The sequence below is a fragment of the Pan troglodytes genome, chromosome 11 (assembly GCF_028858775.2).
Source record: "Pan troglodytes isolate AG18354 chromosome 11, NHGRI_mPanTro3-v2.0_pri, whole genome shotgun sequence".
Taxonomy (NCBI): domain Eukaryota; kingdom Metazoa; phylum Chordata; class Mammalia; order Primates; family Hominidae; genus Pan; species Pan troglodytes.
In genome coordinates, this window is record NC_072409.2 from 94683573 (window position 1) to 94755661 (window position 72089).

Here is a 72089-nt window from a genome sequence, read left to right on the forward strand (position 1 = left end):
AGGCTGAAAAATTGTCTCACCTCATTTCAAAGTCCTATTTATATTCAGTCAGGAATGGTGGCTTGTATAAATACCTAACAGAGGAGCAGCATCTAGATTGAAGGGCAGAATACACGTGTTGATGGTTAACTGATTCTGGCACCTGGAACATTTGTTTCCTGGCTCTCAGAATCCCAGAGTACACTCCCATATGAAGTTAGTCTCCTAAACTTAAGTAAAGTGTACATCTTTGCTGGTTCTGAGAGCTGACACACTTTCCCCTTTCTGTATCCCATTTTCCACTCCCATATCACACTAGTTTCCTTCCTCTTCCTCTAGAAATGCGCACTGTGCTCTCTTCTTCACTCATCATTAGCCTGCACTGCCTCTTCATACAGCTGTTTTCAGTTCTCTTGTGGGTTTTACCCATCACTTTCCCCTTAAGAGTACAAAATCACAAATTAAAGCAGAAGTTCAGTGAAAGTTCTAGGTTTTTCAGAAGCTCTTTTATAAAATACTCTTTTTCCTTTCTTATAATGAATATTTCTGTAAAAGAGGGAATGTCGCTGTTATAATGACATAACAGTAGCTTAGCAAAAAAAGGAAATAAAAGGCAGGTTCTTTTACTTTGAGACTATTACAACATTTACAGGGAAAGAGAGCCCCCAACTGGTCAAAGTGCACCAAGACAGCAGCCAAGTCTGTGGAGAGCAGGCTGTGAATGCAGAAGTAGGCCTCCTGGCAGGAGATTTATCCTCATAGGTAAAAAGAGGCTCTTCCCAAGAAAGAACTGACCCCAGTACTGGAATTAGCCCATTTCCTTAACTTCTGTATCATGGAGAGAGAAAATACTCCCAGCTTCAGGCATGACATGTCGTCTTGGGGCAATGGACAGCTATGGGAAAGACAAAGGGTCAGGATGTGTCCCTTTCCTCCAGCCTGCCCAGCCTCCCCGGGGACTCCTAACTTATCCCTTCCTCTATGGATTGTGCTAGACTAGGAATTAGAACAGCCAGTCAATCTGGGTGTAGAACTTCAAGGGAATTTGACTTTTGGTCTCTCTATCAAGGTTGTGGTAGTTTTCATAGATGATATCCTGAAGTATATTTTCCAAGTTGTTTGCTTTCTCCCTGTCTTTTTAAAGGATGCAAGTGATTCTTAGATTTGGCCTCTTTATACAATCCCCTATTTCTTGGAGCTTTTGTTCATTGCTCTTCATTCTTTTTTCTTTATTTTTGTCTGATTGTCTTATTTCAGAGAGCCAGTCTTCAAGTCCTGAGCTTGGTCCATTCTGCTGTTAATACTTGTGATTGCATTGTGAAATTCTTGTAGGGTGTACATCTACTAAGTCCGTTAAGTTCTTTTTCATACTGGCTATTTTGTCTGTCAACTCCTCTATCCTTTGATTGTGATTCTTAGTTTCCTTGGTTTAGGTTTTATCATTTTCCTGAATCTCAATGAATTTCCTTTCTATCCTATTCTGAATTATATTTCTGTCATTTTAGCTAAATCATTATGGTTAAGAACCCCAGTTGGAGAACTAGTGAGATTATTTGGAGAACATAAGATACTCTGTCCCTTTGAGATACTGTAGTTCTTCCATTGGTTCTTTCTCATCTCTACATATGGGAGTGTAGCTTGAGTTCAATCAATAAATAGACTTCGGTTCTGGATGTGTTCACAGGGCTGCAGCTTTGTGCAGGGTCTTTATTTGAAGCTGACTTGTCTTTGGTTAATGAGGGTGTGTTAGTGAGATTGTTTAGTGTTGAAGGTTTGGGCATGACCTAGTAGGTGAGTCTTAGGTATTGTGGTCAGTTGTCAGGCTCTTGCTCACTCATGTGGCTCCCCTATATTTCCTCACATTTGCAGCCATGCTCTTTCTCAATGCTATGAAAGTATGGGCTCCTCTCCCACTTGAGTGCTGACTATAGCTTGTATCTTGGCATTCCCAGGCTGCACACAACAGCTCTGAGGTGATCTCAGGGTTAATGTTTCCTCCCCAACTTGGAGGCATTAAAGGAAGAGAACTTAGTAGTACTTGTAACTGAGGGTCTCTTGCTTGTCTCCTGGGGGCTCCACCCCAGAGATGCAGGTGAGCAATCACTCAATGCATTCAGCTTGGGATGGGGGTGTCTGTGCTGTGGGCCCAAGCGAGGGGTTCCCTGCCTGGTGATGTGAGGGGTGGGTGGTTGACCAATGGGAGACAGACTGGCCTCCTCTCTTGGGTTGACAGCAGCTTGTTGGAGGTATGCATAAGGCACTTGGGGTCTTGCTCCTTCATTAGTTCCAAGGTAGCTGGGGTAGTACCACTGCAGAGGCAATGTTAGACAGGCTTTCTGTTACCCCTGGGGTCTCCACCTCCAAGAAATGTGAAGCCATGTTAATGGGAGTGTTTAGCCAGAGGAGTGGGGTGGCTGCACTGCTGGTGTAAGTATGGGACTTCACTTCTTGGGAAACAGGAGGTGGAAATCTTACCAGCAGGACACTGTTCTCCTCACCATGTGGTAACTGCAGTGTGCTGGAAGTTTAGGTAACTGTGGCGTGCTGTAAGCTTGTAAATAAAGAGCTTCAGACTCTTTGTCTCTTCCCCAGACCCAAGGCAGCAGGGATAAAACTGCTGCTGTGGCAGTGGCAGAGGTAGGATGGCTCTGGGAGCCTCTCCCCAGGGAAACTCTAGTCAACTACCAGTGGGTATGCTCAGCAGTGGGTAGGCTGACTGTTTTGCAGTCATGGGCTGGGGGCCCTGCCTCCTGAAGAACAGGGATGGGGATTCTCAGGGAAGAGGGGCTGGACTCCTCTTCTTATAGTGGCTAGGATGTGCTGGAGGTGCCAGTATAGTGACTAGGCCTTTTGTTCCTTCCCCAGCCGGAGGGATGCTGGGGCTGTCCCACTGCAATAGTAGTGGTGGATGGGTTGTGGGTTGACTGTGGGATTTCTTCCTTGGAGAAATGCTGGACTGCCTGATTGAGGAGATGAGGCAGGGGAAGGGTGCCTGTGCTGGAGTCTCTGGTCAGGTGGCTCTGCCCACAGAGGAGGTGACAACCAGGAACTGCGTGGAGAACAGTTTGGCCACTCTTCTGTGAGGCAGTTGCTCTGTTTTGGGGATCTGGAGCAGCCGCTGTTCCCTACAGACTCCCCAGAGCCTGGAGACAGCAAGGGCAAGAGCTGTGAGATAGCAAAGACGGCAACCCACCATTTTCAATGGGAGCTCTGTTCCAGGGAATTGCAGAGCTGCTATTGGCTCAATAGCCCCAGCTGGTAGCTGCAGACCCAGGCCTGGCAGACCCACCCAGTGAGGAGATAGGGAATCAGGGACCCACATAACACACAGTCTGGCCACTTTTCCATAGGGCTGCTGCAATATGCTGGGGGTCCAATCCAGACCATAGTCACCTCACATTTTTCAGTACCTGAAGATATCAACAGTGAAGGCTATGAAACAGTGAAAAAACAGCTCCCTCTGGGAGCTCTGTTCCAGAGAGGTACAACCTGTTGTCTCTGCAACATACATGCAGGAGGTGGCTGGAGACCCCGGTGGGGATATCCCACCCACTGAGGAGAAGCAGCATCATGGAATCAGGTGAAGAAACAGTCTGGCCACTTTCTGGTAGGGCAGCTGTGCTGTGCTAGGGGTCTGCTACCACCCCCAGCACAAAAGAATGGCATTTGCAAGAATGGCTAAGGCTGCTAAACAGTATCAATGGCAACCTACCCTTCCCTTTGGGAGCGCCATCCCAGGGATATTCGAAACTGCTGTCTGCCAGAAAACAGTGGTGCAGGTGACTGGAGACCCCAATGGGGAGATTCCACCCAGTGAAAAGAAACAGGATTTGGGATCGACATGAATAAGCAATCTGACTGCTTCTCCGTAGAACTGCTGGGCTGTGCTGGGTGGCTGCTCCAGTTCCTAGCTGCCTTGGACTCACTAGAACCCAAAGGCTCCAATAGCTAAGGCTGTGAAATAGCAAAGATGGCAGCCCAGCCCCTTCCGCTGGGAGCTCCATGTCAGGGAGGTATGAGGCTGCTACCAGTGGCTGGCTGGATTCCCAAGTCAGTGGGTCTTACCCTGAGACAGGCCATGGAAGGTGGGCCTGCCACTTGTCACTGCCCAGCGCCCTGGATGAAACCCCTTTCCTACGGGTATGTGCAGGTGTCTAGCCTCCTGCTTGGCTGGAGTTATAGCTTCTTTTGTGGGGAGGCCTGGGTATCTAAGGCTCCAGGGTACCCATGCATGCGAGAGTGGCTGCTCTGCTGAAACCCTACGTAGCCCTGCATGTCAGACTAAACGCCCTGGTAGAGTGGGTTCACTAGGAGATCTCCTGACCTGAGGATTGCAAAGATCTGTGGGAGAAGCGTGGGTCCCCAGGGCTGCTCACTTACTCACCACTTCCCTGGGCAGGAGACGCTCCCCTGGCTCTGTGTCACTCCTGGGGGGGCAGTCGTCTTGCCTTACTTTGCTCTATTCTCCATGGGTCAAGATGTCGTCTTGAGTCTCAATGTGTGCACCTGGTTGTTTCAGTTGAAGGTGCTGTATTTACTTGCCCCTTCCATTTCTCTCCATGAGAGTGGCACACACTACCAGGTTCCAGTCGGCCATCTTGGCCAACCCTGAAAACTATTTGTTTCCAACTCTAAGCCATGCATAAAAAGAATGCCTTCAGAGAACCTGGAGTCCAGGGTTCATCCAGACCCCAGCTCAGCTAGGCCAGCAGCACCCTCATTTCCCAATGGTCCTCCTGCTTCTTCTACTGGTGGCCCTGCTGCTTTGCCACTGTGGCCCTGTTGGATGTCTGGGCTTTGACCTGCCTCAGAACCATGGCCTACTTAGCAGGAACACCTTGGCACTTCTGGGCCAAATGTGGAGAATCTCCACTTTCTTGTGTCTCAAGGACAGAAGAGACTTCAGGTTCCTCCTGGAGATGTGGATGGCAGCCATTTGCAGAAGGCCCAGGCCGTGTCTCTCGTCCATGAGATGCTTAAGCAGATCTTCAGCGTCTTCCCCACAGAGCGCTCCTCTGCTGCCTGGAACATGACCTTCCTGGACCAGCTCCACACTGGACTCATCTGCAGCTGGAATGCCTGGAGTCTTGCTTAGGGCAGGCAACAGGAGAGGAAGAATCTGTGGGGGTGATTGGGGCCCTACACTGGCCTTGAGCAGGTACTTCCAGGGAATACATGGGAATCTAAAGAATCTACCTGAAAGAGAAGAAATACAGTGACTGTGCTTGGGAGGTTGTCAGAGTGGAATCATGAAATCCTTCTCTTCATCAACAAACTTGCAAGGACTGAGAACTAAGGATGAAGACCTGGGGTCTGCTTTAGTCTTTCTTATTTTCTTCCTCTTCCTAGCTATGTGTTTATTTCTTCTTTTTCTAGTTCCTTAACTTGTAAAGTTAGTTCATTGGTTTGAGGTCTTTCTTCGTTTTAATATAAGCTTTTACAGCTTTCAATTTCCCCTTTAGCTCTGTTTTCACTGCATCACATATGTCTTGGTATGTTGTGTTTTCATTTTCATCTGTCTCAAGATATTTTCTAAGTTCCCCTCTGGTCATTTTTTTTTTTTACTTTACTTTAAGTTCCAGGGTAAATGTGCTCAACGTGCAAGTTTGTTACATGGGTATACATGTGCCTTGTTGGTTTGCTGTACCCATTGACTTGTCATTTACATTAGGTATTTCTCCTCTTACATGTTTATCACATTTAGACATACATTTGTTTTCTTTTTGTGCCCATAAATTAAGATAAAAAATCAGACCACTTTTACCTTCTAGGAAAAGTGAAGTGAGAAATATAAATATATTTGCTGTTGTGAATGCCACAATAGAGCCATTGTATAGTCCATTTGAAAATTATATTTTTGTTCTTTCATTGACACTAACCTGAATGTGAAAATGAAAGAAATCAAAGTATAGAAAAACCAACTTTCACAGTAAAATACAACATAAAAAATGAATATGCAAAAATTCCCAATACACTCTCAAGTGAACAAAGAAAAAATACTCTCTCCCCCAGTGTTTCAAAGACTAAGAATAATAACTTGGGCAAAATTTCCCTGTATTCTCAGGGTCTAATAAAAGGATGAGCCCAAAATTCAATAAAAATGTGTTGACTGGATCAACTACTGAATCAATGTACAAAATATACATTTCTGAAATGAAAGCTCCTATTTATGGAAACCCCTGTGCACATTTCACAATGTAGAATATTTTAATTGTTCAATGATATAAAGAATTTAAATGAATTATTTAAAATAATGAATAATAAAATGTGTTTGGTTATTTTCTAAAATTGATCCATTTCATAATTTCTACCTTTATGTAAGCCGGCTCATTTTCTACCAGTGTCATCAAAAGATTATCACATGATTTAAAGCTGAAATTTATAAATGATGGAAAAATGATGTCACAAGTCTTCACAGTTTACATACACATTCTCGGGATTTGATCCAGGGAAGGAAAGCTTTAGGATTATTTGCCGGAGAGAGGCTATTATTCCATACTTTTGGGAAGAGTAAATTGTCTGACTCCTATAAACTGTGAGAATTGGAGAGTTTGAATTTAGATATGTGACTCTGTATTTGACACCAGGCTAATTATTTTCTATTATAACAAAGTAGAGGACAGATTAGAGATGAAGTCATAAATAGTTAATATAGTGCTAGGCAAAAGATGATATTATGCTGCTCTTGCAACTTGAATCCCCAGATCTACATGCACTTTAAAAAAACTAGAATCCCAGTGGTTTTACCAGTAAACTAAATGGGCATTACTGACTCTCAGTAAACACTGAATGGAAATTTTTGTCACTGTCTATTACAATCTCAGCAAATATGGCCATGAGGAAGCAAAATAGCTTCATTCTTGAACACTTTCCAGTAGAAGAAAAAATGAGAAACTAGTAAAATCTCCACTTACTAAATAGCTGATTTGCTAAAGCAGACCTCATTTCATTTAAGGGTTCAATACCTATAGGGCCTACTTATGCAAAAAAAAACTTCTTATGCAAAAAAAAAAAAGGTAGAGCCAGAGTTCAGGACCACTCTGAAAGTTAATTCTTTATATGATAATATTTTTAAAGTCACATATGTCTATGTGATACTTCTTCTAATGGTTCTCGTAGTATAAACAAACCTAATATATTACAATAGTCTGTGATTCTCTAACAACGCTGTCCCACAAAATTTCATTGCTTAATATACATCCTTCTCATTGGATTTTCTGGTGTATCACATGAGAAGCACTGATATTGAGTTCATGAAGATACACAAAATATTAGCAAGATCAGTGTTACAAACCTATGGCAAATAGATGACTGTGATTGGAGGACTTTCTGTCCATTTTTGCTTGATCTTAAAGTCTTATCACAATATGTGGCTTCAACCTGCATATCTTTGTGCTGCCATTGACTATCTTATGATTATTGCTTATGTTTGATCCTCAGTTCTTCAGGATGTTTTGTAGACTTTGAGAATTCAATGCAAATAGCTTATATTATATGATTTATTTCTAGTAAAGTTATTCAACACATCAATATTTATGTCAAGTGCTGAAAAGAAAAAAGTGTTGGCAATATCTGGATGAATACTGCGGCTAGTGAAGTTTACAAATTATTTTCTCATACTAAGCAAAATTCAAAGCTTCATACACTATGAGAAAAATATTTGAAAATTATTGATTCATATATTTAGTAGTTTTGAATTATTCTGTATGCAATTACATTAATATTATTAATGTGTATTTATGTAGATTTTTATTTTGCGTATGTAATTTGATACAACAAAATTTACATGAACGAATTACATTAAAAGTTATTCCACAAATATACTTATCAAATTAAGATAAATGTCATTAACTTTTAAACTTAGATTTTAGTTTAACTTTTCTGTCATTCTTAACTTTACATTGAGTAAAAAGAGCAAACTATAGTTTTTATCTGTGAAGTAGAGGTATTCGTAGTATACATAAATAGATATGCCAAATCTGTGTTATTAAAATTTCATGAAGATTTCAATTAGAAAAAAATACCATGAAACGCTTTCAGTACAGGGGAAAAATAAGCAATGATGAAAAAAATGAAAAACATCTGTAAACACATGTAGAGAGTGCATAAAGAAAGCAAAAACAGAGATAGAAAGTAAAACTAGGGCATTTAGAAAATGGAAATTAGTATGTTCACTATTTAAGAACTATGCACAGAGCAAAGTCTTCAGAAAACCTAGAGGCCAAGGTTCAAGGTTACCCATCTGAAGTAGCCTAGCAACATTTGCAACATCCCAATGGCCCTGTCCTTTTCTTTGCTGATGCCTGTGCTGGTGCTCAGCTACAAATCCATCTGTTCTCTAGGCTGTGATCTGCCTCAGACCCACAGCCTGGGTAATAGGAGGGCCTTGATACTCCTGGCACAAATGGGAAGAATCTCTCCTTTCTCCTGCCTGAAGGACAGACATGATTTCGGATTCCCCCAGGAGGAGTTTGATGGCAACCAGTTCCAGAAGGCTCAAGCCATCTCTGTCCTCCATGAGATGATCCAGCAGACCTTCAATCTCTTCAGCACAGAGGACTCATCTGCTGCTTGGGAACAGAGCCTCCTAGAAAAATTCTGCATTGAACTTTTCCAGCAACTGAATGACTTGGAAGCCTGTGTGATACAGGAGGTTGGGGTGGAAGAGACTCCCCTGATGAATGAGGACTCTATCCTGGCTGTGAGGAAATACTTTCAAAGAATCACTCTTTATCTAACAGAGAAGAAATACAGCCCTTGTGCCTGGGAGGTTGTCAGAGCAGAAATCATGAGATCCTTCTCTTTTTCAACAAACTTGAAAAAGGGATTAAGGAGGAAGGATTGAAAACTGGTTCAACATGGAACTGATCCTCATTGATTAATACATCATCTCACACTTTCATGAGTTCTTCCATTTCAAAGACTTATTTCTACTATAACCACGACGAGTTGAATCAAAATTTTCAAATGTTTTCAGGAGTGTAAAGAAGCATCGTGTTTACCTGTGCAGGCACTAGTCCTGTACAGATGACCATTCTGATGCCTCTGTTCATCTATTTATTTAAATATTGATTTATTTATTTTTAAGATTTAAATTATTTTTTATGTAATATCATGAGTACCTTTACATTTTTGTTAATGTAACAATACATGTTCTTCATATTTAGCCAATATATTAACTTCCTTTTTCATTAAATTTTTATTATACAAAATTTCTTGTGTTTGTTTATTTTTTAAGTTTAAATGCCAAGCCTGACGGTATAACCTGACTTAAAAATGGATGATTTAAGTAAGTTACCTATCATAATTTTATTCAAGTTATAGAAAAATGTATTTTTCTATACCAGGTTATATGTTGCCTTCAGGATATAAACGTGAACATGAAAAATACAGTTCTTGTTCTCTTATATCTTTGATTTTTGTTAGGAAAGGTTTCTAAAAACAATAATAATGCTGAATTAATATCAGTTATGCTAACTGCTGTAATGTGAGAAAGTAAAAAATAAAACCAATGAATTCCTCTTAGCAGAACATAGTTTAAGACATGTCTGGAAATAAAAGTAGAAATATTCTCTATAAACTGACTTTCAACATGTAATTGAAAATGTAGATTGCAAGTCAGATATATGAGTTTGCAGTTTCCAAGGAATACGATATCTGGAAGTTCATAACTGGCAATGGAAAGGCCTAAAATGAAGGCTGTCATGTGGGGAGCAAGCGGAGAGGGAAAAAAAGACTTAAACTGGATTCTGAGGAACTTCCAGTATTAAAGTGTGGGAACACAAGAGTCACAAAGAAAACAGAGGTGGAATACCTTAACATTAGAAGGACGAGAGGGGATGACGATAAAAGTGTATTTAGAAAAGAAATGTGCTTAGAAAAAGAATCAATAGACTTATGGAAAATGTGAATTAAAACTGAGCACTACAGAAAATAGATGGCAGTGCAGAGCTTACTGTGAGCTGGATTGATAGAATTATTCGGCAGAAGCCATACTGCGTTAAGTAGAAGAGTGAATCAGAAAAGAAAAATCAAGATAACACATACAGAAAATGTTGAAATCTGCCTTTGTGATGGTGGCAAGTAATAAGGTTGGACCCCCAAAAAATGTGGATTATCTTTTATCTGCATAGTGTTTCCTTTCTGAAAATATATGTCACTGAATAAATTTCACAAATATGATGCATTGCTGAATCATATTAATACATTTAATAATTTATATATTTAAAGCATAAAATGTAAAATTATTTACAATAGTAATTGATCATTATTTTGATTAATACTCTGTTAAACGTCAGTAAAACCTGACACATTTCTTTCATAAAATAAAATCGGAAAATGGAAAAGAGAATCTTTTTCTCAATACTTTAGGAACGGGGAAAGGATTACCTATTTAATAAATGGTGCTGGGAAAACTGGATAGCCATAGGCAGAAAATTGAAACTGGACCCCTTCCTTACACCTTATACAAAAATTAACTCAAGACAGATTAAAGACTTAAATGTAAAATCCAAAACCATAAAAACTCCAGAAGAAAATGTAGAACACAGGATGGGCAAAGATTTTATGAAGAAATCGCCAAAAGCAACTGCAACAAAAGCTAAAATTGACAAATGGCATCTAATTAGAGAATTTCTGCACAGCAAAAGAAACTATCCATCATCAGAGTGAACAGGCAACCCATAGAATTGGAGAAAATTTTTGCAGTCTACCCAACAGACACAGGTCTAATATCCAGAATGTACAAAAAACTTAAACAAATTTACAAAAACAAAAAGTCCCATTAAAAACTGGGTGAAGGATATGAACAGACATTTCTTGAAAGTAGACATTTATGCGGCCAATAATCATCTAAAAACTCAGCATCACTGATCTTTAGAGAAACGCAAATGAAAACCACAATGAAATACCATCTCATGCCACTCAGAATGGCAATTATTAAAGAGTCAAAATCAACAGATGCTGGTGAAGCTGTGGAAAAATAGGAAATCATTTACACTGTTGGTGGGAATGTAAATTAGTTCAACCATTGTGGAAGACAGTGTGGCGATTCCTCAAGGATCTAGAGCCAGAAATACCATTTGATCCAGAAAACCTGTTACTGAGTATATACCCAAAGAATTATAAATCATTCTATTATAAAATACATGCACGTGTATGTTTATTGTAGCACTGTTTACAATAGCAAAGACACGAAACCAACCCAAATGCCCATCAATGATAGACTGGATTAAAAAAGATTGTACTTAAAACCTAGGTGACGAGTTGATAGGTGAGGCAAATCACCATGGCACACGTATACCTATGAAACAAATCTGCACGTTCTGCACATGTATCCCAGAACTTAAAGCAAAATTTAAAAAGAAAGAAAGTGGGTCAAAATCAGCTGAAAATACAACATGAACCAAGGAAATTCAGAGAGCAGGAGATGGTTGTGTATAAATGAGGAAAAAAGGAGATTAATAATTATTAAGGAAATCCTCACACAAAATTTACATATCTGGTATAAATAACAATAACTTATTTTACATTGAAATTCCATTCTGCTTGTATATATTGTTTTTAGGCAGCCTAAAACGACAGAATTCTGTCATGAATTGTAGAGAGGCTGAAAAATCGTCTCACCTCATTTCAAAGTCCTACTTACACTCAGTCAGGAATGGTGGCTTGTATAAATACCTTACAGAGGAGCAGCATCTAGATTGAAGTGCAGAATACACGTGTTGATGGTTAACTGATTCTGGCACCTGGAACATTTGTATCCTGGCTCTCAGAATTCCAGAGTACACTCCCATATGAAGTTAGTCTCCTAAACTTAAGTAAAGTATACATCTTTGCTGGTTCTGAGAGCTGACACACTTTCCCCCTCCTCCCTGCTTTTCTGTATCCCATTTTCCACTCCCATATCACACTAGTTTCCTTCCTCTTCCTCTAGAAATGCGCACTGTGCTCTCTTCTTCACTCATCATTAGCCTGCACTGCCTCTTCATACAGCTGTTTTCAGTTCTCTTGTGGGTTTTACCCATCACTTACCCCTTAAGAGTACAAAATCACAAATTAAAGCAGAAGTTCAGTGAATGTTCTAGGTTTTTCAGAAGCTCTTTTATAAAATACTCTTTTTCCTTTCTTATGATGAATATTTCTGTAAAAGAGGGAATGTCGCTGTTACAATGACATAACAGTAGCTTAGCAAAAAAGGAAATAAAAGGCAGGTTCTTTTACTTTGAGACTATTACAACATTTACAGGGAAAGAGAGCCCCCAACTGGTCAAAGTGCACCAAGACAGCAGCCAAGTCTGTGGAGAGCAGGTTATTAATGCAGAAGCAGGCCTCCTGGCAGGAGTTTTATCTTCACGGCTAAAAAGAGGCTCTTCCCAAGAAAGAACTGACCCCAGTACTGGAATTAGCCCATTTCCCTAACTTCTGTATCGTGCAGAGAGAAAATACTCCCAGCTTCAGGCATGACATGTCGTCTTGGGGCAATGGACAGCTATGGGGAAAGACAAAGGGTCAGGATGTGTCCCTTTCCTGCAACCTGCCCAGCCTCCCCGGGGACTCCTAACTTATCCCTTCCTCTATGGATTGTGCTAGACTAGGAATTAGAACAGCCTGCCAATCTGGGTGTAGAACTTCAAAGGAATTTGACTTTTGGTCTCTCTATCAAGGTTGTGGTAGTTTTCATAGATGATATCCTGAAATATATTTTCCAAGTTGTTTGCTTTCTCCCTGTCTTTTTAAAGGATGCAAGTGATTCTTAGATTTGGCCTCTTTATACAATGCCCTATTTCTTGGAGCTTTTGTTCATTGCTCTTCATTCTTTTTTCTTTATTTTTGTCTGATTGTCTTATTTCAGAGAGCCAGTCTTCAAGTCCTGAGCTTGGTCCATTCTCCTGTTAATACTTGTGATTGAATTGTGAAATTCTTGTAGGGTGTACATCTACTAGGTCCATTAGGTTCTTTTTCATACTGGCTATTTTGTCTGTCAACTCCTCTATCCTTTGATTGTGATTCTTAGTTTCCTTGGTTTAGGTTTTATCATTTTCCTGAATCTCAATGAAATTCCTTTCTATCCTATTCTGAATTTTATTTCTGTCATTTTAGCTAACTCATTATGGTTAAGAACCCCTGTTGGAGAACTAGTGAGATTATTTGGAGGATATAAGATACTTTGTCCATTTGAGATACTGTAGTTCTTCCATTGGTTCTTTCTCATCTCTACATATGGGAATGTAGCTTGAGTTCAATCAATAAATGGACTTCGGTTCTGGATGTGTTCACAGGGCTGCAGCTTTGTGCAGGGTCTTTATTTGAAGCTGACTTGTCTTTGGTTTAATGAGGGTATGTTAGTGACATTTTTTAGTGTTGAAGCTTTGGGCATGACCTAGTAGGTGACTCTTAGTTGGAGTGGTCAGTTGTCAGGCTCTTGCTCAGTCATGTGGCTCCCCCGTATTTCCTCACGTTTGCAGCCATGCTCCTTCTCAATGCTATGAAAGTGTGGGCTCCTCTCCCACTTGAGTGCTGACTATAGCTTGTATCTTGGCACTCCCAGGCTGCACATAACAGCTCTGAGGTGATCTCAGGGTTAATGTTTTCTCCCCAACTTGGAGGCATTAAAGGAAGAGAACTTAGTAGTACTTGTAACTGAGGGTATTTTGCTTGTCTCCTGGGGGCTCCACCCCAGAGATGCAGGTGAGCAATCACTCAGTGCATTCAGCGTGGGATGGGGGTGTCTGTGCTGTGGGCCCAAGCGAGGGGTTCCCTGCCTGGTGATGTGAGGGGTGGGTGGTTGACCAATGGGAGACAGACTGGCCTCCTCTCTTGGGTTGACAGCAGCTTGTTGGAGGTATGCATAAGGCACTTGGGGTCTTGCTCCTTCATTAGTTCCAAGGTAGCTGGGGTAGTACCACTGCAGAGGCAATGTTAGACAGGCTTTCTGTTACCCCTGGGGTCTCCACCTCCAAGAAATTTGAAGCCATGTTAATGGGAGTGTTTAGCCAGAGGAGTGGGGTGGCTGCACTGCTGGTTTAAGTATGGGACTTCACTTCTTGGGAAACATGAGGTGGAAATCTTACCAGCAGGAGACTGTTCTCCTCACCATGTGGTAACTGCAGTGTGCTGGAAGTTCAGGTGACTGTGGCATGATGTAAGCTTTTCAACAAAGAGCTTCAGACTCTTTGTCTCCTCCCCAGACCCAAGGCAGCAGGGATAAAACTGCTGCTGTGGCAGTGGCAGAGGTAGGATGGCTCTGGGAGCCTCTCCCCAGGGAAACTCTAGTCAACTACCAGTGAATATGCTCAGCCATGGGTAGGGTGACTGTTTTGCAGTCATGGGCTGGGGGTCCTGACTCCTGAAGAATAGGGATGGGGATTCTCAGGGAAGAGGGGCTGGACTCCTCTTCTTATAGTGGCTATGATGTGCTGGAGGTGAGAGTATTGTGAATAGGCCCTTTGTTCCTTCCCCAGCCGGAGGGATGCTGGGGCTGCCCCACTGCAATGGTCATGATGGATGGATTGTGGGTTGACTGTGGAATTTCTTTCTTGGAGAAATGCTGGACTGCCTGATTGAGGAGATGAGGCAGGGGAAGGGTGCCTGTGCTGGAGTCTCTGGTCAGGTGGCTCTGCCCACAGAGGAGAGGTGACAACCAGGAACTGCGTGGAGAACAGTGTGGCCACTCTTCTGTGAGGCAGTTGCTCTGTTTTGGGGATCTGGAGCAGCCGCTGATCCTTACAGACTTCCCAGAGCCTAGAGACAGCAAGGGCAAGAGCTGTGAGAAAGCAAAGATGGCAACTCACCATTTTCACTGGGAGCCCTGTTCCAGGGAGTTGCAGAGCTGCTGTTGGCTCAATAGCCCCAGCTGGTAGCTGCAGACCCAGGCCTGGCAGACCCACCCAGTGAGGAGATAGGGAATCAGGGACCCACATAACACACAGTCTGGCCACTTTTCCATAGGGCTGCTGCAATATGCTGGGGGTCCAATCCAGACCATATTCACCTCACATTTTTCAGTACCTCAACAGTGAAGGCTATGAAACAGTGAAGATGGGGACCTGCCCCTCCCCCTGGGAGCTCTGTTCCAGAGAGGTACGACCTGTTGCCTCCGGCAACATACATGCAGGAGGTGGCTGGAGACCCCGGTGGTGATATCCCACCCACTGAGGAGAAGCAGCATCAGGGAATCAGGTGAAGAAACAGTCTGGCCACTTTTTGGTAGAGCAGCTGTGCTGTGCTGGGGGTCTGCTACCACCCCCAGCACAAAAGAATGGCATTTGCAAGAATGACTAAGGCTGCTAAACAGCATCAATGGCAACCTACCCTTCCCTTTGGGAGCGCCATCCCAGGGATATTCGAAACTGCTGTCTGCCAGAAAACAGTGGTGGAGGTGACTGCAGACCCCAGTGGGGAGATTCCACCCAGTGAAAAGAAACAGGATTTGGGATCGACATGAATAAGCAATCTGACTGCTTCTCCGCAGAGCTGCTGGGCTGTGCTGGGTGGCTGCTCCAGTTCCTAGCTGCCTTGAACTCACTATAACCCAAAGGCTCGAATAGCTAAGACTGTGAAATAGCAAAGATGGCAGCCCACCCCCTGCCGCTGGGAGCTCCATGTCAGGGAGGTATGAGGCTGCTACCAGTGTCTGCCTGGATTCCCAAGCCAGTGAGTCTGACACTGAGACAGGCCATGGAAGGTGGGCCTGCCACTTGTCACTGCCCAGCGCCCTTGATGAAACCCCTTTCCTACGGGTATGTACAGGCGTGTAGCGTCCTGCTTGGCTGGAGTTATAGCTTCTTTTGTGGGGAGGCCTGGGTATCTAAGGCTCCAGGGTACCCATGCATGCGAGAGCGGCTGCTCTGCTGAAACCCTACGTAGCCCTGCATGTCAGACTAAACGCCCTGGTAGAGTGGGTTCACTAGGAGATCTCCTGACCTGAGGATTGCAAAGATCTGTGGGAGAAGCATGGGTCCCCAGGGATGCTCACTTACTCACCACTTCCCTGGGCAGGAGACGCTCCCCTGGCTCTGTGTCACTCCTGGGGGGGGCAGTCGTCCTGCCTTACTTTGCTCTATTCTCCATGGGTCAGGTTGTTTTCTTGAGTCTCAATGTTTGTACCTGGTTGTTTCAGTTGAAGGTGCTGTATTTACTTGCCCCTTCCATTTCTCTCCATGAGTGTGGCACACACTAGCAGGTTCCAGTCGGCCATCTTGGCCAACCCTGAAAACTATTTGTTTCCAGCTATAAGCCATGCATAAAAAGAATGCCTTGAGAGATCCTGGAGTCCAACTTTCATCCAGACTCCAGCTCAGCTAGGCCAGCAGCACCCTCATTTCCCAGTGGTCCTACTGCTTCTTCTACTGGTGGCCCTGCTGCTTTGCCACTGTGGCCCTGTTGGATGTCTGGGCTTTGACCTGCCTCAGAACCATGGCCTACTTAGCAGGAACACCTTGGCACTTCTGGGCCAAATGCAGAGAATCTCCACTTTCTTGTGTCTCAAGGACGGAAGAGACTTCAGGTTCCTCCTGGAAATGTGAATGGCAGCCATTAGCAGAAGGCCCAGGCCATGTCTGTCCTCCATGAGATGCTTCAGCAGATCTTCAGCCTCTTCCCCACAGAGCGCTCCTCTGCTGCCTGGAACATGACCCTCCTGGACCAGCTCCACACTGGATTTCATCAGCAGCTAGAATGCCTGGAGTCTTGCTTAGGGCAGTCTTCCTCTCCTGAGGAAGAATCTGTGGGGTGATTGGGGCCCTACACTGGCCTTGAGGAGGTACTTCCAGGGAATCCATGGGAATCCAGAGAATCTACCTGAAAGAGAAGAAATACAGTGACTGTGCTTGGGAGGTTGTCAGAGTGGAATCATGAAATCCTTCTCTTCATCAACAAACTTGCAAGGACTGAGAAGTAAGGATGAAGACCTGGGGTCTGCTTTAGTCTTTCTTATTTTCTTCCTCTTCCTAGCTATGTTTTTATTTCTTCCTTTCTAGTTCCTTAACTTGTAAAGTTAGTTCATTGGTTTGAGGTCTTTCTTCTTTCTTAATATAAGCTTTTACAGCTTTCAATTTCCCCTTTAGCTCTGTTTTCACTGCATCACATATGTCTTGGTATGTTGTGTTTTCATTTTCATCGGTCTCAAGATATTTTCTAAGTTCCCCTCTGGTCATCTTTTTTTTTTTTTTTTACTATACTTTAAGTTCCAGGGTAAATGTGCTCAACGGGCAAGTTTGGTACATAGGTATACATGTGCCATGTTGGTTTGCTGCACCCATTGACTTGTCATTTACATTAGGTATTTCTCCTCTTACATGTTTATCACATTTAGACATACATTTGTTTTCTTTTTGTTCCCATAAATTAAGATGAAAATCAGACCACTTTTACTTTCTAGGAAAAGTGAAGTGAGAAATATAAATATATTTGCTGTTGTGAATGCCACATAGAACCATTGTATAGTCCATTTAAAAATGAGAATAAATGAGAAATCAGTAAAAACTCCACTTACTAAATAGCTGATTTGCTAAAGCAGACCTCATTCCATTTAAGGACTCAGTATCTATAGGGCCTACTTATACAAAAAAAAAACTTCTTACGCAAAAAAAAAAAAAAAAAAAAGTTAGAGCCAGAGTTCAGGATCACGCTGAAAGTTAATTCTTTGCATAATAATATTCAATATTTATAAATTTATGAATTTAGAACAAAGATGGTCTTTTTTATTTGATAAGAATTGACTTGCATAGGAACTTCTGAAAACCTTTAGGGAATATGAACTTCAATGTAAAATGCCAAAAATGATTTAAATCATAATATTTTCTAAGTCACATATGTTTATTGGATTGATACTTCTTTTAAGGGTACAAAAATTAGTTCTCGTAGTGTAAATGAATCTAACATATTACAATAGTTTGTGACTCTCCAACAACTCTATCCAACAAAATTTTATTTCTTAATATACATCTTTCTCATTGGGTTTTCTTGTGTACAATATGAGAAGCACTGGTATTGAGTTCATGAAGATAAACAAAATATTTGTAAGATCAATGTTACAAACCTATAGCAAATAGATGACTGTGATTGGAGGACTTTTTGTCCATTTTTTGCTGGATCTTAAAGTCTTATCACAATATGTGGCTTTAACCTGCATATCTTTGGGCTGCCATTGACTATCTTATAGTTATTAGTTATGTTTGATCCTCAGTTCTTCAGGATGTTTGGTAGACTTTGAGAATTCAATCCAAATAGCTTATATTATATGTTTTATTTCTACTAAAGTTATTCAATACATCAGTACTTGTGTCAAGTGCTGAAAAGAAAAAAGTTTTGGCAATATCTGGATGAATACTGCAGCTGGTGAATTTACAAATTATTTTCTCATATAAAGCAAAATTCAAAGCTTCATACACTAAGAGAAAAATTTAAAAAAATTATTGATTCATATTTTTAGGAGTTTTGAATGATTAGGTATGTAACTATCTTCATATTATTAATGTGTATTATATAAATTTTTATTTTGCATATGTACTTTGATACAAAATTTACATGAACAAATTATACTAAAAGTTATTTCACAAATATACTTATCAAATTAAATTAAATGTCAATAGCTTTTAAACTTAGATTTTAGTTTAACTTTTCTGTCATTCTTAACTTTACTTTGAATAAAAAGAGCAAACTTTGTAGTTTTTATCTGTGAAGTAGAGGTATACGTAATATACATAAATAGATATGCCAAATAAGTGTTACTAAAATTTCATGAAGATTTCAATTAAAAAAAAACCATAAAAGGCTTTGAGTGCAGGTGAAAAATAGGCAATGATGAAAAAAAATGAAAAACGTCTTTAAACACATGGAGAGTGTGCATAAAGAAAGCAAAAACAGAGATAGAAAGTAAAACTAGGGCATTTAGAAAATGGAAATTAGTATGTTCACTATTTAAGACCTATGCACAGAGCAAAGTCTTCAGAAAACCTAGAGGCCGAAGTTCAAGGTTATCCATCTCAAGTAGCCTAGCAATATTTGCAACATCCCAATGGCCCTGTCCTTTTCTTTACTGATGGCCGTGCTGGTGCTCAGCTACAAATCCATCTGTTCTCTGGGCTGTGATCTGCCTCAGACCCACAGCCTGCGTAATAGGAGGGCCTTGATACTCCTGGCACAAATGGGAAGAATCTCTCCTTTCTCCTGCCTGAAGGACAGACATGATTTCGGATTCCCCCAAGAGGAGTTTGATGGCAACCAGTTCCAGAAGTCTCAAGCCATCTCTGTCCTCCATGAGATGATCCAGCAGACCTTCAATCTCTTCAGCACAGAGGACTCATCTGCTGCTTGGGAACAGAGCCTCCTAGAAAAATTTTCCACTGAACTTTACCAGCAACTGAATGACCTGGAAGCATGTGTGATACAGGAGGTTGGGGTGGAAGAGACTCCCCTGATGAATGAGGACTCCATCCTGGCTGTGAGGAAATACTTCCAAAGAATCACTCTTTATCTAACAGAGAGGAAATACAGTCCTTGTGCCTGGGAGGTTGTCAGAGCAGAAATCATCAGATCCCTCTCGTTTTCAACAAACTTGCAAAAAAGATTAAGGCGGAAGGATTGAAACCTGGTTCAACATGGAAATGATCCTGATTGACTAATACATTATCTCACACTTTCATGAGTTCTTCCATTTCAAAGACTCACTTCTATAACCACGACGCATTGAATCAAAATTTTCAAATGTTTTCAGCAGTGTAAAGAAGCGTCGTGTATACCTGTGCAGGCACTAGTCCTTTACAGATGACCATTCTGATGTCTCTGTTCATCTTTTATTTAAATATTTATTTAATTATTTTTAAAATTTATGTAATATCATGAGTTGCTTTACATTGTGGTTAATGTAACAAATATGTTCTTCATATTTAGCCAATATATTAATTTCCTTTTTCATTAACTTTTTACTATACAAAATTTCTTGTGTTTGTTTATTCTTTAAGATAAAATGCCAAGGCTGACTTTACAACCTGACTTAAAAATAGATGATTTAATTATGTTACCTATCATAATTTTATTCAAGTTATAAAAAATATATATTTTTCTGTACCTGGTTATATATTGCCTTCAGGATATAAACATGAACATAAAATATACAGTCCCTGTTCTCTTGTTTCTTTGATTTTTGTCAGGAAAGAAATCTAAAAACAATAATAATGCTGAATTAATATCAGTGATGCTAACTGCTATAATGTGAGGAAGTAAAAAAACAATGAATTCCTCTTAGCAGAATGTAGATTGAGACATATCTGGAAATAAAAGCAGAGATATTCTCTATAAACTGACTTCAACATGTAATTGAAAATGTACATTGCAAGTCAGATATGTGAATTTGCAGTTTCCAAGGAATACGATATCTGGAAGTTCATAACTGGCAATGGAAAGGCCTAAAATGAAGGCTGTCATGTGGGGAGCAAGCGGAGAGGGAAAAAAAGACTTAAACTGGATTCTGAGGATCTTCCACCATTAAAGTGTGGGAACAGAAGAGACACAAAGGAAACAGAGGTGGAATACCTTAACATTAGAAGGACAAGAGGGAATGGTGATAAAAGTGTATTTAGAAAATAAATGTGCTTAGAAAAGGAATCAATAAACTTATGGAAAATGTGAATTAAAACTGAGCACTACAGCAAGAAAATAGATGGCAATGCAGAGCTTACTGAGAGCTGGATTCATAGAATTAATCAGCAGAAGCCATATTGGGGTAGACAGAAGAGTGACTCAGAAAAGAAAAATCAAGATAACACATACAGAAAATTGTGAGAAAACTGCCTTTGCAATGGTGGCAAGTAATAAGTTTGGACCCCCCAAAAATGTGGATTATCTTTTATCTGCATAGTGTTTCCTTTTTGAAAATATATGTCACTGAATAAATTTCATAATTGTGATGCATTGGTGAATCATATTAATACATTTAATAATTTATATATTTAAAGCATAAAATGTAAAATTATTTACAATAGTAATTGATCATTATTTTGATTAATACTCTGTTAAATGTCAGTAAAAACTGACACATTTTTTCATAAAATAAAATCAAAAACTGGAAAAGATAATCTCTTTCTGAATACTTTAGGAATGGGGAAAGGATTCCCTCTTTAATAAATGGTGCTGGGAAAACTGGATAGCCATATGCAGAGAACTGAAACTGGACCCCTTCCTTACACCTTATACAAAAATTAATGCAAGATGGATTAAACACTTAAATGTAAAACCCAAAACCATAAAAACCCTAGAAGAAAACGTAGGCAATAGCATTCAGGACATCGGCATGAACAAAGATTTTATCATGAAATCGCCAAAAGCAACTGCAACCAAAGCTAAAATTGACAAATGGCATCTAATTAAAGAGCTTCTGCACAGCAAAAGAAACTGTCAATCATCATGGTGAACAGGCAACTTACAGAACGGGAGAAAATTTTTACAGCCTACCCAATTGAGAGAGGTCTAATATCCAGAATGGACAAAGAACTTAAACAAATTCACACACAAAAAAAGCCCCATCGAAAAGTGGGCAAAGGACATGAACAGACACTTCTCAAAAGTAGACATTTATGTGGCCAATAAACATGAAAAAAGCTCAACATCACTGATCATTAGATAAATGAAAATCAAAACTGCAATGAGTTGCCATCTTATGTCACTCAGAATGGCGATTACTAAAAAGTCAGGAAACAACAGATGCTGGTGAAGCTGTGGAAAAATAGGAAAGCTTTTACACTGTTGGTAGGAATGTAAATTACTTCAACCATTGTGGAAGACAGTGTGGCGATTCATCAAGGATTTAGAACCAGAAATACCATTTGACCCAGCAATCCTATTCCTGAGTATATACCCAAAGAAATACAAATCATTCTATTATAAAAATACATGCACGTGTATGTTTATTGCAACACTATTTACAATAGCAAAGACAGGAAACCAACCCAAATGCCTATCAATGATAGAATGGATTAAAAAAATTGTGCTTCAATTTTTTTAATCCTACTGAAGCTGTAGGATTATTTGGGGGACAGAGACTATTATTCCCTACTTTTGGGAATAGTAAATTGTCTGATTCCTACAAACTGTGTGAATTGGAGAGTTTGAATTTCAATATGTGATTCTGTATTTGACACCAGGCTATTTATTTTCTATTATAACAAAGTAGAGGGAGGATTAGAGATGAAGTCATAAATAGTTAATATAGTGCCAGGCAAAGGATGATATTATGCTGCTCTTGCAACTTGAATCCCCAGATCTACATGCACCTTAAAAAACTAGAACCCCAGTGGTTTTAGCAGTAAACTAAATGGGCATTACTGATTTTCACTAAAAGCTGAATGGAAATTTTTGTCATTGTCTATTACAATCCCAAATATGGCCATGATGAAGAAAAACAGCTTCATTCTTGAACACCTTCCATTAGAAGAAAAAATGAGAAACTAGGAAAAACTCCACCTACTAAATAGCTGATTTGCTAAAACAGACCTCATTCCATTTAAGGACTCAGTATCTATAGGGCCGAGGCAAACTAACTTTGCCAGAGTTCAGGACCACTCTGAAAGTTAATTCTTTACATAATAATATTCAATATTTATAAATTTATGAATTTAGAACAAAGATGGTCTTTTTTATTTGATAAGAATTGACTTGGATAGGAACTTCTGAAAACCTTTAGGGAATATGAACTTCAATGAAAAATGCCAAAAATGATTTAATTGATAATATTTTCTAAGTCACATATGTTTATTGGAATGATACTTCTTCTAAGGGTACAAAAATTAGTTCTCATAGTGTAAACAAATCTGACATATTGCAAAAGTTTGTAACTCTCTAAGAACTCTATCCAACAAAATTTCATTGCTTAATATACATCTTTCTCGTTGGGTTTTCTTGTGTATGATATGAGAAGCACTGGTATTGAGTTCATGATGATAAACAAAATATTTGCAAGATCAACGTTACAAACCTATGGCAAATAGATGACTGTGATTGGAGGACTTTTTGACAATTTTTTTGCTGGATCTTGAAGTCTTACCACAATATGTGGCTTTAACCTGCCTACCTTTGTGCTGCCATTGACTATCTTATGGTTATTAGTTATGTTTGATCCTCAGTTCTTCAGGATGTTTTGTACACTTTGAGAATTCAATGCAAATAGCCTATATTATATGATTTATTTCTACAAAAGTTATTCAACACATCAGTACTTATGTCAAGTGCTGAAAAGAAAAAAGTGTTGGCAATATCTGGATGAATACTGCAGCTAGTGAAGTTTACAAATTATTTTCTCATATAAAGCAAAATTCAAAGCTTCATATACTATGAGAAAATTTTTTTAAAATTGATTCATATTTCTAGTAGTTTTGAATGATTAGGTATGTAATTACATTCATATTAATGTGTATTATATAGATTTTTATTTTGCATATGTAATTTGAAACAACAAAATTTACATGAACAAATTACATTAAAAGTTATTCCACAAATATATTTATCTAATTAAACTTAGATTTTAATAGCTTTTAAACTTAGATTTTAGTTTAACTTTTCTGTCATTCTTAACTTACTTTGAATAAAAAGAGCAAACTTCATACTTTTTATCTGTGAAGTAGAGGTATATGTAGAATACCTAAATAGATATGCCAAATCTGTGTTATTAAAATTTCATGAACATTTCAATTAGAAAAAAATACCATAAAAGCCTTTGAGTGCAGGGGAAAAACAGGCAATGATGAAAGAAAATGAAAAACGTCTTTAAACACATGGAGAGAGTACATAAAGAAAGCAAAAACAGAGATAGAAAGTAAAACTAGGGCATTTAGAAAATGGAAATTAGTATGTTCACTATTTAAGACTTATGCACAGAGCAAAGTCTTCAGAAAACCTACAGGCCACGGTTCAAGTTACCCACCTCAGGTAGCCTAGTGATATTTGCAAAATCCCAATGGCCCTGTCCTTTTCTTTACTGATGGCCGTGCTGGTACTCAGCTACAAATCCATCTGCTCTCTTGGCTGTGATCTGCCTCAGACCCACAGCCTGGGTAATAGGAGGGCCTTGATACTCCTGGCACAAATGGGAAGAATCTCTCCTTTCTCCTGCTTGAAGGACAGACATGAATTCAGATTCCCAGAGGAGGAGTTTGATGGCAACCAGTTCCAGAAGACTCAAGCCATCTCTGTCCTCCACGAGATGATCCAGCAGACCTTCAATCTCTTCAGCACAGAGGACTCATCTGCTGCTTGGGAACAGAGCCTCCTAGAAAAATTTTCCACTGAACTTTACCAGCAACTGAATGACCTGGAAGCATGTGTGATACAGGAGGTTGGGGTGGAAGAGACTCCCCTGACGAATGAGGACTCCATCCTGGCTGTGAGGAAATACTTTCAAAGAATCACTCTTTATCTAACAGAGAAGAAATACAGCCCTTGTGCCTGGGAGGTTGTCAGAGCAGAAATCATGAGATCCTTCTCTTTTTCAACAAACTTGAAAAAAGGATTAAGGAGGAAGGATTGAAAACTGGTTCATCATGGAAATGATTCTCATTGACTAATGCATCATCTCACACTTTCATGAGTTCTTCCATTTCAAAGACTCACTTCTATAACCACCACAAGTTGAATCAAAATTTCCAAGTGTTTTCAGGAGTGTAAAGAAGCATCGTGTTTACCTGTGCAGGCACTAGTCCTTTACAGATGACCATTCTGATGTCACCTTTCATCTATTTATTTAAATATTTATTTATTTCACTATTTTATTTTTTAAATTATTTTTTATGTAATATCATATGTACCTTTACATTGTGGTTAATGTAACAAATATGTTCTTCATATTTAGCCAATATATTAATTTCCTTTTTCATTAAATTTTTACTATACAAAATTTCTTGTGTTTGTTTATTTTTTAAGATTAAATGCCAAGCCTGACTGTATAACCTGACTTAAAAATAGATGATTTAAGTAAGTTACCTATCATAATTTTATTCAAGTTATAGAAAAATATATTTTTCTATACCAGGTTATATGTTGCCTTCATGATATAAACGTGAACATAAAAAATACAGTTCTTGTTCTCTTGTATCTTTGATTTTTGTCAGGAAAGAAATCTAAAAACAATAATAATGCTGAATTAATATCGGTTATACTAACTGCTGTAATGTGAGGAAGTAAAAAAAAAATGAATTCCTCTTAGCAGAACATAGATTAAGAAATGTCTGCAAATAAAAGTAGAGATACTCTCTATAAACTGACTTTCAACATGTAATTGAAAATGTACATTGCAAATCAGATATATGAGTTTGCAGTTTCCAAGGAATATGATATCTGGAAGTTCATAACTAGCAATGGAAACGCCAAAAATGAAGGCTGTCACGTGGGGAGCAAGCAGAGAGGGAAAAAAGACTTAAACTGGATTCTGAGGAACTTCCACTATTAAAGTGGGGGAACAGAAGACACACAAAGAAAACAGAGGTGGAATACCTTATCATTAGAAGAACGAGAGGGAATAATGATAAAAGTGTATTTAGAGGGAATGATGATAAATGGTGTTGGGAAAACTGGATAGCCATAGGCAGAAAATTGAACCTGGACCACTTCCTTACACCTTATACAAAAATTAACTCAAGATGGATTAAAGACTTAAATGTAAAACTCAAAACCATAAAAACACTAGAAGAAAACATAGGACACAGGATGGGCAAAGATTTTATGAAGAAATCGCCAAAAGCAACTGCAACAAAAGTTAAATTGACAAATGGCATTTAATTAGAGAACTTCTGCACAGCAAAAGAAACTATCCATCATCAGAGTGAACAGGCAACCCATAGAATGGGAGAAAATTTTTGCAGTCTACCCAACTCACACAGGTCTAATATCCAGAATGTACAAAGAACTTAAACAAATTTACAAAAACAAAAAGGCCCATCAAAAAGTGGGTGAAGGATATGAACAGAATCTTCTAAAAAGTAGACATTTATGCGACCAATAATCATTAAAAAACTCAACATCACTGATCATTAGAGAAATGCAAATCAAAACCACAATGAAATACCATCTCATGCCACTCAGAATGGCAATTATTAAAGAGTCAAAATCAACAGATGCTGGTGAAGCTGTGGAAAAATAGGAAATCTTTTACACTGTTGGTGGGAATGTAAATTACTTCAACCATTGTGGAAGACAGTGTGGCGATTCATCAAGGTTCTAGAACCAGAAATACCATTTGACCCAGCAATCCCATTACTGAGTATATACCCAAAGGAATATAAATCGTTCTGTTATAAAATACACGCACGTGTATGTTTATTGCAGCATGTTTACAATAGCAAAGACACGAAACCAACCCAAATGCCCATCAATGATAGACTGGATTAAAAAAAATTGTACTTAAAACCTAGGTGACGGATGAGAGTGACCTTGAACTGGCAAGACCAGGTCAGTGCAAGTGACATTGGTTTCTTAGATACTCCTCAGCTCCGTGTGGGTCTCCCGAGACCCAGTTCTGCCTGCTGACTTGTTCATTCATTTCCATGGCAGGGCTGCAGTTGGGTCGTGCCTGGTTTTTTGGCCTCCCAATGTCTCTTAATTAACTTAATATTACTTGGTAATACTAAAGCAATGATGAATTATGTGCATGGAGTCATTAATCTTCTGTGTAAATATCTCAAACACTGTGTCTTAATTATAGACTCCGTACTTAAAATATTTTAAAGCTTCTATTCATATATTTACTTAGAAAGACATGATCCGTGTTTCTATGGTGTCAGCACACTCAGTGGGAAAATGGTGTCCATACATTGGAGACGTTCGCATGAAAGAGTAGTTTCTCTGATGAGATGAATGCTGCCTGTTCTCCACTGACCCACAGACATTCTTAGCCTTAGCAATGGAGGGAGTTGGGGTAAGATAGGGCCTGGGGATCTGGGCCCTCTTTCGCCTTCTGACTGTTCTGTCTGTAGCAAACCATAGAGAGTTTTTCTGGACAGTCCAGGAAGGTGTAAGAGCAGCTTTAGATGGGGCAGCTGTCTCCTTCATAGCAGAGCCAGCCCTAAGCCAGGGCAGGGCCTCCTCCGGGAAGAATTGTGCACCTCCTGCAGGGTCATCAGGGAGTTAGGTACATTGTGAGTATACTAACTTAGTATTTAGCAGTTACTCTGCACTGGGCACCATGCTGTTCCTGGGTGGTGGCTGGTGGCTGGTGGCTGGGGCAGGGCAGTGAGTTTACATAGACTAGACACAGCAGTAATAGCTAATATTCCATGAGAACTTGCCATGGGGTTTGCCGCACGAAGACACTGGCTCTTGTTTACATAGGCTGCCTCATTTGCCCTTACCAACAAACCTCGGTAGCTTCTGGTGTCTGTATTCTCATTTTACAATGAAGAAGCTGCAATGAGGAGGGGTAAAGTCACTTGCCCAAGACTGCATAGCTAATAAGTGGCAGAGCCAGAACCTGAGCCCACTGTCCAAGGCGAAGGTGCTTCCTAGCATGGTGGCCACCTCTAGGTAGGAGCTCAGCTGCGCCACCCACTGAGACAGATACACTCCCAACAGCTGTGATTGGGTAGGGTGGCTCCACCTCCCAGATGGGTCCTCAGTTTGCTGAGTGTTGGCTGGATAACTTGAGTAACTTTCTCAGCAGTCCTTTGAGCAGCTGAGGTCATACTTAGATGTGACTTACGTGAGACAACAGAGGAGTCCAGGTGAGAGCTGGCAGGCATGGGACCAGGGTGGAGTCGTAGTTTTCCCCACCAGGTGGGTGGAGCCAGGTCTCTTCAAACCAGAGGGCACAATTGCTGTTTTTATTGTTCACGTTGACTGTAGCAAAAATAACTCAGGGCCTGTGAACCTCATCTGTGAAATGTAAATAACCCCTTCTCTGCCTATTTTTTTTTTTTGAGACGGACTCTTGCTCTGTTGTGTAGGCTAGAGTTCAAGACCAGCCTGACCAACATGGTGAAACCCTGTCTCTACTAAAAGTACAAAAATTCTCCACTTACCTTACTCTGTAGCTTGGGAAATCACCGAGATAAGAGGTTGGAAAGTGATAACTGTCCAGGCATGCAAGTAGTATGTTTATAGGAATGTGACTGAGCAACAGGGAAATGAGATTTCTCTCTCTCTGTCTCTTCTTTTTTTTTTTTTTTTTTTTTTTTTTTTTTGGAGATGGAGTCTCGCTGTGTCAACCAGGCTACAGTGCAGTGGCGCAATCTCGGCTCACTGCAACTTCCGCCTCCTGGGTTCCAGTGATTCTCCTGTGTCAGCCTCCTGAGTAGATGGGACTACAGGTGCATGCCACCATGCCCGGCTAATTTTTTGTATTTTTAGTAGAGATGGGGTTTCACCATGTTAGCTAGGATGGCCTCCATCTCCTGACCTCATGATCCACCCACCTCGGCCTCCCAAAGTGGTGGGATTACAGGTGTGAGCCACCGCGCCCGGCCGACATTTCATTTTTAACTCGGACGTCAATCAACGTAGCCATATACAAATTTGAAAAGCTTTTCTTTATCTCTGTTAATGGAGAAAAGGAATGACTGCTTTCTTGTCAGAATGAAAGTGTTCAGTTTTAAACTTAACCAGTTCCTGCCATTTTGAAATGTTCACTCATTTCTTACTTTTTTTTCTTTCTTTCTTTTTTTTTTTTTTTTGACACAGAGTCTCGCTCTGTCACCCAGGCTGGAGTGCAGCGGTGCTATCTCGGCTCACTGCAACCTCTGCCTCCCGGATTCAAACAATTCTCATGCTTCAGCCTCCCGAGTAGCTGGGATTACAGACTCGTGCCACCATACTCAGCTAATTTTTGTATTTTTAGTAGAGACGGGTTTCACCATGTTTGGCCAGGCTGAGAGGCTAGAGAGAGGGCTCCGTCACCATTTCCCAAGCTCAGAATCCACATAGGCCTTTCCACAGGCAATTCCACTCCCAGGGAACCTGGTGCTCCAAGAGGAGTTACTAGGGAATTATATTTAGTTAGGTGGCAAGGGCTGGTTAATTATCTCTATTCTTCTTTTGAAAGTAAATTTTATTTTTTTTAATTGCTTTCCTTGCTCCAAAAAAAAAACCTTAGAGCAGCAAGAATATAAAAATTCAAAGTAGGTGAGATAGGGAACGTTACATGGCTGTTTAAAAGGAGAAGGCAGATCCACATGTGAGGGCAAGAAAGAGTGCCTACGATCTTATTATTCCAGATTATTACAGTGTGTAATAAGAATACTGCAGTGGTATGAACATTACGGGCCCCTGGAATCTGAAAAGATGGTGACTTCATAAGCCAGTCTGCAGGGCAAGCACCCAGAAGCAAAGAGGCTTGCCTCAGAGAAAAAGATCCTTGGGACTTTGCAACTCTACTTTTAGGTAGCTCTGATTTGTGCTAGCTTTTCCCATTGAGCATCTTTTACTTTAAAATTAGCTGAAACTTTAAATATTTAGGACAGAATAAAGTAAAATGAAAACAAAGAGCGAGGAAAATAAAATAAAAATAAGACCATTATAAAGATGTACCCTATGAAGACATGTCTTTATTAATAAGTCTGAGATTTTTGATAGTTAATGTAAAAGAAGGAAATCAAATCAGTGACACAAGTCACCTTAACCGTTGAATGAAACTGTTTCTTGGCACAGAACAAAATATTTCTCCAGAGGATTTGCACAGAGAAAAGAATCAGTGGACAATAGGTATTAAGCATCAATTATAGGAAGTAGAATAACATGGAATTCCTGTCTTCATGAAATGTATACTGTAATGGAGGAGAAAGGATGGTTAAAATAAAATACATATGAAATTAATTTAAAAAAAAACCCTAGGTGACGAGTTGATAGGTGAGGCAAACCACCATGGCACACGTATACCTATGAAACAAATATGCACGTTCTGCACATGTATCCCGGCACTTACAGCAAAATTTAAAAAGAAAGAAAGTTGGTCAAAATCAGCCGAAAATACAACATGAACCAAGGAAATTCAGAGAGCAGGAGATGGTTGTGTATAAATGAGGAAAAAACGAGATTAATAATTATTAAGGAAATCCTCACAAAATTTACACATCTGGTATAAATAATAATAACTTATTTTACATTGAAATTCCATACTGCTTGTATATATTGTTTTTAGGCAGCGTAAAACAACAGAATTCTGTCATGAATTGTAGAGAGGCTGAAAAATTGTCTCACCTCATTTCAAAGTCCTACTTAGTCAGGAATGGTGGCTTGTATAAATACCTGACAGAGGAGCAGCATCTAGATTGAAGGGCAGAATACACGTGTTGATGGTTAACTGATTCTGGCACCTGGAACATTTGTTTCCTGGCTCTCAGAATTCCAGAGTACACTCCCATATAAAGTTACTCTCCTAAACTTAAGTAAAATATACATCTTTGCTGGTTCTGAGAGCTGACACACTTTTCCCTTTCCTCCATGCTTTTCTGTATCCCATTTTTTCACTCCCATATCACACTAGTTTCCTTCCTCTTCCTCTAGAAATGCGCACTGTGCTCTCTTCTTCACTCATCATTAGCCTGCACTGCCTCTTCATACAGCTGTTTTCAGTTCTCTTGTGGGTTTTACCCATCACTTTCCCCTTAAGAGCACAAAATCACAAATTAAAGCAGAAGTTCAGTGAAAGTTCTAGGTTTTTCAGAAGCTCTTTTATAAAATACTCTTTTTCCTTTCTTATGATGAATATTTCTGTAAAAGATGGAATGTCGCTGTTACAATGACATAACAGTAGCTTAGCAAAAAAGGAAATAAAAGGCAGGTTCCGTTTTACTTTGAGACTATTACAACATTTACAGGGAAAGAGAGCCCCCAACTGGTCAAAGTGCACCAAGACAGCAGCCAAGTCTGTGGAGAGCAGGTTATTAATGCAGAAGCAGGCCCCCTGGCAGGAGTTTTATCTTCATAGCTAAAAAGAGGCTCTTCCCAAGAAAGAACTGACCCCAGTACTGGAATTAGCCCATTTCCTTAACTTCTGTATCATGGAGAGAGAAAATACTCCCAGCTTCAGGCATGACATGTCGTCTTGGGGCAATGGACAGCTATGGGGAAAGACAAAGGGTCAGGATGTGTCCCTTTCCTCCAGCCTGCCCAGCCTCCCCAGGGCCTCCTAACTTATCCCTTCCTCTATGGATTGTGCTAGACTAGGAATTAGAACAGCCAGTCAATCTGGGTGTAGAACTTCAAGGGAATTTGACTTTTGGTCTCTCTATCAAGGTTGTGGTAGTTTTCATAGATGATATCCTGAAGTATATTTTCCAAGTTGTTTGCTTTCTCCCTGTCTTTTTAAAGGATGCAAGTGACTCTTAGATTTGGCCTCTTTATACAATCCCCTATTTCTTGGAGCTTTTGTTCATTGCTCTTCATTCTTTTTTTCTTTATTTTTGTCTGATTGTCTTATTTCAGAGAGCCAGTCTTCAAGTCCTGAGATTCTGTCCTCAGCTTGGTCTATTCTGCTGTTAATACTTGTGATTGCATTGTGAAATTCTTCTAGTAGTGTACCTATAATAGGTCCGTTAGGTTCTTTTTCATACTGGCTATTTTGTCCGTCAACTCCTCTATCCTTTGATTGTGATTCTTAGTTTCCTTGGTTTAGGTTTTATGATTTTCCTGAATCTCAATGAAATTCCTTTCTATCCTATTCTGAATTATGTTTCTGTCATTTTAGCTAACTCATTATGGTTAAGTACCCCTGTTGGAGAACTAGTGAGATTATTTGGAGGACATAAGATACTTTGTCCATTTGAGATACTATAGTTCTTCCATTGGTTCTTTCTCGTCTCTACATAAGGGAATGTAGCTTGAGTTCAATCAATAAATAGACTTCGGTTCTGGATGTGTTCACAGGGCTGCAGCTTTGTGCAGGGTCTTTATTTGAAGCTGACTTGTCTTTGGTTTAATGAGGGTATGTTAGTGACATTTTTTAGTGTTGAAGCTTTGGGCATGACCTAGTAGGTGACTCTTAGTTGGAGTGGTCAGTTGTCAGGCTCTTGCTCAGTCATGTGGCTCCCCTGTATTTCCCCACGTTTGCAGCCGTGCTCCTTCTCAATGCTGTGAAAGTGTGGGCTCCTCTCCCACTTGAGTGCTGACTATAGCTTGTATCTTGGCACTACCAGGCTGTACATAACAGCTCTGAGGTGATGTCAGGGTTAATGTTTACTCCCCGACTTGGAGGCATTGAAGGAAGGGACCTTAGTAGTAGTTGTAACTGAGGGTATTTTGCTTGTCTCCTGGGGGCTCCACCCCAGAGATGCAGGTGAGCAATCACTCAGTGCATTCAGCTTGGGATGGGGGTGTCTGTGCTGTGGGCCCAAGCGAGGGGTTCCCTGCCTGGTGATGTGAGGGGTGGGTGGTTGACCAATGGGAGACAGACTGGCCTCCTCTCTTGGGTTGACAGCAGCTTGTTGGAGGTATGCATAAGGCACTTGGGGTCTTGCTCCTTCATTAGTTCCAAGGTAGCTGGGGTAGTACCACTGCAGAGGCAATGTTAAGACAGGCTTTCTGTTACCCCTGGGGTCTCCACCTCCTAGAAATGTGAAGCCATGTTAATGGGAGTGTTTAGCTAGAGGAGTGGGGTGGCTGCACTGCTGGTGTAAGTATGGGACTTCACTTCTTGGGAAACAGGAGGTGGAAATCTTACCAGGAGGAGACTGTTCTCCTCACCATGTGGTAACTGCAGTGTGCTGGAAGTTCAGGTGACTGTGGCATGATGTTAGCTTGTAAACAAAGAGCTTCAGACTCTTTGTCTCCTCCCCAGACCCAAGGCAGCAGGGATAAAACTGCTGCTGTGGCAGTGGCAGAGGTAGGATGGTTGTGGGAGCCTCTCCCCAGGGAAACTCTAGTCAACTACCAGTGGATATGCTCAGCCATGGGTAGGGTGACTGTTGTGCAGTCATGGGCAGGGGGCCCTGCCTCCTGAAGAATAGGGATGCAGATTCTCAGGGAAGAGGGGCTGGACTCCTCTTCATATAGTGGCGATGATGTGCTGGAGGTGCCAATGTAGTGAATACGCCTTTGTTCCTTCCCCAGCCAGAGGGCTGCTGGGGCTGTCCCACTGCAACGGTCATGGTGGATGGGTTATGGGTTGACTGTGGGATTTCTTTCTTGGAGAAATGCTGGACTGCCTGATTGAGGAGACAAGGCAAGGGAAGAATGCCTGTGCTGGAGTCTCTGGTCAGGTGGCTCTGCCCACAGAGGAGAGGTGACAACCAGGAACTGCGTGGAGAACAGTGTGGCCACTCTTCTGTGAGGCAGTTGCGCTGTTTTGGGGATCTGGAGCAGCCGCTGTTCCTTACAGACTCCCCAGAGCCTGGAGACAGCAAGGGCAAGAGCTGTGAGAAAGCAAAGATGGCAACCCACCCTTCTCACTGGGAGCTCTGTTCCAGGGAGTTGCAGAGCTGCTATTGGCTCAATAGCCCCAGCTGGTAGCTGCAGACCCAGGCCTGGCAGACCCACCCAGTGAGCAGATAGGGGATTAGGGACCCACATAACACACAGTCTGGCCACTTTTCCATAGGGCTGCTGCAATATGCTGGGGGTCCAATCCAGACCATAGTCACCTCACATTTTTCAGTACCTGAAGATATCAACAGTGGAGGCTATGAAACAGTGAAGATGGGGGCCTGCCCCTCCCTCTGGGAGCTCTGTTCCAGAGAGGTACAACCTGTTGCCTCCGGCAACATACATGCAGGAGGTGGCTGGAGACCCCGGTGGGGACATCCCTCCCACTGAGGAGAAGCAGCATCAGGGAATCAGGTGAAGAAACAGTCTGGCCACTTTTTGGTAGAGCAGCTGTGCTGTGCTGGGGGTCTGCTACCACCCCCAGCACAAAAGAGTGGCATTTGCAAGAATGGCTAAGGCTGCTAAACAGCATCAATGGCAACCTACCCTTCCCTTTGGGAGCGCCATCCCAGGGATATTCGAAACTGCTGTCCACTAGAAAACAGTGGTGGAGGTGACTGGAGACCCCAGTGGGGAGATTTCACCCTGTGAAAAGAAACAGGATTTGGGACCGACATGAATAAGCAATTTGACTGCTTCTCCGTAGAGCTGCTGGGCTGTGCTGGGTGGCTGCTCCAGTCCCTAGCTGCCTTGGACTCCCTAGAACCCAAAGGCTCCAATAGCTAAGATTGTGAAAGAGCAAAGATGGCAGCCCACCCCCTGCCGCTGGGAGCTCCATGTCAGGGAGGTATGAGGCTGCTACCAGTGTCTGCCTGGATTCCCAAGCCAGTGGGTCTTACCCTGAGACAGGCCATGGAAGGTGGGCCTGTCACTTGTCACTGCCCAGCGCCCTGGATGAAACCCCTTTCCTAGGGGTATGTATAGGGGTCTAGCCTCCTGCTTGGCTGGAGTTATAGCTTCTTTTGTGGGGAGGCCTGGGTATCTAAGGCTCCAGGGTACCCATGCATGCGAGAGTGGCTGCTCTGCTGAAACCCTACGTAGCCCTGCATGTCAGACTAAACGCCCTGGTAGAGTGGGTTCAGTAGGAGATCTCCTGACCTGAGGGTTGAAAAGATCTGTGGGAGAAGCGTGGGTCCCCAGGGCTGCTCACTTACTCACCACTTCCCTGGGCAGGAGAGGCTTCCCTGGCTCTGTGTCACTCCTGGTAGGGCAGTTGTCCTGCCTTACTTTGCTCTATTCTCCATGGGTCAAGTTGTTTTCTTGAGTCCCAGTGTGTGTACCTGGTTGTTTCAGTTGAAGGTGCTGTATTTACTTGCCCCTTCCATTCCTCTCCATGAGAGTGGCACACACTAGCAGGTTCTAGTCGGCCATCTTGGCCAACCCTGAAAACTATTTGTTTCCAACTATAAGCCACGCATAAAAAGAATGCCTTGAGAGATCCTGGAGTCCAACTTTCATCCAGACTCCAGCTCAGCTAGGCCAGCAGCACCCTCATTTCCCAGTGGTCCTACTGCTTCTTCTACTGGTGGCCCTGCTGCTTTGCCACTGTGGCCCTGTTGGATCTCTGGGCTTTGACCTGCCTCAGAACCATGGCCTACTTAGCAGGAACACCTTGGCACTTCTGGGCCAAATGTGCAGAATCTCCACTTTCTTGTGTCTCAAGGACAGAAGAGACTTCAGGTTCCCCCTGGAGACGTGGATGGCAGCCATTTGCAGAAGGCCCAGGCCGTGTCTGTCCTCCATGAGATGCTTCAGCAGATCTTCAGCCTCTTCCCCACAGAGTGCTCCTCTGCTGCCTGGAACATGACCCTCCTGGACCAGCTCCACACTGGATTTCATCAGCAGCTAGAATGCCTGGAGTCTTGCTTAGGGCAGGCAACAGGAGAGGAAGAATCTGTGGGGGTGATTGGGGCCCTACACTGGCCTTGAGGAGGTACTTCCAGGGAATCCATGGGAATCCAGAGAATCTACCTGAAAGAGAAGAAATACAGTGACTGTGCTTGGGAGGTTGTCAGAATGGAATCATGAAATCCTTCTCTTCATCAACAAACTTGCAAGGACTGAGAAGTAAGGATGAAGACCTGGGGTCTGCTTTAGTCTTTCTTATTTTCTTCCTCTTCCTTACTATGTGTTTATTTCTTCCTTTTCTAGTTCCTTAACTTGTAAAGTTAGTTCATTCGTTTGAGGTCTTTCTTCTTTTTTAATATAAGCTTTTACAGCTTTCAATTTCCCCTTTAGCTCTGTTTTCACTGCATCACATACGTTTTGGTATGTTGTGTTTTCATTTTCATCGGTCTCAAGATATTTTCTAAGTTCCCCTCTGGTCTTTTTTTTTTTTTTTTTTGTACTACACTTTAAGTTCCAGGGTAAATGTGCTCAACGTGCAAGTTTGGTACATAGGTATACATGTGCCATGTTGGTTTGCTGTACCCATTAACTTGTCATTTGCATTAAGTATTTCTCCTCTTACATGTTTATCACATTTAGACATACATTTGTTTTCTTTTTGTTCCCATAAATTAAGATGAAAAATCAGACCACTTTTACTTTCTAGGAAAAGTGAAGTGAGAAATATAAATATATTTGCTGTTGTGAATACCACATAGAACCATTGTATAGTCCATTTAAAAATTATATTTGTATTCTTTCATTGACACTAACCTGAATGTGAAAATTAAAGAAATCAAAGTATAGAAAAACCAATTTTCACAGTAAAATACAACATGAAAAATGAATATGCAAAAATTCCCAATACACTCTCAAGTGAACAAAGAAAAAAATACTCTCTCCCCCAGTGTTTCAAAGACTAAGAATAATAACTTGGGCAAAATTTCCCTGTATTCTCAGGGTCTAATAAAAGGATGAGCCCAAAATTCAATAAAAATGTGTTGACTGTATCAACAACTAAATCAATGTACAAAATATACATTTCTGAAATGAAAGCTCCTATTTATGGAAACCCCTGTGCACATTTCACAATGTAGAATATTTTAATTGTTCAATGATATAAAGAATTTAAATGAATTATTTAAAATAATGAATAATAAAATGTGTTTGGTTATTTTCTAAAATTCATCCATTTCATAATTTCTACCTTATATAAACCGGCTCATTTTCTACCCGTGTCACTAAAAGATTATCACATGATTTAAAGCTGAAATTTATAAATGATGGAAAAATGATGTCACAAGTCTTCACAGTTCACATACACATTCTCGGGATTTGATCCAGGGAAGGAAAGCTTTAGGATTATTTGGGGAAGAGAGGCTATTATTCCATACTTTTGGGAATAGCAAATTGTCTGACTCCTATAAACTGTGTGAATTGGAGAGTTTGAATTTAGATATGTGACTCTGCATTTGACACCAGGCTAGTTATTTTCTATTATAACAAAGTAGAGGACAGATTAGAGATGAAGTCATAAATAGTTAATATAGTGCTAGGCAAAGGATGATATTATGCTGCTCTTGCAACTTGAATCCCCAGATCTACATGCACTTAAAAAAAACTAGAATCCCAGTGGTTTTACCAGTAAACTAAATGGGCATTACTGACTCTCAGTAAACACTGAATGGAAATTTTTGTGATTGTCTATTACAATCCCAGCAAATATGGCTATGAGGAAGTAAAATAGCTTCATTCTTGAACACTTTCCAGTAGAAGAAAAAATGAGAAACTAGTAAAAACTCCACTTACTAAATAGCTGATTTGCTAAAACAGACCTCATTCCATTTAAGGACTCAGTATCTATAGGGCCTACTTATGCAAAAAAAAACTTCTTATGCAAAAACAAACAAACAAACAAACAAAAAGGTAGAGCCAGAGTTCAGGATCACTCTGAAAGTTAATTCTTTACATGATAATATTCAATATTTATAAATTTATGAATTTAGAACAAAGATGGTCTTTTTTATTTGATAAGAATTGACTTGGATAGGAACTTCTGAAAACCTTTACGGAATATGAACTTCAATGAAAAATGCCAAAAATGATTTAATTCATAATATTTTCTAAGTCACATATGTTTATTGGAATGACACTTCTTCTAAGGGTACAAAAATTAGTTCTCGTAGTGTAAACAAATCTGACATATTACAATAGTTTGTGACTCTCCAACAATTCTATCCAACAAAATTTCATTGCTTAATATATATCTTTCTCATTGGGTTTTTTTGTGTATGATATGAGAAGCACTGGTATTGAGTTCATGAAGATACACAAAATATTTGTAAGACCAGTGTTACAAACCTATGGCAAGTAGATGACTGTGATTGGAGGACTTTTTGTCCATTTTTTGCTTGATCTTAAGGTCTTATCACAATATGTGGCTTTAACCTGCATATCTTTGGGCTGCCATTGACTATCTTATGGTTATTACTTATGTTTGATCCTCAGTTCTTCAGGATGTTTTGTAGACTTTGAGAATTCAATGCAAATAGCTTATATTATATGATTTATTTCTAGTAAAGTTATTCAACACATCAATATTTATGTCAAGTGCTGAAAAGAAAAAAGTGTTGGCAACATCTGGATGAATACTGCAGCTGGTAAAGTTTACAAATTATTTTGTCATATAAAGCAAAATTCAAAGCTTCATACACTAAGAGAAAAATTTTAAAAAATTATTCATTCATATTTTTAGGAGTTTTGAATGATTAGATATGTAATTATATTCATATTATTAATGTGTATCTATATAGATTTTTATTTTGCATATGTACTTTGATACAAAATTTACATGAACAAATTACACTAAAAGTTATTCCACAAATATACTTATCAAATTAAGTTAAATGTCAATAGCTTTTAAACTTAAATTTTAGTTTAACTTTTCTGTCATTCTTTACTTTGAATAAAAAGAGCAAACTTTGTAGTTTTTATCTGTGAAGTAGAGGTATACGTAATATACATAAATAGATATGCCAAATCTGTGTTATTAAAATTTCATGAAGATTTCAATTAGAAAAAAATACCATAAAAGCCTTTGAGTGCAGGTGAAAAATAGGCAATGATGAAAAAAAATGAAAAACTTTTTAAACACATGTAGAGAGTGCATAAAGAAAGCAAAAACAGAGATAGAAAGTAAAACTAGGGCATTTAGAAAATGGAAATTAGTATGTTCACTATTTAAGACCTATGCACAGAGCAAAGTCTTCAGAAAACCTACAGGCCGAAGTTCAAGGTTATCTATCTCAAGTAGCCTAGCAATATTTGCAACATCCCAATGGCCCTGTCCTTTTCTTTACTGATGGCCGTGCTGGTGCTCAGCTACAAATCCATCTGTTCTCTGGGCTGTGATCTGCCTCAGACCCACAACCTGGGTAATAGGAGGGCCTTGATACTCCTGGCACAAATGGGAAGAATCTCTCCTTTCTCCTGCCTGAAGGACAGACATGATTTCGGATTCCCCCAGGAGGAGTTTGATGGCAACCAGTTCCAGAAGACTCAAGCCATCTCTGTCCTCCATGAGATGATCCAGCAGACCTTCAATCTCTTCAGCACAGAGGACTCATCTGCTGCTTGGGAACAGAGCCTCCTACAAAAATTTTCCACTGAACTTTACCAGCAACTGAATGACCTGGAAGCATGTGTGATACAGGAGGTTGGGGTGGAAGAGACTCCCCTGATGAATGAGGACTCCATCCTGGCTGTGAGGAAATACTTCCAAAGAATCACTCTTTATCTAACAGAGAAGAAATACAGTCCTTGTGCCTGGGAGGTTGTCAGAGCAGAAATCATGAGATCCCTCTCGTTTTCAACAAACTTGCAAAAAAGATTAAGGAGGAAGGATTGAAACCTGGTTCAACATGGAAATGATCCTGATTGACTAATACATTATCTCACACTTTCATGAGTTCTTCCATTTCAAAGACTCACTTCTATAACCACCACGAGTTGAATCAAAATTTTGAAATGTTTTCAGCAGCGTGAAGAAGCGTGGTGTATACCTGTGCAGGCACTAGTCCTTTACAGATGACCATTCTGATGTCTCTGTTCATCTATTTATTTAAATATTTATTTATTTTTAAAATTTAAATTATTTTTTATGTGATATCATGAGTACCTTTACATTGTGGTTAATGTAACAATATATGTTCTTCATATTTAGCCAATATATTAATTTCCTTTTTCATTAAATTTTTACTATACAAAATTTCTTGTGTTTGTTTATTCCTTAAGATAAAATGCCAAGGCTGACTTTACAACCAGACTTAAAAATAGATGATTTAATTAAGTTACCTATTATAATTTTATTCAAGTTATAAAAAAACATATTTTTCTGTACCTGGTTATATGTTGCCTTCAGGATATAAATGTGAACATAAAATATACAGTCCCTGTTCTCTTGTATCTTTGATTTTTGTCAGGAAAGAAATCTAAAAACAATAATAATGCTGAATTAATATCAGTGATGCTAACTGCTGTAATGTGAGGAAGTAAAAAAACAATGAATTCCTCTTAGCAGAATGTAGATTGAGACATATCTGGAAATAAAAGCAGAGATATTCTCTGTAAACTGACTTCAACATGTAATTGAAAATGTACATTGCAAGTCAGATATGTGAATTTGCAGTTTCCAAGGAATACGATATCTGGAAGTTCATAACTGGCAACGGAAAGGCCTAAAATGAAGGCTGTCATGTGGGGAGGAAGCGGAGAGGGAAAAAAAGACTTAAACTGGATTCTGAGGACCTTCCACCATTAAAGTGTGGGAACAGAAGAGACACAAAGAAAACAGAGGTGGAATGCCTTAACTTTAGAAGGATGAGAGGGAATGGTGATAAAAGTTGATTTACAAAATAAATGTGCTTAGAAAAAGAATCAATAGACTTATGGAAAATGTGAATTAAAACTGAGCACTATAGCAAGAAAATAGAGGGCAATGCAGAGCTTACTGAGAGCTGGATTGATAGAATTAATCAGCAGTAGCCATATTGCGGTAAGTAGAAGAGTGAATCAAAAACGAAAAATCAAGATAACACATATAGAAAATTGTGAGATATCTGCCTTTGCAATGGAGGGAAGTAATAAGTTGGTACACCCAAAAATGTGGATTATCTTTTATCTGCATAGTGTTTCCTTTTTGAAAATACATGTCAATGAATAAATTTCATAAATGTGATGCACTGGTAAATCATATTAATACATTTAATATTTTATATATTTAACTCATAAAATATAAAATTATTTACAATAGTAATTGATCATTATTTTGATTAATACTCCGTTAAATGTCAGTAAAAACTGACACATTTCTTTCATAAAATAAAATCAGAAACTGGAAAAGAGAATCTCTTTCTCAATACTTTAGGAATGGGGAAGGGATTCCTTATTTAATAAATGGTGCTGGGAAAACTGGAAAACCATATGCAGAAAACTGACACTGGACCCCTTCCTTACACCTTATACAAAAATTAACTCAAGACTGATTAAACACTTAAATGTAAATCCCAAAACCATAAAAACCCTAGAGGAAAATGTAGGCAATAGCATTCAGGACATTGGCATGGGCAAAGATTTTATGATGAAATTGCCAAAAGCACCTGCAACCAAAGCTAAAATTGACAAAGGGCATCTAATTAAGGAGCTTCTGCACAGCAAAAGAAACTATCAATCATCAGGGCGAACAGGCAACTTACAGAATGGGAGAAAATTTTTGCAGTCTACCCAATTGACAGAGGTCTAATATCCAGAATTTACAAAGAACTTAAACAAATTTACAAAAAAAAAGAAAAGCCCCATCGAAAAGTGGGCAAAGGACATGAACAGACACTTCTCAAAAGCAGACATTTATGCGGCCAATAAACATGAAAAAAGCTCAACATCACCGATCATTAGAGAAATGCAAATCAAAACCGCAATGAGATACCATCTCATGCCACTCAGAATGGTGATTACTAAAAAGTCAGGAAACAACAGATGCTGGTGAAGCTGTGGAAAAACAGGAAAGCTTTTACGCTGTTGGTGGGAATGTAAATTAGTTCAACCATTGTGGAAGACAGTGTGGCGATTCATCAAGGATCTAGAACCAGAAATACCATTTGACCCAGCAATCCCATTCCTGAGTATATACCCAAAGGAATATAAATCATTCTATTATAAAAATACATGCAGGTGTATGTTTATTGCAACACTATTTACAATAGCAAAGACAGGAAACCAACCCAAATGCCCATCAGTGACAGACTGGATTAAAAAAAAATTTGTGCTTAAAACCTAGGTGACGAGTTGATAGGTGCAGCAAACCACTATGGCACACATATACCTAGGTAACAAATCTTCACAGTCTGCACATGTATTCCGGAACTTAAAGCAAAATCAAAAAAAAAGAAAGTAAGAGAGAGAAAGAGAAAGAAAGAAAGAGAAAGAAAGAAGGAAGGAAGGCAGGAAGGAAGGAAGGAAGGAAGGAAGGAAGGAAGGAAGGAAATGAAAGAAAGAAAGAAAGAGAGAAATAAAGAAGGAGAGAAAGAAAAAGAAAGGAAGGAGAGAGAGAGAAAGTTGGTCAAAATCAGCTGAAAATACAACATGAACCAAGGAAATTCAGATAGCAGGAGATAGTTGTGTATAATTGAGGAAAAAAGGAGATTAATAATTATTAAGGAAATCTCAGTACAAAATTTACACATCAGGTATAAATAACAATAAATTATTTTACATTGAAATTCCATTCTGCTTGCATATATTTTTTTAGGCAGCCTAAAACAACAGAATTCTGTCATGAATTCTAGAGAGGCTGAAAAATTGTCTCACCTCATTTCAAAGTCCTATTTATATTCAGTCAGGAATGGTGGCTTGTATAAATACCTGTCAGAGGAGCAGCATCTAGATTGAAGTGCAGAATACACGTGTCGATGGTTAACTGATTCTGGCACCTGGAACATTTGTTTCCTGGCTCTCAGAATCCCAGAGTACACTCCCATATGAAGTTAGTCTACTAAACTTAAGTAAAATATACATCTTTGCTGGTTCTGAGAGCTGACACACTTTCCCCTTTCCTCCCTGCTTTTCTGTGTCCCGTTTTTCACTCCCATATCACATTAGTTTCCTTCCTCTTCCTCTAGAAATGCGCACTGTGCTCTCTTCTTCACTCATCATTAGCCTGCACTGCCTCTTCATACAGCTGTTTTCAGTTCTCTTGTGGGTTTTACCCATCACTTTCCCCTTAAGAGTACAAAATCACAAATTAAAGCAGAAGGTCAGTGAAAGTTCTACGTTTTTCAGAAGCTTTTTTATAAAATACTTTTTCCTTTCTTATGATGAATATTTCTGTAAAAGAGGGAATGTCGCTGTTACAATGACATAACAGTAGCTTAGCAAAAAAGGAAATAAAAGGCAGATTCCATTTGACTTTGAGTCTATTACAACATTTACAGGGAAAGAGAGCCCCCAACTGGTCAAAGTGCACCAAGACAGCAGCCAAGTCTGTGGAGAGCAGGCTGTGAATGCAGAAGTAGGCCTGCTGGCAGGAGATTTATCTTCATAGCTAAAAAGAGGCTCTTCCCAAGAAAGAACTATCACAGTACTGGAATTAGCCCATTTCCTTAACTTTTGTATCTTAAGACAGAGAAAATACTCCCAGCTTCAGGCATGACATGTCGTCTTGGGGCAATGGACAGCTACGGGGAAAGAGAAAGGTTCAGGATATGTCCGTTTCCTCCAGCCTGCCCAGCCTCCCCGGGGCCTCCTAACTTATCCCTTCCTCTATGGATTGTGCTAGACTAGGAATCAGAACAGCTGGTCAATCTGGGTGTAGAACTTCAAGGGACTTTGACTTTTGGTCTATCAAGGTTGTGGTAGTTTTCATAGATGATATCCTGAAATACATTTTTCAAGTTGTTTGTTTTCTCCCTGTCTCTTTAAAGGATGCAAGTGATTCCTAGATTTGGCCTCTTTATACCATCCCCTATTTCTTGGAGCTTTTGTTCATTGCTCTTCATTCTTTTTTCTTTATTTTTGTCTGACTGTCTTATTTCAGAGAGCCAGTCTTCAAGTCCTGAGATTCTGTCCTCATCTTGGTCTATTCTGCTGTTAATACTTGTGATTGCATTGTGAAATTCTTGTAGGGTGTACATCTACTAGGTCCGTTAGGTTCTTTTTCATACTGGTTATTTTGTCTGTCAGCTCCTCTCTCCTTTGATTGTGATTCTTAGTTTCCTTGGTTTAGGTTTTACCGTTTTCCTGAATCTCAGTGAAATTCCTTTCTGTCCATATTCTGAATTATATTTCTGTCATTTTAGCTAACTCATTTTGGTTAAGAACCCTTGCTGGAGAACTAGTGTGATTATTTGGAGGACATAAGATGCTCTGTCCATTTGAGTTACCATAGTTCTTCCATTGGTTCTTTCTCATCTCTGCATATGGGAGTGTAGCTTGAGTCCAATCAATAAATTGACTTTGGTTCTGGCTGTGTTCACAGGGCTGCAGCTTTGTGTAGGGTCTTTATTTGTAGGTGACTTGTCTTTGGTTTAATGAAGGTATGTTAGTGAGATTTTTTAGTGTTGAAGCTTTGGGCATGACCTAGTAGGTGACTCTTAGGTGCAGTGGTCAGTTGTCAGGCTCTTGCTCAGTCATGTGGCTCCCGTACATTTCCTCATGGTTGCAGCCTGCTCCGTCTCAATGCTATGAAAGTGTGGGCTCCTCTCCCACTTGACTGCTGACTGTAGCTTTTGTCTTGGCACTACCAGGCTGCACACAACAGTTCTGGGGTGATCTCAGGGTTAATGTTTTCTCCTCACCTTGGAGGCATGGAAGGAAGAGACCTTAGTAGTAGTTTTAACTGAGGGTCTTTTGCTTGTCTCCTGGGGGCTCCACCCCAGAGATGCAGGTGAGCAATCATTCAGTGCTTTCAGCCTGGAATGGGGGTGTCTGTGCTGTGGGCCCAAGCGAGGGTTTCCCTGCCTGGTGATGTGAGGGGTGGGTGGTTGACCAATGGGAGACAGACTGGCCTCCTCTCTTGGGTTGACTGCAGCTTGTTGGAGGTATGGATAAGGCACTTGGGGTCTCTGCTCCTTCATAAGTTCCAAGGTAGCTGGGGTAGTACCACTGCAGAGGCAGTGGTAGACAGGCTTTCTGTTGCCCCTGGGGTCTCCACCTCCTAGAAATGTGAAGCCATGTTAATGGGAGTGTTTAGCCAGAGGGGTGGGGTGGCTGCACTGCTGGTGTAAGCTTGGGGCTTCACATTTTGGGAAACAGAAGGTGGCAATCTTACCAGGAGTAGAGACTGTTCTCCTCACCATATGGTAACTGCAGCGTGTTTTAAGTTCAGGTGACTGTGGCGTGCTGTAAGCTTGTAAACAAAGAGCTTCAGACTCTTTGTTTCTTCCCCAGACCCAAGGCAGCATGGATAAAACTGCTGCTGTGGCAGTGGCAGAGGTAGGATGGCTCTGGGAGCCTCTCCCCAGGGAAACTCCAGGCAACTACCAGTGGATGTGCTCAGCCATGGGTAGGGTGACTGTTGTGCAGTCATGGGCTGTGGGCCCTGCCTCCTGAAGAATAGGGATGGGGATTCTCAGGGAAGAGGGGCTGGACTCCTCTTCATACAGTGGCTATGATGTGCTGGAGGTGGGAGTGTAGTGACTAGGCCCTTTGTTCCTTCCCCAGCCAGAGGGCTGCTGGGGCTGTCCCACTGCAACAGTAGTGGTGGATGGGTTGTGGGTTGACTGTGGGATTTCTTCCTTGGAGAAATGCTGGACTGCCTGATTGAGGAGATGAGGCAGGGGAAGGGTGCCTGTGCTGGAGTCTCTGGTCAGGTGGCCCTGCACATTGTGGCGAGGTGACAACCAGGAACAGCATGGAGAACAGTCTGTCCACTCTTCTGTGAGTTAGTTGCTCTGTGCTAGGGATCTGGACCAGCCACTGTTCCCTGCAAACTCTCCAGAGTCTGGAGACAGCAAGGGCAAGAGCTGTGAGATAGCAAAATGGAAACCCACCCTTCTCACTGGGAACTCTGTTCTAGGGAGTTGCAGAGCTGCTATTGGCTCGATAGTCCCTGCTGGTGGCTGCAGTTCTAGGCCTGGAAGACCCACCCAGTGAGGTGATAGGGGATCAGGGACCAACATAACACGCAGTCTGACCACTTTTCCATAGGGCTGCTGCAATACGCTAGGGGTCCAATCCAGACCATAGCCACCTAGCATTTTTCAGTTCCTCAAGGTATCAACAGTGAAGGCTATGAAACAGTGAACATGGGGGCCTGCCCTTTCCTCTGGGAGCTCTGTTCCAGAGAGGTACAACCTGTTGCCTGCTGCAACATACCTGCGCGAGGTGGGTGGAGACCCCGGTGGGGATATGCCGCCCACTGAGGAGAAACAGCATCAGGGACTCAGGTGAAAAAACAGTCTGGCCACTTTTTGGTAGAGCAGCTGTGCTGTGCTGGGGGTCTGCTACCACCCCCAGCACAAAATAATGGCATTTGCAAGAATGGCTAAGGCTGCTAAACAGCAACAATGGCAACCTACCCTTCCCTTTGGGAGCGCCATCCCAGGGACATTTGAAACTGCTGTCTGCCAGAAAACAGTGGTGGAGGTGACTGGAGACCCCAGTGGAGAGATTTCACCCGGTGAAAAGAAACAGGATTTGGGATTGACGTGAATAAGCAGTCTGACTGCTTCTCTGTAGTGCTGCTGGGCTGTGCAGGGTGGCTGCTTCAGTCCCTAGCTGCCTTGGACTCCCTAGAACCCAGAGGCTCCAATAGCTAAGGCTGTGAAACAGTAAAGATGGCAGCCCACCCCCTGCCGCTGGGAGCACCATGTCAGGGAGTTGTGAGGGTACTACCAGTGGCTGGCTGGATTCCCAAGCCAGTGGGTCTAACCCTGAGACAGGCCATGGAAGGTGGGCCTGCCACTTGTCACTGCTCAATCCCATGGATGAAACCCCTTTCATTGGGGTATGTATAGCGGTCTAGCCTCCTGCTTGGCTGGAGTTATAGCTTCTTTTGTGGGGAAGCCTGGGTATCTAAGGCTCCAGGGTCCCCATGTATGCTGAGTGGCTACTCTGCTGAAACCCTACACAGCCCCGCATGTCAGACTGAAGGCCCTGGTAGAGTGAGTTCACTAGGAGATCTTGTGACCTGAGGGTTGCAAAGATTTGTGGAGAAGCGTGGGTCCCCAAGGCTGCTCACTTACTCACCACTTCCCTGGTTGGGGAGGCTCCCCTGGCTCTGTGTCACTCCTGGGTAGGCAGTCATCCTGCCTTGCTTTACTCTGTTCTCCACTGGTCAAGTTGTTTTCTTGAGTCCCAATGTGTGTACCTGGATGTTTCAATTGAAGGTGCTGTATGTACGTGCCCCTTCCATTTCTCTACTTGAGAGTGGCACACACTAGCAGCTTCTTGTTGGCCATCTTGGCCAACCCTGAAAGCTATTTTTTTCCAACTAAGAGCCATGCATAGCAGGAATGCCTTCAGAGAACCTGGAGTCCAAGGTTCATCCAGACCCCAGCTGAGCTAGGCCAGCAGCACCCTCATTTCCCAATGGCCCTCCTGCTTCCTCTACTCGTGGCCCTGCCGCTTTGCCACTGTGGCCCTGTTGGATCTCTGAGCTGGGACCCGCCTCAGAACCATGGCCTACTTAGCAGGAACACCTTGGCACTTCTGGGCCAAATGTTGAGAATCTCCACTTTCTTGTGTCTCAAGGACAGAAGAGACTTCAGGTTTCCCCTGGAGATGTGTATGACAGCCAGTTGCAGAAGGCCCAGGCCCTGTCTGTCCTCCATGAGATGCTTCAGCAGATCTTCAGCCTCTTCCACACAGAGCGTTCCTCTGCTGCCTGGAACATGACCCTCCTGGACCAACTCCACACTGGACTTCATCTGCAGCTGGAATGCCTGGAGTCTTGCTTAGGGCAGACAAAAAGAGAGGAAGAATCTGTGGGGGTGATTGGGGCCCTACACTGGCCTTGAGGACGTACTTTCAGGGAATGCGTGGGAATCCAGGGAATCTACCTGAAGGAGAAGAAATACAGTGACTGTGCTTGGGAGGTTGTCCGAGTGGAATCGTGAAATCCTTCTCTTCATCATCAACAAACTTGCAAGAAGGACTGAGAAGTAAGGATGAAGACCTGGGTTCATCCTGAAATTATTCTCATTGATTAATCTGCCATATCATACTTGCACATGCATCTTTGGTCATTTCAATAGGTTCTTATTTCTGCCGTTGTCACAGAATTTATTGAATTAAATTCAGCAAATACCTTGTTAACAATAGTAAGCAAGTATATGTTAAAAACCTTTGGCTCTGGTCTTCAGTTCCTAAGACATGACTGCCCTGATATGTTTTATATACTTACTTATTTCCATTCTTTTTGCAGCTGTTTCATTTATAATATTTAGATATTTTACATATAATAACATATTCATCTTTACATTGTGTTAAAATTTACAAATATATTCATCTTTCCATGTTATTAAATTTGCATTTGTTTTATTCATTAAATTCTCGTTTGTTTTATTAAGGAAAATGTCTGGAAATCTTTTTTCTAAAAACAAAATCCACACCCACATTTTTAACATAATTGAAGGAAGGACAATAAAATATATTTACTCATTTATTCCATTCACATTATATGTATAAGCTAAGTAAGTGGCAGATTGTAGAGTTCCCTTCAAGAAATACAATTGAATAAAGCACTCTCCATCTTACAGAGAAAGAGATGTAAAAACAGGACTAATGCTTACTTTATTGCAATTCTCTTAAAAGCTTGAAAAAGAAGTAAAGGAAAACAATGTTCTCACACCAGAAATTTTAGATACAAATGATGCCAGGCAGGGAAAACAATGTTAGATGTCCTTCTTAAGGTATTTGGGGTATATGTACAGTTAACCCTTGAACAGCATGGGATTGAACTTTTGAACTTCATGGGTCCACTTATACAGGTTTTTTTTTTTTCCAATACAGTTCACCTTCCATATCTGTATTTTCTGCATGTTAAACTAAACTGGATAGAAAATACAGCATTTGTGGGATGTGAAACTCACATATATGAAGGGGACTGCAGGACTTGAGTTTTCACAGATTTGGGTATCTGGAGGACAGGTGTGGAGTCTTAGAACCAAAATCCCACAGATACCAAAGGAAACAGTATTTCCAGAATCTTATTGGCAGCTGGGAATATGGGTCTAGAATGAACAACAAATGCCATGGGTAAAGGTATTAATTTGGGATTCTTTACTGCATGTCTGGTATTGAGGACATGAGAATGGATATTAGGGAATCTGTCACCTAACATAGTTATAAATTGAGGGAACGATGAGACAGGATCTAAACTTAGTCCTGCAGATCCTCAACAGTCATTGGTAGGGCAGAGAAGGAGAGCCTGTGAAGGGCAAAGAGCACTTAGGAGGAGTGGTCAGTGCAGCTGGAAGGAGAAATAGCAAAGAATGAGGGAGAGACAAGCGAGGGGTAGACAGTGGTGTTTTCAGGGAAGATGAAGGCTGACCTGTCCTAACGGACTCAAAAACAGATGCCATCAGTGACCTTAGGTGGATCTAGGTTTAGTAAAATGAATGGGACAGAAACTTGATGGGAGTGGGTTGAAGAAGAAATACAATAAGGGTATGTGGGTGTTCTATGCATAAAAAATTATGGTGGGAAACTTGTTTGTGGAGTAGGGAAATAAGATGATACTTGTAGAAGAATGTGGGTTAAGATCTTCATGCATATTTTGTTAGTGTTTTCTGAAAATCATTTTCAAAGAATAGATGAATTCGAACAAAATCTTTAAACATTTTTTGTTGATATATAGTTGAGAAATTAAAATTTATGGATTTAAGGTGTACAACATAGTGTTTTGCTTTAATTATGCCTTGTGTAATGATTCTGACAATCAAGTTAATTAACACATCCTTCACCTAACATAGTTATAATATTTTATTATGCAAGGTGAGAACATATAATATCTACTCCCTTAGCAAATTTCAAGTATACAATGCATTATTATTCCATGCTGTACTGAACATCTTTAATATTTCATTTATTTAACCTATTAATTGTATTTTTTATTTAAAATGTTGCTTATTTATTTGGCTGAAAGGTAATTTATCATTATTCTAATTAATACTACCTGGTAGTAAATTTCAATAGTAACCCATTTACTTGCTAGTTTACATTCTTTTTTCAATTAAGTTTTACAATTTTGATTTTATTTTACCTGTTATTTCATTTACTCTAGTTTCAATGTTGTTTATTTACATTATTGATTTATAATTTTAGAATTCCTAATCCTTGTCAAAACATTTCCTGCACATTGTAGCCATAATCTTTTGATGGATACTTATTCTTTATTTCATGTGTGTACCAAACACTAAACAGTTCCTTGTATATTTTTCCAAGCACTGTCTAGAACACAGAGCCACATGCCTCCTTAAGTCTTTTGATTTACACATATTCAGTTTCTGTTCTTGTAAAGATGTTTTTACATTTAATTATGTAATATATTAGAATTTTTTTAATATGCTATGAGAATCCAAATTAATTTTTGTTAAGAGTGACAAGCAATTATTTCACAACATTCTATTGCAATTTTATTTTCTTTGTTATTAACAATAGATGCAGCTCTACCATAAATCTCGTTAATTCTGATAATACAAATTTTTCTGTTTTGTTCTGTATTAATATGGTTGCTAAACTTACAAATTGCTACACTTATATTACTTCTGATATTTTAAAACTCATTTAATTCTTCTGGTTGAGCTACCTAAGTTCAAGAATCCCTTTATACATTTTAATATTATTGCTTGCATTATTTCCTGATTAAATTTAGAGTTGTTCTAAGATAGAGAGCACTGGCTTCATGAAATCATAAACATTTGTGAATCCTAAAATGGCTAATTACATGATATCACCAAGAATGTAAGATAACATAAAAATGAATGAGAGAAACTAGATTAGAGACTTGAGTGTAGGCTGGTATTTAGTGATATGCTTCTACCATGTAGTGTGTAGAGGGCAAAAATAGTAACTTTATAGGACAGAAGTCTGGCAAACACCATCTTAACCAAGTGATTAAGTTAACATCAGCAGTAATAAAACATATGTAATAAAAGATATCAATATCATGTACCTTGGATATTGTGTGATGAGACGATCAGATAAACTCTGTGGTTTCAATCCTTTAAACACACAACCTCAGCATAATCCTGAGTAAACATTAGACAAATCCAAATTGGTGAACAGTCTATGAAATAAGTGACCAATATTCTTCAAAAGTTTCAATGTCATGAAAGCCAAAGAAAGACTGAGCATGCGTTACAGATTGGAGGAGACTGAAGGTATGACAACAATCCAACAATTTGGATTGACAAAAATCAATCCAAATCAAGAATCAATTTGGACTGATTCTTGAAATAAGATAAAACATCAGTTTTTAAAAATCTGAGGAAATCTTAGTAAAATCTGAATGTTAGTTAGTAATATGGCCCCAATGTTCATTTCTTTGTTTTGATTCATTACAACATGGTCATGTATGTTGTTAACATGAGAAGAAGCTGGGTTAAGGGCATAAGCAAAATTTTATAGTATCTTTGCAATTGTTTGTAAACCTAAAATTGCTTGAAAGTAAAAAGTTAAAAATGAATAGATTTTCAAGATTCTAGACCTTACTGGTTTAAAATTTGTTTATGTATTTAGTTGATTTAAATCATTCATTAGATTCCTAATTTTTTTCAGAAGACAGAAAATTCTATCTATAATGTAACTGTCTAAAAGATTGTTCCTTAGCTATTAGGGTTCCTCCAGTCAGAATGTGCAATCAACCCAGCAGCAAACCCTAAAAAAGGCATCAACCAGCTGCCAAGTGAGGTGATTCAGTCTTCGGTCATCTCAGTCCTTCTCCTCTAATGCACTGGGCTCTCCTCTCTTCCCCAGATGTGCTTACATTTCCACACCTCTAATTCCTATAGTGAGCCCTTCTAGATGTGCCCTCCCTGAGCTCTGGGCCTTCATTTGGTTGGTTTAGTTCTGATTTTAGTGCATGCTTATATCCTGGTGATGACACAAAGGTGTGTGACAAACAGATAGAAATCTAAAGCCTTGTGGACATTTTCATAAATGGATAGAAATATGTAGGGTTTCAAAGAGTTGCCTATGGATATATTACTGGGGTGAACAAAGTGTTTCACAAATATATTCAAGTTTATGAAAATACAGTCTTAGAAAGACAAAACTAGGATATATATGTAAGTAACATGAGGCCCAATTTCATAATAAAACATGTCTGGCATGAGCAAATGAAGCTTCTCGGTGAAGAAGAGGAATAAGAAGAGAAGAGAAAGACCCTCTCATTATTTAGGTAGGGCTCTGCTGGAAAGAAAAATGTGGACCAGAATCTAGAAATCAGCTCTGGTTCTTATGACATATTACCAGAGCACATCTAAGAGCTGAGTACTCTAAATGGGATTTTCTGGGTTCCAAAAGTGGCTCTACAGTTCAATAGCTCCCTGTGCTTAGGTTTGTTCTCTTAAAAATGAGGAAAACAGTAGAATTTATCACTGCCTGCTGTAGCCACAGATGTCTCCAGTGACTTAACGGGACAGGGCACATAATAGGTGTTCAACATGTATGCAACATGGGGCTTATTCTTCACTGGGTAAAATGAGGATTGATTTGTAAGTACTAACAACAATGTCTGACTGATAGTAAATATATTCTATAATTTAGCTATTTAGTTCTTTTAATTAATGTTATTTTTGTTATTTAACTCTATTAAGATGGAGGAAGTATTGTTTCCAATTATCTATTTCCTTACTTCTTGTTAGATATATGACAAGCAAATTATTTATCTGCTTAATTTATTTATATACCAGGGGAGAATTTAGTGCAATTAACATTTAGGACTACCCAGAAAAAAAAATACTAGACTCTCAAAAATTTGCCTTCTTGTGTATAAACTCTTCTGAGTTAGCTTATATGACTCCCTTGACTCTGTGAAGACAGAATTCAGCAAATCTGAAAGCCAAAATCTGGACCAGGAATGCTTGCTTTTCTTTGAGCCCATGCCCACATCTTATCAACATCTACCATTTTAACCATTTTTAAGTGTACAGCTTAGCAGTATTAAGTAAATTCACATTTCCATGCAACTGATCATCAGTTTTTCGTCTTGGAAAACAAAAACCATACTCATTAAACAACAGCTCCTTATCTCCTCTCCCCTGGACCCCCACCCCTGACAACCATTTTACTTTCTGTTTCTATGAATTTATCTACTCTAGATAACTCATATGACTGAAATCATATTACATTTGTCTGTTTGTGCCTGGCTTCCATTAGGTCCTCACGTTGTAGTATATGTCAGAATTATGCTGAATACATTCCATTATCTGTATATACCACATTTTCCTGAATAATATGATAAGTCAGAATAATCATCCATGGTATAAGACTGAATAATATAGTCCATTATATGCTTAATGAAATATATATGAGGCTGAATGATATTCCATTATATGTATATATCACAGTTTGTTTATTCATCCATCAATGGACACTTGGGTTGCTTCCAACTTTTGGCTATTGTTATGAAGATGGATCTAAAAATGTATCTTTGAATCTCATTTTTAAAAAGTATTCTAGGCCAGGCGCGGTGGCTCATGCCTGTAATCCCAGCACTTTGGGAGGCCGATGTGGGCAGATCACGAGGTCAGGAGATGAAGATCATCCTGGCTAAAATGGTGAAACCCCATCGCTACTAAAAAAACAAAAAAGCTAGCCAGGCATGGTGGCGGACGCCTGTAGTCCCAGCTACTTGGGAGGCTGAGACAGGAGAATGGCGTGAACCTGGGAGGCAGAGCTTGCAGTGAGCCGAGATTGCGCCACTGCACTCCAGCCTGGGCGACAGAGTGACACTCCATCATAAAAACAAAACAAAACAAAAAGGATTCTAAATATATATCCATAAGTGGAATTCCTAGATTATATGGTAATTCTGTTTTTAATTTTTTGAGATACCTGTTTTCCATTGTGGCTGCGCTGCACCATTTTACATTTCCACCAACAGTGCACAAGGGTTCCAATTTCTCCACATCTTCACCAACACTTGTTATTTTATTTATTTTGATGGTAGCCACCTTGATAGATGTGAATTCAAATCTCATTGTGACTTTGATTTGCATTTCCCTAATAGTGATGTTGAGGATCTTTTCCTATGTTCCTTAGTTCATTCAGGCTGCTATAATGAAATATCATCAATTAGGTAGTTTATAAATAACATAAATTTATTTCTCACAGTTCTGGAGGGTGGAAAGCCCAAGAATCAAGGTACCAGCAGATTTGGTGTGTGATTGGGGCCTGTGTCCTATTTCACAATGAGCGACAATGAAATTAATCACATCCCAAAAAGGTGCATATCCTAACACCATCGCCCTAAGAGTTAGGGTTTCAACATATGAATTTTGGCAGGGCACAAACATTCAGGCCAGAGAAATATGCTTGTTGGCCATTTGTATATCTTTTTTGAATAAATATCTATTCATATTCCTTACTCAAGTTATATTTTTTTGTTGAGATATGGGAGTTCCTTCTATATTCTGAATAGGCTATTACTTTTATCAAATACATGATTTGCAAATATTTTCTGCCATTCTGAGGTTTGAGTTTTGACTCTTGATTTTGTCCTTGAATGCACAGTGATTTTTAATCTTTGTATACTCCAATTTATCTATTTTTACTTTAGTTACCTGTGTTTTGGTGTGATATCCAAGATTTCATTGCCAAACCCATTGTCTGAGCCTTCCCTGAAGATTTTCTTCTAAAGTTTTTACAGTTTCAGGTCTTATGTTTAAATCTTTGATCTATTTTGAGTTAATTTTAGCATATAGTGTACAGTAAGGATGCAACTTCATTCCTTTGCATGTGTATATACAGTTTTCACAACCTGATTTTTGAAGAGTTGATCTTTAACCATTGTGTAGCCTTGGCACTTTTGTCAAAGTTCATTTGACCATATACATGAGACTTTACTTCTGGGCTTTCTATTCTCTCCCATTGGCCTATGTCCATCTTTATATCAGTATCATTCCATTTCTATTACTGTAGGCTTGTAATGTGTTTCAAAATCAGGTAGGGTGAGGCCTCTAGCTTTGCTTGTCTTTCTGAAGATTGATTCTGGTCCTTCAAGATTCCATAAGAATTTTAGGACAGATTTTTCTACTTCTGCCAAAAATGCCTTAGTGATTTTGATAGGGCTTGCATTGTATCTGTGTATTGCTTTGGATAGTTTGAACACTATAATGATGATGGGCTTCCCAACCATGAACAGAAATGTCTTCTCATTTCTCTTCCTTAATTTCTTTCAGCAGTGTTTGCTAGTTTTCAATATATAAATCTTTTTCCACTTTCTTTAAGTTTATTCCTGAGTACTTTATTGTTTTGATGCTATTGCAAATGGAGTTATTTTTTAAGTTTCCTTTTCAGATTTGTCCATTGTTAGCATATAAAATGCTACTCATTTTTGCGTCTTAATTTTGTATTCTACAACTTTGCTGAATTCATTTATTAGTTCTAACAGTTTGTATGTGAGTGCATGTCTGTGTGTGAACTTTAGGTTTTCTACATACACGATCAGGCTATCTGCAAAAAGATAATTTTACTTCTTCCTTTCCAATATGAATGCTTTTTATTTCTTTTTCTTGTTAATTGCTATGGCTAGATCTACAAATGTTATGTTGTATAAAAGTGGTAACAATGGCATCCCTACTTGTTCCTGATCTTAGAGGAAAAGCCTTCAGTTTCTCACCATTGAATATAATGTTAATTGTCGGCTTTTCGTACATGGCCTTTATTATGTGGAGGTAACTTCCTTTTATTCCAAGTTTGTTAAATGTTTTTATCATGAACAGATATGGCATTTTGTCTATTTCTTTTTCCATATCTGTAGAGATTATTATGTATATTTTTCATTCATTTTGTTAACGTGATGTATTGCATTGATTAATTTTCGTATGTTGAAACATTCTTCCATCCAAGTAATAAATCCCCTTTGGTCGTGATCTATAATCCTTTTATTGTGCTGTTGAATTTGGTTTACAAGTATTTTAGTGAGGATTTTTGTATCAATATTTATCATGGATATGGATCTGTTAGTTTTCTTTTCTTGTAGTGTCCTTGTCTGGCTTTGTTATCAGGAAAATGCTAGTCTCATAAAATGAGTTTGAAACTATTCCTTCCTTTTCAATTTTTTGGAGGATTTTGAGAAAGATTGGTGTTAATTCCCTAAATGTTTGATAGAATTATCCACTGAAGCCATCTGATTATGGTTTTTTATTGTTGTTGTTATTGGGAAGTTTGATGACTGATTCAATCTCCTTACTAGTTATAGGTCTAGTCAGATTTTTTGTTTATTCATGATTTGGTCTTGGTAAGTTGTTTGTTTCTAGGAATTTATATATTTCTTCTAGGTTAATCAATTTGTTGGAGTATAATTGTTCGTAGTACTCTGTTATAATCCATTTTACTTCTTTTTTTTTTTTTTTTTTTTTTTTTTTTTTTTTTTTTTTTTTTTGAGATGAAGTCTTGCTCTGTCGCCCAGGTTGGAGTGCAGTGGCGCGATCTTGGCTCACTGCAAGCTCCGCCTCCCGGGTTCAGACCTTTCTCCTGCCACAGCCTCCTGACTAGCCTCGACTACAGGCGCCCGCCACCACGCCCGGCTAATTTCTTTTTGTATTTTTAGTAGAGATGGGGTTTCACTGTGTTAGCCAGGATGGTCTCGATCTCCTGACATCGTGATCTGCCCGCCTCGGCCTCTCAAAGTGCTGGGATTACAGGCGTGAGCCAGCGCGCCCGGCTGATCCTTTTTAGGTCTATGCCATCAGCTGTTATGTGTCCTCTCTTATTTCTTATTTTTATTTGATTTTTCTCTACTTATTTCTTAATATAGTTAAGGGTTTGTCAATTTTGTTGATCCTTTCAAAAGACTAATGCTTAGTTGCATTGATTTTTAATTGCTTTTCTATTCTGTATTTTATTAATTTCTGCTTTAGTCTTTCTTACTTTCTTCCTCTTCCTAGCTATGTGTTTATTTCTTCTTTTTCTAGTTCCTTAATTTGTAGTTAGTTCATTGGTTTGAGGTCTTTCTTCTTTTTTAATATAAGCTTTTACAGCTTTCAATTTCCCCTTTAGCTCTGTTTGCACTGCATCACGTATGTTTTGGTATGTTGTGTTTTCATTTTCATCTGTCTCAAGGTATTTTCTAAGTTCCCCTCTTGTCACGTTTATTATTATTATTATTGTACTTTAAGTTCTAGGGTACAAGTGCACAACGGGCAAATTTGTTACATAGGTATACATGTGGCATGTTGGTTTGCTGCACCCATTAATGTGTCATTTACATTAGGTATTTCTCCTCTTCCATGTTTATCACATTTAGACATATGTTTGTTTTCTTTTTGTTCCCATAAATTAAGATGAAAAATCAGACCACTTCTACCTTCTAGGAAAAGTGAAGTGAGAAATATGAATGTATTTGTTGTTGTGAATGCCACATAGAACAATTGTATAGTCCATTTAAACATTATATTTATACTCTTTCATTGACACTAACCTGAATATGAAAATGAAACAAATCAAAGTATAGAAAAACAAATTTTCACAGTAAAATACTACATGAAAATTAATATGCAAAAATTCCCAATATGATCTCAAGTGAACAAAGAAAAATTACTCTCTCCCCCAGTGTTTCAAAGACTAAGAATAATAACTTGGGCAAAATTGCCCTTTATTCTCAGGGTCTGATACAAAGGATGAGCCCAAAATTCAATACAAATTTGTTGACTGGATCAACTACTAAATTGATGTAGAAAATATACATTTCTGAAATGAAACCTCCTCTATTATGGAAACCCCTGTGCACATTTCACAATGTAGAATATTTTAAGTGTTCAATTATATAAAGAATGTAAGTGAATCATTTAAAATAATGAATAATAAAATGTGTTTGGTTATTTTCTAAAATTGATCCATTTCATAATCTCTACCTTTATATAAACAGGCTGATTTTCTACCAGTGTCATCTAAAGATTATCACGTGATTTGAAGCTGAAATTTATATATGATGGAAAAATGATGTCACAAGTATTTACAGTTCACATACACATTCTCGGGATTTGATCCAGGGAAGGAAAGCTGTAGGATTATTTGGAGGACAGAGGCTATTATTCCCTACTTTTGGGAATAGTAAATTGTCTGATTCCTATAAACCGTGTGAATTGGAGAGTTTGAAATCAGATATGTGACTCTGTATTTGACACCAGGCTAGTTATTTTCTATTATAACAAAGTAGAGGACAGATTAGAGATAAGGTCATAAATAGTTAATATAGTGCCAGGCAAAGGATAATATTATGCTGCTCTTGCAACTTGAATCCCCAGAATCCCAGTGGTTTTAGCAGTAAACTTAATGGGCATTATTGATTCTGAGTAAAAGCTGAATGGAAATTTTTGTCATTGTCTATTACGATCCCAGCAAATATGGCCATGATGAAGAAAAATAGCCTCATTCTTGAACACTTTCCAGTAGAAGAAAAAATGAGAAACTAGAAAAACTCCACTTACTAAATAGCTGATTTGCTAAAACAGACCTCATTCCATTTAAGGACTCAGTATCTATAGGGCCGAGGCAAACCAACTTCTCATGCAAAAAAAAAAAAAGTAGACCCAGAGTTCAGGACCACTCTGAAAGTTAATTCTTTACATGATAATATTCAATATTTATAAATTTATGAATTTAGAACAAAGATGGTCTCTTTTTTGATAAGAATTGACTTGGATAGGAACTTCTGAAAACCTTTAGGGAATATGAACTTCAATGAAAAATGCCAAAAATGATTTAATTGATAATATTTTCTAAGTCGCATATATTTATTAGAATGATACTTCTTCTAAGAGTACAAAAATTAGTTCTCATAGTATAAACAAATCTCACATATTACAATAGTTTGTGATTCTCCAACAACTCTATCCAACAAAATTTCATTGCTTAATATACATCTTTCTCATTGGATTTTCTTGTGTATGATATGAGAAGCACTGTATTGAGTTCATGAAGATAAACAAAATATTAGCAAGATGAGTGTTACAAACCTGTGGCAAATAGATGACTGTGATTGGAGGACTTTTTGTCCATTTTTTGCTGGATCTTAAAGTCTTATCACAGTATGTGGCTTTAACCTGCATATCTTTGGGCTGCCATTGACTATCTTATGGTTATTGCTTATGTTTGATCCTCAGTTCTTCAGGATGTTTTGTAGACTTTGAGAATTCAATGCAAATAGCTTATATTATGTGATTTATTTCTACTAAAGTTATTCAACACATCAATATTTATGTCAAGTGCTGAAAAGAAAAATGTGTTGGCAATATCTGGATGAATGCTGGAGCTAGTGAAGTTTACAAATTATTTTGTCATATAAAGCAAAATTCAAAGCTTCATATACTATGAGAAAAATTTTTAAAAATTATTGATTCATATTTTTAGCAGTTTTGAATGATTATGTAATTATATTCATATCATTAATGTGTACTTATATAGATTTTTATTTTGCATATGTAATTTGATAAAACAAAATTTACATGAACAAATTACATTAAAAGTTATTCCACAAATATACTTATCAAATTAAGTTAAATGTCAATAGCTTTTAAACTTAGATTTTAGTTTAACATTTCTGTCATTCTTTACTTTGAATAAAAAGAGCAAACTTTATAGTTTTTATCTGTGAAGTAGAGATATACATATTATACATAAATAGATAAGCCAAATCTGTGTTACTAAAATTTCATGAAGATTTCAATTAGAAAAAAATACCATAAAATGTTTTGAGTGCAGGGGAAAAATAGGCAATGATGAAAAAAAATGAAAAACATCTGTAAACACATGTAGAGTGTGCATAAAGAAAGCAAAAACAGAGATAGAAAGTAAAACTAGGGCATTTAGAAAATGGAAATTAGTATGTTCACTATTTAAGACCTACGCACAGAGCAAAGTCTTCAGAAAACTTAGAGGCCAAGGTTCAAGGTTACCCATCTCAAGTAGCCTAGCAATATTTGCAACATCCCAATGGCCCTGTCCTTTTCTTTACTGATGGCCGTGCTGGTGCTCAGCTACAAATCCATCTGTTCTCTGGGCTGTGATCTGCCTCAGACCCACAGCCTGGGTAATAGGAGGGCCTTGATACTCCTGGCACAAATGGGAAGAATCTCTCCTTTCTCCTGCCTGAAGGACAGACATGACTTTGGATTCCCCCAGGAGGAGTTTGATGGCAACCAGTTCCAGAAGGCTCAAGCCATCTCTGTCCTCCATGAGATGATCCAGCAGACCTTCAATCTCTTCAGCACAAAGGACTCATCTGCTACTTGGGAACAGAGCCTCCTAGAAAAATTTTCCACTGAACTTAACCAGCAGCTGAATGACCTGGAAGCCTGCGTGATACAGGAGGTTGGGGTGGAAGAGACTCCCCTGATGAATGTGGACTCCATCCTGGCTGTGAAGAAATACTTCCAAAGAATCACTCTTTATCTGACAGAGAAGAAATACAGCCCTTGTGCCTGGGAGGTTGTCAGAGCAGAAATCATGAGATCCTTCTCTTTATCAAAAATTTTTCAAGAAAGATTAAGGAGGAAGGAATGAAACCTGTTTCAACATGGAAATGATCTGTATTGACTAATACACCAGTCCACACTTCTATGACTTCTGCCATTTCAAAGACTCATTTCTCCTATAACCACTGCATGAGTTGAATCAAAATTTTCAGATCTTTTCAGGAGTGTAAGGAAACATCATGTTTACCTGTGCAGGCACTAGTCCTTTACAGATGACCATGCTGATAGATCTAATTATCTATCTATTGAAATATTTATTTATTTATTAGATTTAAATTATTTTTGTCCATGTAATATTATGTGTACTTTTACATTGTGTTATATCAAAATATGTTATTTATATTTAGTCAATATATTATTTTGTTTTTATTAATTTTTACTATTAAAACTTCTTATATTATTTGTTTATTCTTTAATAAAGAAATACCAAGCCCAAATGTGCAATCTCATTAAAGAATTGATGGTACAATTCATTTACCCATCATCATTATATCCAAATTGTAAGTAAAAATTGACTTTCTCTAAGCGAGGTTTTATATTGCCCTTAGGATATCTAGGTGAACATAACAAATATCGTTTTCGCTTTCTTGTATCTTTTATTTTTGTAAGGAAAACAATAACTATACTTTCTAATACCTGTTACATTAAATGCTATAGTGAGAAGAAATAAAAACAAATGAAATTCAGTAAAACTGAAGCAAGGTATATCAAAATTTTTTTTAAAAAAAGTAGTAGATATCCTCTATAGTAGACAAGTAGACATCTAAGTGCAAGTGTCCATTGGTAACCTGATATTTTTGTCTGTAATTTACAAGCAATACCATGAAGTGAAAGCTTGGGAACAGAATATGTCACATGGGTTGAATAGAATGAGAAAAACACTTAAAATTTATTCCTGCAAACTTCAACTTTAAAGGGAGAGAAGAGCCAGGAAAGAGTTTGAATGGCCATGCATTGGGACAAGAAAAAATGTTGTTAAAAGCATATTTAAAAGACTGAAACTGCTTAGAAGAATCAATGCATTCATGCAAAATGTGGATTGAAAGTGTACACTACATCTGGAAAATAGATGGCATTGCTGCTGATAGAGATAGTTGGGTGGAATTAATCATAGTGGAGTAAGCTGGAAGAGTGAATCGGAGAAGAGAAATCAGTGACAATACATATAGAAAATGATTTTGAAAAGTTTGCTTTCAGAATTGGAGGACAGAAATAGAGTGGGACTTTGAAAAGAATGTGGATTTTTTTTCTCTGAATAATTTTTACTTCAAAAAATATATTTGTCTCTGGATAGATTTTGTGAATTTGATGGACTGCCAAACCACTTTAATATGTTTAATATTTTGATTTGAAATTATGACATTTTAATTAATTATAATAATCATTGTTTTTCTTCATTATTTTGATTAATACTATGTTAAATGTCATTAAACTGCTCTGTGGATTGAAACCATTCACTACAGTGGGAACACAGATCAATGCTGACCTTATGAGAACTGGACAAGTGGAAGTAATAAGCAGAAACCATACTGAGGTAGGTGGAAGGATAAGAGAAAACAAGAACTTCCATTTTCTTTTTTCATCTAGAGAGTCACTTTGTTTCTTTTACTTTTATTATATTGAGACTTACATTTCTTCTTTTGCCTCAACTTATGCAAATGTAATAACGGCTTATTAAAAAAGTTTAATGGAGAAAGAAAAATGATGACTTGAAAATTATGGGAAATAATAATACAGATTCTTTGCATTACCAGATTCTTTGCATTTTTATTTCCCTGTTGAGGTACTAAACTCAAGATGAAATAGGGAGTAATTCAGAAGCAATAAGACAACCCTGGCAAAGAAAAATACTAATTTAATTATGTAGATAGATAGATAGATAGATAGATAGACATAGAAATATATATATATAGAGAGAGAGATAGATATATATAGAAAGACAATGAGACCAGTAAGGAAGAGTAATTTTATCTAGCACCATATTCTGGACTTTATTGCCCCACATTTTTATTGTGAGGTGGAGAATGGTAAACCAAGAAGCTCAGTAGAAATGCACCAATGGAAAAATGTAGGGACATTCAGTAGTTACTTCAATATGACCTCCTTATAAGAAAAAGTAATCATTGAATCCTCTGGCTAGCTAAGAAATTTGGAGCGTAATAAATGTTCAACAGTTTAATGCATTGAACTCAAATTAGAAATCAACAATTGGCAAATAAATTTATTTTGCTATCTAAGATAAAAATTTAAAAAGGATAATTTACCCACCCCCTGACCACATGCACACATATTGAGCATACATTTTTGCTTTTGTCATCTGGAGGCTATGAAGACACTTGACACCTAAGTATCTGATCAAAGGAAGATGAGGTTACTGCTGCCAACCTAGGTCATTCACAGAAGTACTCTGGAGATATTTGATTGTTTAGGGAACAAAAGCAATCACCCTATAGTAAAGGTATACTAAAAGTTTCAAGTTGTGATGAGCTAACTTGTACTATCACATTAGTATGTTGGCAAGAGTTAGATTGGAAGAGGTGTGTCTGTGAGCACTCAGATCCAGAGGGTCAGATTAAAGTTGTGCTCTCTGAGAGGTGAGATTGTGCTGGGGAAAGGATAACAATGTTGTGGGTCTTGGAATTAAAATTGGCACACCCATGTGCAATTAAAACATATAAGCTAGCCAGTGATTTTGACAACAATACTGAGTGAAAAACTCTTGCAACAATCCTGCACATGAGGCCTTGGTGAGGCACAGCCACATGGACATGGCCACACTTGAAAGTCTTCCTGGTTTTTTTGTTTATTTGCTTGTTTTCGTTTTTGAGACAGTGTCTCGTTCTGTTGCCCAGGCTGGAGTGCTGTGGCACAATCTCAGCTCACTGCAACCCCTGGCTCACAGGCTCAAGCAATTCTCATGCCTCAGTCTTCCAAGTAGCTGGGACTACAGGTGTGCACTACCATGCTCAGACAATTTTTGTCTTTTTATGTTTTATTAGAGATGATGTTTCACCATGTTGGCCAGGCTAGTTTTGAACTTCTGATGTCAAGTGATCTGCTCGCCTCAGCCTCCTAAAGTGCTAGGATTACAGGCATGAGCCACTATGCCTGGCTGAAAGTGTTCCTTTTTAAGAGAAAATCTGAGAACATTATTTGTTAACAACTGTCTTTTTTTTTATGTTTTTAGCTACACCTATTGGAATGTGATAGTTGTTAATAATTGTATCCTACTGGAATGTGATACTTGTTAATAATTGTATCTTGAGTCATTACTATGAGACCTGTGATAATGATAAAAGAGTGAACAAGATATAGGCCTTTCTCCTAAGAAGGTTACTTGTCAAAGGGGTCTAATAAATCCTGTCTCATATGTATAGATTGTGAAGATTTTCTTCCACTCTGTGGGTTGTCTATTTACTCTGCTGATGGTTTCTTTTGCTGTGCAGAAACTTTTTAGTTTAATTAAGTCCCACCTATTTATCATTGTTTTTGTTGCATTTGCTATTGGGTTCTTGGTCAAGAAGTCTTTGCCTAAGCCAATGTCTAGAAGGGTTTTTCTGGTGTTATCTTCTAGAATTTTTATGGTTTCAGGTCTTAGTCTTTGATCTAGAATTATATCTAGAAGCCAATGTCTAGAAGGATTTTTCCGGTGTTCTATTCTATTCTATTCTATTCAGGTGTTATATTCTAGAATTTTTATGGATTCAGGTTTTACATTTAAGTCTTTGATCCATTTTGAGTTGATTTTTGTATAAGGTGAGAGATGAGGATCCAGTTGCATTCTTCTACATGTAGCTTGCCAATTATCTCATCACCATTTGTTGAATAGGGTGTCCTTTCCCCACTTTATGTTTTTGTTTGCTTCATCAAAGTTCAGTTGGCTGTAAGCATTTGGGTTTATTTCTGGGTTGTCTATTCTGTTCCATTGGTCTATTTGCCTATTTTTATACCAGTACGTGCTGTTTTGGTGACTATGGCCTTATAGTATAGTTTGAAGTCAGGTCATGTGATGCCTCCAGATTTGTTCTTTTCATTTAGTCTTGCTTTGGCTATGCAGGCTCAAATTCCATAAGAATTTTAGGATTGTCTAGAGATCTGTAAAGAATGATGGTTGTATTGGGATGGGAATTGCATTGCATTTGTACATTGCTTTTGGCAGTATGGTCATTTTCAAAATATTGGTTCTACCCAACCATGAGCATGAGATGTGTTTCTATTTGTTTGTGTCATCTACGATTTCCTTCAGCAGTGTTTTGTAGTTTTCCTTCTAGAGGTCTTTCACCTCCTTGGTTAGGTATATTCCTAAGTATTTAATTTTTTTACAGCTATTGTAAAAGGGGTTGAGTTCTTGATTTGATTCTCAGCTTGGTCACTGTTGGTGTAGAGCAGAGCTACTGATTTGTGTACATTAATTTTGTATCCTGCAACTTTGCTGAATTCATTTATTAGTTCTAAAAGCTTTTTGGAGACCTCTTTATGGTTTTCTAGGTATAGAAGCATATCATCGGCAAACAGCAACAGTTTGACTTCCTCTTTACCAATTTGGATGTCCTTGATTTCTTTCTCTTGTCTGATTGTTCTGGCTAGGACTTCCAGTACTATGTTGAATAGAAGTAGTGAGAGTGGGCATTCTTGTCTGATTCCAGTTATCAGAAGGAATGCCTTCAACAATTCCCCATTCAGTATTATGTTGGCTGTGGGTTTTCATAGATGGCCTTTGTTTCCTTAATGCATGTCCCCTCCATGCCGATTTTGCTTAGGGTTTTAATCATAAAGCGATGCTGGATTTTGTCAAATACTTTTTCTGCATCTATTGTGATGATCATGTGATTTTTGTTTTTAATTCTGTTTATGTGATGTATTACATTTATTGACTTGCGTATGTTAAACCATCCCTGCATCCCCGGTATGAAACAAGGGCCTAAAACAAATTAGCAAGAAAAAAACAAACAACCTCATCAAAAAATGGGCTAATGACATGAATAGACAATTCTCAAAAGAAGACATACAAATGGTCAACAAACATGAAAAAATGCTCAACATCACTAATGATCAGGAAAATACAAATCAAAACCACAATGTGATACCACCTTACTCTTGCAGGAATGGCCATAATAAAAAAATCCAAAAATAATAGATGTTGGAGGGGATGCAGTGAAAAGGTAACACTTTCACACTGCTGGTGGGAATGTAAACTAGTACAACCACTATGGAAAACAGTGTGGAGATTCCTTAAAGAACTAAAGTAGAACTACCATTCAATCCAGCAATCCTACTACTAGGTATCTACCCAGAGGAAAATAAGTCAACATGTGAAAAATATACTTGCAAACGCATATTTATAGCAGCACAATTCACAATGCAAAAATGTGGAACCAGCCCAAATGCCCATCAATCAATGAGTGAATAAAGAAACATATATATATGTTTATATATATATATATATATACACATACATACATAAAAGTCAAAAGTTGACACCTAAAATTAACCATCACATCTACCATCACATTAATAGGGTTCCTGTATAATAACAGGATTTCAACTGAAAATAACTGCAAATTTTAGACTTAGACTTTAAGAAGGAATCTCTAGGGAAATCCGGAGACAAATTGGGAGACAAATGCAAGGACACAAGAGCAAATTTTAGCTTCTGACACATAAAGCTACAGGAAACAGGAAACGCAGCCTAACCACCAGCAAGATAACCACAAAGGCTTACACTGGGCTGGTCTGAGTGCAGTGGTGTTTACAACTAATCCATCACAACCAGTTACACATTCCTTTGTTCCCTCTCCACTCCCACTGCTTCACTTGACTAGATTTTTAAAATACCCTCACATTAAGGGTCAATTTACCTCAGTTCCTTTTACTCAATCCATCATGTCCACCTTTCAGCAAAAAATTAACAAGGTACGCTAAAAGATGAAACACATAGTTTGAAAAGATAGAGTAAGCATCAGAACTAAGTCCAGATATGACAGAGATTTTGAAATTATCAAAACAAATTTTAAATAACAATGATTAATATGCTAAGGGCTCTAATGCATTTCTATATTCACTCATATGCTTTATCTAAGATATATTATTTATGATATTTAAAGTAGTTCTTGTCATATAGCTTGTTCATCTTTATAATATATTAAAATATAATGAAATATGTTCACCTTTACCTTGTATCCAATTATATTCTATTCATTTTTTACATTTATTTACTTTTTTAAATATTTTATTACATTCTTCCCCAAAAGACTTCTTGGGTATGTTTCTTCTTAAAAAAAAAAAGAAATAATCTAAATTTGCAAGCTAGATTATTGAATTCAACTCCCTCATTCACTTATTTCAGTCAGATTATGTTTTAAAATGGCATACTTCTATGCCATATTATGCAATTTTTCTGGAAATATATAGGTAAATAAAGCAAATGCAAAACATCCTCTCATAACTTTCCATTTTAGAGAAAGAAACAAAAATAGTAATCATGGTTAATACATTTCAATTATGTTTTCATGAGATGTCGAGGACAAAGGATTCTCTCATCAGAAGCTTGAAAAAGGGATAACAAGAAAGGAAACAAACAGGTGTACTCCATAAAGTTCCTCTGAAACATCTAAAAACAGATGCCCCACTGGTAAATTCATATGTGGATTTGGAATCTTCAACAATGTATAAGCTGGACATAATTTGCAGGAATCTGGTCATTGCAATGTATGTGTTTATGTCCTATTGGTAAATTCATATGTGGATTTGGAATCTTCAACAGTATATAAGCTGGACATGATTTGTAGGAATCTAGGCATGGTAATGTATGTGTTTACTTATAAGTACAGTGTAGAATGAGAAGATGACCTAAATCTTAAGAAGATCTTCAATTTACAAGATTAGGGAAGAGAAGAGCAAAGGGTGCAGAAATGGAGTGGTGAGTACAGTTAGGAGACAATCAGGAGAGAATTATCATCAGAAAGTATTGAAAAATAAAATAAAGGGTTTAAAAATTGAATGATGCACTTAGGAAAGGTTAGGACTAAACTATCTCAGTGGATATGAAAACCTAGATGCCATTGGTGACTTTAGTAAGATGTGGCATGGCAGACTTGATGAGGCAGAAATCAGACTGGAGTAGGTTCAAGGATGAATAATTATAGAAGTGTGGTAAGTTGTTTCCTCTATTTTTACCTAGATGGGTCCTGCTAGAGTCCTAATTTAAAACAACAACAACAACACAAAAAGCTTTTGTTTTCTTAAATTTGCTTTACAGTTTTTCTATTTCCTTGATTTTTCACTCTTCCCTTTATTGTTTCTTCTATATGTTTTCTATATAATTTTTGTTTAATTTCTTCTAATTCTAATTTGTTTTTTGCTTTTTTTTTTTTTTTTAGAAGGAGTCTCACTCTGTCGCCCAGGCTGGAGTGCAGTGGCTCGATCTCAGATCACTACAACCTCCGCCTCCTGGGTTCAAGCTATTCTCCTGTCTCAGCCTACCGAGTAGCTGGGATTACAGGTGCACACCACCACACCCAGCTAATTTTTGTATTTTTAGTAGAGACGGTGTTTCACCATATTGGTCATGCTCGTCTCAAACTCCTGACCTCAGGTGATCCACCTGCCTCGGCCTCCCAAAGTGCTGGGATTACTGGGGTGAGCCACAGTGACTGGCATCTAGTTGTTAAGGTGGAAAATGCAGAATGTTGATTTTGGACTTCTCTTCTAAAATAAGCATTTAAAGACTTTAATTATACTTTAACCGTGTTTTAACTGTGTCTCACAAATTTTGATATGTTGTATTTTTTGTTCGTTTCAAAATATTTTCTCATATCTTTTGACATTTCTTCTTTGATCCATGAATTACTTAAAAGTGTATTATTTAATTTCCAAATATTTGGGAGTTTTTCAGATATCTTTATGCTACTGGTTTTTGTTTTTGTTTTTGTTTCTGTTTTTGTTTTTGAGATGGAGTCACACTCTGATGCCCAGGCTGGAGTGCAGTGGCTCAATCTCGGCTCACTGCAACCTCCACCTCCCGAGTTCAAGCGATTCTCCTGCATCAGCCTTCCAAGTAGCTGGAATTACAGGAGCCTAATTTTTATATTTTTAGTAGAGACGGGGTTTCGTCATGTTGGCCAGGCTGGTCTCAAACTCTTGACCTCAAGTGATCCACATGCCTCAGCCTTCCAAAGTGCTGGGATTACAGGCGTGAGCCACCGCGCCTGGACTATGCTACTGTTTTCTAGGTTTGTTTCGCTTGAAATTAAACAGCATACTCTATCATTTTAATTCTTTTCATTATACAGAAACTTGTTTATAACCCAGCATATGATCTATATTAGTGTCCGAAAGAAGTCTGTAGAAGAACACATTATATATAGTAACCATTTTACTATGTATAACAAAATATAAAGTCATTTCTGCTTTCTAATGAGTAGTGTGTTCATGGTATAATTTTTCCATCTTTAATTGTAACCTGTGTTTTTATATATAAAGTTGGATCTTTTTGTTTGAGTCTTATTTTTGTTTGCTTGGTTTTTGGTTTTTGTTTTGCTTTTGTCTTCCCAGTATAGCAATCTCTACTTTTTTAGTGGAAAGTTTAGACAATAAAAATTTAATCTAATTATGCATATGTTTGGGTGTATGTTTCCCATCTTGCTTATTTTATTTCTTCCTGTGGTCCTTGTTCCTTTCTTTCTTAATTTCTTGCCTTCTCCTAAATTAGTTTACCGTTTTAATAATTCCCTCATCTCCACTATCATTTTATCAGCTATTCTTCTAGTCTGTTTTGTTTTAATTTTAGTTTTTTTGTAGCGTTCATCACATAATATTTTAAATTATCATACACTACCTAGACATTGAGCTATTGTGCTGTATTTATTATGCTACATGTGTTTTGTATCACTGAATAAATTTTTTATTTTTATTAAACAATCTAATACATTATTTTGTGTAGCTCCAAGTTTTCATCTGATATAATTTCATCTCTGCTTGAAGAACATTTTAAAACAATATTTGTAGTATAGTTCTGGTAGTGATAATTCTCTCAATTTCCATTTCCCTGAAAAAGTCTTAATTTTACTTTCATTTTTGAAGTATATATTTGCTGGATATAACATTCCAGGTTAACAAGTTTGGTGTTATTTTTTCCTTTCAACTTTAAAACATGCCATTTAATTGGCATCTACCTTGCATGCTATTTAATGAGATGTTTGAAAGCATTCTTATCTTTCTTTATATGTAATCTGTTTTTTATCGGTAACTGCTTTTAAGATTTTTCTTTATCACTTGTTCTCAGAAATTTTATAATGATGTGTTTTGTTGTGGTTTTAAATATATATTCATGTTTATGCTGCCTGAAATTTATTGAGCTTCTTGAATTCATAAATTTTTTTGTTTTGTTTTAATCTAATTCAGAAAATCACTGGACATTATTTCTTCAAATATTTTCATTAACTCTCCTCTTCCTTCTTCTGGTACTCCAAGTATCAGAGGTTCATTTCATTCCATGCCTCCTTTTTGACAGATTCTACTGCTATGCCTTTAAAGTAACTGAGCTTTACCTCTACACTTAATTATCTCATTTAAAGTACTATATTTTTCATCTCAAAAAGTTAATATTGATTTTTATTTATATCTTCTATTTCTTTTCTTTACTAAACCTCCAGGAAGAGAGTAGGTTAACTGTGAAACACAAGATTTTTGTTTGTTTGTTTGTTTGTTTGCGTTAGGGTCACATTCCAGAGCTGTCTGTCATCCAATTTCTGTAAAATTATGCTGCATATATTTTTTTGTCAGTTATGTCATTGTTAAGGTAGTAGGATAAGCTCAAGCCTTCGTAATAAATAGTTAATAAAACTTGTACTGTACAAATTCTCTTTCAAAATATCTAATCTTATGTCTGTCCTGTATTCCATCAAGATCATATTTCATCTATCGCTTGACAGGAGACTTTGCATTGATTTTTAGTAATCACGATCACCCTAGAGCCATTTTATTGAATATCACTTTTACCATTTTAATATCAGATAAGTTCTTTCTCCTAAATTTAATTACCACTATAATATAATATTTTTTAGGAATCATATGTTTTAATAATCTGGTTACCTAAGTTTCTTTTTGTCACATTGTTTTTACTGTTATTTAAAAACATGCCTCAGCTGAGTGCAGTGGTTCACGCCTATAATCTCAGCACTTTGAGAGGCCAAGGAAGGCAGATTGCTTGAGCCAGGAGTTTGAGACCAGCCTGGGCAACATGGAAAAACCCCATCTCTACAAAAGAAAAAAAAAATTAGCTGGGCATGGTGGCGCATGTCTTTAGTAGCAGCTACTAGGGAGGCTGAAATAGGAGAATGGCTTGAGTCCAGGAGGTCGAGGCTGCAGTGAGCCATGAGTATGCCACTGCACTCCATCCAGCCTGGGGAACAGCATGAGTCACTGTCTAAAAGAAAAAAAAAAACAAAAAAGAAATATTTATTATTCTCATTTTTCTTCTCTATCACTTCCTTTCTTTGTGACTAAATTAAGACTTGATTTATAAGTAGAACAATGATTTCATAAAAATTAACTCTTAGGGATTCACAAATAATCAATTTACAATGAACATAACAATCCGGGACAGTTCCTTTATAAGATGGAAAAGTGAAACTGGATCAGAATATTTCTCTTCCCCAGTATCAAAATTAAAGAGCAATATAGGGTGAAAATCAGTTTAAATATACAACAGCATCCATGAATGAAAGATGGCCAATGAGCAAGAGTGTATAATTTGGGGATTATAATGTATCAGAATTTCAAACTATAAAATTTAAGTAATTACTTATGCAATATAGAATTCTGCATTGAATCTAGATTCGGCCAGGACACATCTGTGATCCTGGGTAATTCAATTAACCCCTCTGAGCCTCAGTTTTCACAAATGTAAAATAAGATGGAAATACTCCTGGAGTTTCTGTATCAGAAAAACTAAAACATTTTAAAGCACTTAGCGGAGTATCTTCCAGAGTGCTTAAGAGATGGTGACTATTTTCTTATTGATTCATACAGATCTATATAACAATAGTGAACTCTCCTATTCCACTGTCTGTAAGCGGCTTCAAAATGCTGACAGTCTAAAAAAAGAGAAATGGGAGTTCTGAAGAAGACTCAAAATTAGATACCATTTGACACTGAAGATATGTGATTAATATTTAATCAAAAATTGATGGTTTGTAAATATCTGGTGCATGGATTAGTCTCCTAAACTGAAGTTAAAAGTGTATATATATTATATATTATTATATATAACTTATTTTAATATATATTATAATAATATATATTTTAACAATATATTACAGAGTACATAATATATAGTACATAATACATATAATATATAGTAGGTAATACATAATATATACAGATATGTGTATATATGTGTGTATATAAATGCCTATACACATTTGTGTGCATACACACACACACACACACATATATTTCATTTGCTAATTCTGTTGCCTGCCAGTTTTCTTTCCTCCCTGCTCTTTCCCATTCTTTCATTCCCATATCATAATAGTTTCCTCCCTCTCCAGTGTAGAAATCTTCAGTGTGCCCTTTACATTCACTCCTCATTAACCTGCACTGCCCAATCATATAGCTGCTTTCTCTTCCATTGTGGTTTCTGGCTGTCAATTTCCCCCTAAAGTGTACACAATTACCAATTGAAAGCAATAGTTGAGCGCAAATTTTTGGTTTTTCAGAAACTCACGTATGAGAGGCCTTTTTCTCTCCTGGTAAGTATTTTTGGAATTAAAGGAATATTACTGTTACAATGATGTAATAGTAGTTGCAGCAAAAAGGAAATAGAGGGCAGGATCCATTTTACCCTGGGGGTTATCAAAAGATTTACAGAGGAAGAGAGCCACCTACTGATCGTGACTGACAGAAACAGCAGCCAAGTCTGGCGAGCAGCCTTCTCTTCTACACACAATCCTGTTCCCTGGCAGAAGATTTTTCTACAGAGCTAAAATGAGCTCTTTCCTGAAAAGAACTGACCTCAATTCTGAAAGTTCATTTCCTTAGCTTTGTGTCTTACAGAGGGGAAATAATGCCAGCTTCAAGCAGGACCCGTTCTCTTTTTTGGGCAATGGGCAGCTATGTGGAGAGAGA

General features: G+C 38.6%; 5 protein-coding genes and 3 pseudogenes across 5 annotated transcripts; all 8 read left to right on the forward strand.

Moving 5' to 3' along the window:
• Positions 1 to 8254: 8254 nt before the first annotated feature.
• Positions 8255 to 8824, forward strand: LOC744748 (interferon alpha-17). Its single transcript, XM_003318176.5, has one exon. The coding sequence runs from the start codon at positions 8255 to 8257 to the stop codon at positions 8822 to 8824; it is 570 nt and encodes a 189-aa protein (XP_003318224.1).
• A 6982-nt stretch (positions 8825 to 15806) lies between these two features.
• Positions 15807 to 16958, forward strand: LOC100614700 (interferon omega-1-like; annotated as a pseudogene).
• Positions 16959 to 18951: 1993 nt separating this feature from the next.
• LOC741797 (interferon alpha-4) lies at positions 18952 to 19913 on the forward strand. The gene has a single exon (XM_024346073.2). It carries the CDS (start codon positions 18998 to 19000, stop codon positions 19565 to 19567), a length of 570 nt encoding a protein of 189 aa, XP_024201841.1. The 5' UTR covers positions 18952 to 18997; the 3' UTR covers positions 19568 to 19913.
• Positions 19914 to 23889: 3976 nt separating this feature from the next.
• On the forward strand, positions 23890 to 24626 carry LOC741747 (interferon alpha-7). Its single transcript, XM_001151819.6, has one exon. It carries the CDS (start codon positions 23930 to 23932, stop codon positions 24497 to 24499), a length of 570 nt encoding a protein of 189 aa, XP_001151819.2. The 5' UTR covers positions 23890 to 23929; the 3' UTR covers positions 24500 to 24626.
• Positions 24627 to 33126: 8500 nt separating this feature from the next.
• Positions 33127 to 35534, forward strand: LOC100614605 (interferon omega-1-like; annotated as a pseudogene).
• Positions 35535 to 38543: 3009 nt separating this feature from the next.
• On the forward strand, positions 38544 to 39513 carry LOC741660 (interferon alpha-17). Its single transcript, XM_001151758.6, has one exon. The coding sequence runs from the start codon at positions 38600 to 38602 to the stop codon at positions 39167 to 39169; it is 570 nt and encodes a 189-aa protein (XP_001151758.4). The 5' UTR covers positions 38544 to 38599; the 3' UTR covers positions 39170 to 39513.
• Positions 39514 to 46835: 7322 nt separating this feature from the next.
• LOC473186 (interferon omega-1-like) lies at positions 46836 to 47536 on the forward strand (annotated as a pseudogene).
• Positions 47537 to 59357: 11821 nt separating this feature from the next.
• On the forward strand, positions 59358 to 60394 carry IFNA21 (interferon alpha 21). The gene has a single exon (XM_528555.7). It carries the CDS (start codon positions 59419 to 59421, stop codon positions 59986 to 59988), a length of 570 nt encoding a protein of 189 aa, XP_528555.1. The 5' UTR covers positions 59358 to 59418; the 3' UTR covers positions 59989 to 60394.
• Positions 60395 to 72089: the final 11695 nt, after the last annotated feature.

Coding starts and splice junctions, on each gene's coding strand:
- LOC744748 (XM_003318176.5), top strand. CDS start 8,255: ATGGCCCTGTCCTTTTCTTTGCTGATGCCTGTGCTGGTGCTCAGCTAC.
- LOC741797 (XM_024346073.2), top strand. CDS start 18,998: ATGGCCCTGTCCTTTTCTTTACTGATGGCCGTGCTGGTGCTCAGCTAC.
- LOC741747 (XM_001151819.6), top strand. CDS start 23,930: ATGGCCCTGTCCTTTTCTTTACTGATGGCCGTGCTGGTACTCAGCTAC.
- LOC741660 (XM_001151758.6), top strand. CDS start 38,600: ATGGCCCTGTCCTTTTCTTTACTGATGGCCGTGCTGGTGCTCAGCTAC.
- IFNA21 (XM_528555.7), top strand. CDS start 59,419: ATGGCCCTGTCCTTTTCTTTACTGATGGCCGTGCTGGTGCTCAGCTAC.